The sequence below is a fragment of the Boleophthalmus pectinirostris genome, unplaced genomic scaffold (genome assembly GCF_026225935.1).
Source record: "Boleophthalmus pectinirostris isolate CB_2022bp ecotype Guang Dong unplaced genomic scaffold, ASM2622593v1 HiC_scaffold_6, whole genome shotgun sequence".
NCBI lineage: Eukaryota > Metazoa > Chordata > Actinopteri > Gobiiformes > Gobiidae > Boleophthalmus > Boleophthalmus pectinirostris.
Window position 1 is genome coordinate 321733 of NW_026571447.1, and position 72089 is coordinate 393821.

Here is a 72089-nt window from a genome sequence, read left to right on the forward strand (position 1 = left end):
CTTCAAGGGTGGTTTTCCACAACCGCATCGAGTTCGCAATGAACGCCCTTAGAGTCCTGTTGATATTGTACAGCTTCAAGCACTCAGTGATCCATGTGTGTGGCATTGAGTCATAGGCTTTCTTGTAATCAATCCAGGCAGTGCACAGGTTGGTCTTACGGGTTCTGCAGTCGCGGGCGACTGTTCGGTCAACCAGGAGTTGGTGTTTGGCTCCCCTGGTGTTTTTGCCGATACCCTTCTGTGCTGCACTCATGTATTGATTCATGTGCCCACTTATCTTAGCCGCAATGATGCCTGACATGAGCTTCCATGTTGTGGAGAGACAGGTTATTGGCCGATAGTTGGATGGGACTGCACCCTTTGAGGGATCCTTTAGGATCAGGATCGTACACCCTTGGGTTAACCATTCAGGGTGAGTCCCATCCCTTAGCAGCTGGTTCATTTGTGCTGCCAGGCGCTCGTGGAGGGCAGTGAGCTTCTTTAGCCAGTACGCATGGATCATGTCAGGGCCCGGTGCGGTCCAGTTTTTCATACCTGAGACTCTTCCCTGGATGTCTGCCACTGTGATGGTGACTGGATTCTGTTCAGGGAGGTTGCTGTGGTCTTCTCTCAGATCCACCAGCCACTGTGCATCGGTGTTATGTGATGCCTCCCTTTCCCATATGCCTTTCCAGTACCTCTCAGTCTCCAGCCTTGGTGGGTATGCTCTGCTGTTATTACCCTGCCACTGAGCGTACACTTTCGCCGGTTGTGTTGCGAACAGCCGGTTTATTCGTCTGGCCTCGTTATCTCGTGTGTACCTCTTTAGGCGGCTGGCCAAGGCTTGGAGCCTTTGTTTGGCAGTTTCGAGTGCTTCAGGTATGGGCAACTGGTTGTACCTCTTGGGCACTTGCTTTTTCATTGCACCTTTCTGGGCCTCTGACAGTTGGCTTACTTCTCTCCGCACCTCCTTGATTTTAGCCTCTAACCGTCTTTGCCATGGTGGGTATTGTATCGCATGGCTCCCATGGTTGCTCTTATAGCCCAACACATCTAGGATCACTGCTGCTGAAGTGTATATCAGCTCATTGGTTTCAGTGATTGTTGTGGTAGGGATCACTGTCAGTGCTGCATTCACATCTTCTAGGAGACTTTCAGATGGTACTTCACATAGCCTCTGTAACCGGCATCGGGGTTGCCTTGTGTTCATTCGGGCCATGATCTTATCTTTCAGGTCAGTCGCTGCCTCGCTCAGCGTGATACTTATTGGGGTTTCGTACCCAATCTCTGGTTGGGGAGTTGGTGTCAACTCCCCTCTGACCTGGCACACTGGTTCCCCCTTGCCGTGGCATTTGTGTTGTACCTCATCAATCTCTAGTTGTGATAGCAGTTGCCGTTTGTGGATGTTGGAACACTGAGCTACTAGTTGTTTGGCCGTTAGCTTGGACTGTGGGTATCGTAATAACCATTTCTCCCACATCCTGTTCATGTAACCCCTCTGCCTAGGGTTACTGTAGTAGTAGCATTCCAACAGAGCCTTGTATATATATATATATATATATATATATATATATATATATATATATATATATATATATATACATATATATATATATATATATATATATATATATATATATATATATATATATATATATATATATATATATATATATATGTATATATTTTAACACACACCTGCCTTCTGTAGCCTGAGCTGTAGCGCCTCCCTGTGGCATACAACTGAGGGCATGATTAACGTACTTTAACACTGTATATCAAGGATAGTTTCAAATGTGATCAAATGGAACTTCCAAGTGATCTTCAACTTGAATGTATAAACAATTTCTCTCTTATCTGAAAAGTCATTTACATTAATTTTTATTTATCACAAGCCATCAGCAACTACAGACTTTTATGATCAAATAAAACGTCTTCTGGGATACTGTCATTTAAACAAAGAATTAATTATCGAGGGTGATTTTAATATGAATTGGGATGAGAAAAAAGGGAGAAAAAACTTAAAACAAATTATGGATCATCTTAATCTTAAACAAATCATAGACAGGCCTACCAGAGTTACTGCAAATTCTTCAACAAGAATAGACCTATTGTTTACAAATTACCCTGACAGGATTATTAAGACCTATAATTTAATCACAGGAATGTCTGATCATAATATAATTTAGTTCTCATGAAAATGATTTAAAGTGAGATTTCAATATCCATATACAGCGAAAAGTAACCATGATTTCATACCAACAACTCAAATACAAAGTCTTGAGGTAGCTCTTAAAGATACTGACTGGAGTGAAATTCTAAATAACCAAAATGTAGAAAATGGGTACAATAACAAAAAAACCCAAAAAAGCTCTACCATAGAAACTGAATGTATAAAAATAATGAAAGAAAAAGACATATTGCTCAAAAAAGCATTGAAAACTGGTCTGGCAACGGACAGACAGATATTCACTGTAACTAGAAATAAAGTAATAGGCAAAATACGCAAAGCCAAAGCAAACTTTTTCATAAAAGTTATCAATGAAGCAAAAGGAAATAATAAAGTTATTTGGAAAAAATATTAATAAACTAACTGGTAAACAACATAAAAATGAGAATCACAATATCGAAATAAAAATAAACAATATCCTTGTACAAAATCCTCTTGCTATTGCTACCGAAATGAATAATTATTTTATTAAATCTGTACATAAATTAACTCAGCAGTTTGCACCAACAGAAACAAAGTATTCGTCCATGAGCTCTAGTGACTCCATTTTCAAAATGATAGATATAGAAATATCTGATGGAGATGTGCTCCGCATTATTAATTCTCTTAATTCCTCCAAGGCAAAAGACACACATGGACTAGACACACACTTCCTAAAACTGTAAAAAATGCGTTAATCACCCCAGTTAAACATCTGTTGAATCTGTCCTTCAGACAAAGTGTTGTGCCATCAGCATGGAAGTTGGCAGTGGTTTCTCCAGTTTTTAAAAATGGTAATAAGTCTGAGATGGCTAATTATTGCCCCAACAATATCCTCCCTGCCATCTCCAAAATTGCTGAGAGATGGGTGGCTGAACAATTATATGAACACCTCACCACAAGCACTACACCTTTACACCCACTGCAGTTTGATTTTCATAGTCACCATTCCACAGAGTCTGCAAATAGTTTTTTTTTTTTTTTTTGAAAATGTCAAAAGTTTTCTTGACAAACACAGGAGCAGTATTTCTAGACCTCAAGAAGGTGTTTGACACTGTAAATCACCAGATTCTTTTTTCTAAATTATCCCATTTTAGTTTGTCTAGAGAGGCGCTAAGGTGGTTTGAATCTTATTTGTCCCACAGACAACAATGTGTTTCCCTCTCTGGTTTTAAATCGCCCTACCTTCACTGTCCAACAGGGATTCCCCACAAGGTAATATTTTAGGACCTATTTTATTCAGTTTATATATCAATGATCTTCCTAAAATGTGTCCAGATGTCAATGTCCAGCTGTACGCTAATGATGCTGTGATCTTTACACATGCCAAAACTGTACAAGAAACTTCAGAAAAGTTAACTTCAGCCATGACTCATGTCCAAAAGTGGGTCAAGAACTCGTGCTTGCAACTCAACATAAAGAAAACTGTCTGCATGATGTTCAGCAAAAAAAAAACAATTGATCTACAGCGGTCTAATGTCTTTCTGAACCGGGTGCAACTCAGCCTGATCAAAGAGTTTAAATACCTGGGACTGACATTGGACCTGACATTGACATTTGACAACACACTAAGCTCCTCACAAAATCTGTTCATTTTAACATATATATATATATATACAGTCCCTGACAAAAGTCTTGTCGCTTATCCATTTTGTAGAAACAAAAGCTTATAACCTGACTTTAAATTAATCGATTGGTTTTAGAACCATTTTTAGAAATGTCTCATGTGAAAGCTAAAACCCTCCCAAATTATGCTCAATATACTAAAATAAATTTGCTTCACTGAAGAAAGATTGATCATTTAATGAACAGAGAAAGGTCAGATTTTGGCAAGACAAAAGTTTTGTTGCCTACAGAAAATTTAACAAATAATTTACTTCAAATACACAAATATGTTGCATAACGTCAGTGAATTAAGTAGTGGTGCTGTGAGATCCATATTTAATATCTTGTATGACTTCCATGAGCTTGCTGCAAAATTTGACCCCTTTTATGGTTGGGAATGTAAGATGTAGCTAATACTTCTTGATATTTTAGGCTATTGATATTTGCCTTCCACCCTGCAAATGTCTCGCACAGCCCCATACTGGATGGAACCCCAGACCATGATTTTTCCGCCACCAAACTTAACTGTTTTCTGGGTGAATCTTGGATCCATGCGGGCTCCAGTAGGTCTCCTGCAATATTTGCAGTGGCTGTGATGTAATTCAACTGAGGATTCATCTGAGAAATCCACCTTCTGCCACTTTTCCAGTGTCCATCCTTTTAGCAGGCTGTGGGCCTTGGCAAATGCCACATGGTTTTTTACAGAACTGAAGTGGTTGATATCAAAAAATCCTACCAATGGCTTGAGGGGGTCTGAAGGACAGCACGGAGGCACTGATCCTGGCTGCTCAGGAGCAGACCCTGGGCACTCAAGCAATAGAGGCCCAGATCTACCACACCAGACAAGACCCAAGGTGTAGACTGTGCAAAGAGGCTCCTGAAGCAGTCCAGCACATAACTGCAGGGTGTAAGATGCTGGCAGGGAAAGCATACATGGAGCGACATAACCAAGTGGCGGGCATAGTGTACAGAAACATCTGTGCAGAGTACGGGCTGGAAACCCCAGGATCAAGGTGGAAAACACCTCCAAAGGTTGTGGAGAATGACCGAGCCAAGATCCTGTGGGACTTCCAGATATAGACTGACAGGATGGTGATGGTGAACCAACCAGACATAGTGGCAGTGGATAAGAAACAGAGCAGAGCTGTGGTGGTGGACATTGCAATAACAAGCGATGGTAATATCAGGAAAAAGGAACATGAGAAACTGGAGAAAGGAGCTGGAGAAAGCCTGGAAGGTGAAGGCATCAGTGGTGCCTATGCCCTTGTGGCCGTACCGGCTTGTAAAAGCCTGATCCCGTCAGATCTCAGAAGCTAAGCAAGGCCGGGCCTGGTTAGTACTTGGAGAGACCGCTGGGAAAATCTGGTGCCACAGTGGGGCGCCAGTGACAATAATTGTAATTGTGTCCTTAGGCAAGACACTTCACCCACATTGCCTAGTATGAAAGTGGTGTGTGTGAGTGATGGTGGTGGTCAGAGGGACTGTTGGCGCCAATTGGCATGGCAGCCACGCTTCTGTCAGTCTGCCCCAGGGCATCTGTGGCTACAACAGTAGCTTACCATCACCAGGTATAGAGTGAATGAATAATGCCGAATGTAATGCTCTGTCAAGCATCTTTGTGACAAAAATATCTCTGAAAAGCGTTATATAAATAAAGACTTACTTACTGTGGTGATTGGAGCACTTGGGGCTGTAACCTCAAACCAAACTGGAAGAGGCTATAGCAGATACCAGGAAAAACAACGGACATCTCGGTCCAGAAAAGTGCAGTATTATTACTATTAGTACTATTACTCATTATTGCTCTGTGCAATAATGAAGCAGACCAAGAAAAGAACACTGTTCCTACTGTGAAACATGGAGGAGGCTTGGTTTTGTTCAGGGGCTGTTTTGCTGCATCTGGCACAGAGTGTCTTAAATCTGTGCAAGGTACAACGAAATCTTTAAACTATCAAGGTATTTTGGACCAAAACGTGTTGCCTAGTGTCAGAAAGCTCGGTCTCAGTCGTAGGTCATGAGTCTTCCAACAGGACAATGACCCAAAACACACAGATAAATACACACAAGAATGACTAAGAACAGAACACTGGACTGTTCTGGAGTGTTCTTCTGTGAGCCCAGATCTCAATTCTACTGAGCAGCTGTGAAATGAGCTGAAACATGCGTCTGGAGAAGGAACCTTCAAACCTGAGACAATTAGACCAGTTTGCTCATGAGAAATGGGTCAAAATACCTGTTGACCAGAGCAGAAGTCTCACTGACAGTTACAAATCATTTGTTTGCAGAGTTTGCCTCAAAACTTTGTGCAACAAAATATTACATTAAGGGTAACATAATTTTTGTCCAGGCCAGTATCATTATTTTGTTTTTTCTAATAATTCTGTTGAACTACAGGTGACAGTACTTTTGCATTTATTATTGCTTTTCTCAGTTTTCAAGTTATTTCAGTGATTATTGTTGATTTTCTTTCATTACCAGAGGGGTACCAACAGACACATCTCCAGCCCTTTTAACCACAACACAGCTCATCTTCAAAATGTTCTTCAACAGAGTAAATGCTAGTTTTCATAGGATTTCAGAAAGCACAAAAACAAGTTAATTTCCAGTTTTATTTTCCACAGATAAAGCACTATGGTACAACAGTATAAGGGTCAGATTAAAAATAAATACAGTATTATGCAGGCAGTTAAAGTGGAAACATTTCCACATAAAATTTGTAATTTTACAAGAATAAAGTTGTAGTCAAAGTAAAGATGTTACCCGTTGTTCTAGCGCCTAATTGTGACGCACATAATTAAATAGTGTGTAAACTTAATTAGCACATTAATTAACAAACAAGTAAAAATATGTACAGTGTTTTTCGGTTTTTATTTTTTTACATTTTATTAAATAATCAGAATTTATTCATGGCAGCACAAAATCTAAATCACACTAAAATACAGAGGTCTGATCATTTGTATTTAATTTTAAAAGTACGAACTAGAATAATCTAACCACAAGACAATAAGAACAATCAGAATCAAATGGTTGAAAACATAACACAAAATAACAAAATAAAACTAAAATCGGACTGATATATCAAAAAAAAAAAGTTCTTGTATTGTATGTAATTCTGTTGATATGGATTATCGTGCTTTCCAGTATTGTTGTGTTAGTAGTTTTGTGTTGTAGTGTGCAGCTGAACACAGATGAAGTTTGTGTTCTTTTGAGTGAGCAGAGGTCTTCATGAGCTACAGGAACCTCACAGAGCTCTTTCTCTTTCTCTGACTCCACTGTTTCAAGTGTACAGAGTGTACTGCAGGTGAATAGGCAAAAAAATCTTACATTTAGAGATATCAGTTTGAAACTTGTTTTGTAATTGACTCACATAAATGTAATAAATATATATATATATGAGAAGTGTTTCATCATGTAATGTTTTCATATAAACAAATGTATGTGTATCAACTATTTTTGGACATATGAATCTCAAAAATAGATGGTGCCAGGTTAAAATATTTCGCTTCATTTTCTCCTTTTAGATACAAGAAACAGACAGGGGAAATTTTGGATATCTTATTTAGTGTTTGAGTAAACTACATCTTACAAAAAATGGTCAAAAAACATTATTTCACCAAATTCTTTAAGTAAAAATTAAATCAGACTTGGAATTAAGTATTAAAAAATCCTTCTGTATGTTTCATCAAAATCAAGTTCACAAATGAGTACTTTGGTGCATGCCTGTGTTACTTTAAAGGGTGAAATATCAATTATTATATTTCTCTGCAGATCTGGACATCTTATTTTATTTATTTAACTGCCAAAAAAATGGGGAGAAGTTTTTGCCTATAGTGTCTTCCCTAAAAATACCCGTATCAGAGTTTTTGTAAAATGTAAAGCATTACAGATAATTTGAGGACATGCACAGCAAAAACATTTCCATGGAGGCACCTCTGGCAAATTGATCTGGGTGTGGCTGTCTTTTTCTTAAAACCATTTTCAAAATCCTGATTTATTGGTCATTTAATGGCACAGCACTTAAGTCCTGGTGCAGCATTCAGCCCCAGAAGCGCTGGCGTCCTTGAGGCAGGGTCTGCTCTGTCTGAGGTGGGCTCAAAACACCACCACTCATCTCCATGGTAACCAGGAAGTACAGATTGATGCCCATCATGGCGAGGGACGGAAGAAAGGACAACCCGAACCCAAAGGCCCTGATGCTGCTTTGGAATGCTGCAGCTACCCAGTACACCAGCCTGTAGACAAAACAAGTGCATCTTTAAATGTTGCACTAGTCTGTGGACAAAACAAGCGCACCTTTAAATGCTGCATTAGTCTTTGTACTGTACGAAACAATTGGGACATTTACGTTAGAGCAGTTTTAAGCCTCTGCAGAGCCCCCACAGTTCCAAATCTAAATGACATTTAGACACCAAAATACTCAGATTTCGGACAAATTTTGCCGTTTGCATACATACTGTGTACATTTTAGTAATTCTAAGCCACCAGAAATCAGATAATCAGTTTTTCGAATGCATATCACTGCAGTCAGCCGACACTGGTAGGCTCTATAATGACTCTATGGACTTATAGTTCACTATATGAAAGGTGGAACAATATGTATTTTAGGGTCAATTTTTATTGTGTATACTTTGCACTGTTGGAAATGTTTGGTTATTTTTTAGCTATTTCGTAAGATTTAAGCCATTGAAGGTTGAATTAATAACTTCTATGAGTCATAATATTTGAACTTTTAGTCATACAAACCTGTTGAGTATTTATTTGAAGGAGAAATAGCATTACATATCTTATAAGATCCAAGTGTGTTTTAAGAAAATAAGTGCCCTTTTCTATCCCTGCACCGGTATCAGTTAATATCATGTATTGGCAGATACTTAATGTCAAAGTATCATTATCGATACTGGAACTGAAAAACTGAGCAGAAGAAGAACTGGTTAGATTAGCCATGATCTTTAACTGAGGCGAAAGTTAATGATTAAAAAGATGTTTTTAGGACAACAGCTGAAGGATTTTGAGGTGAGAAAAATGCGGAAAATCCAACCTTTTTGAAAGCTCTAGGTGCCTTGTCACTCGAACACGAACAGTTTGTGATTACACTGTACTCTTGGGAAAAATCCTTTCTGGGAAAGAGGTATTTTATTGCTGTACTACCAGTGAAGGTCCACTAAATCAACTTGAGACAGCTCTAAGATACCAGCACCCTATCCAGTTATTTGAACAGATCCATGCCATACACCTTCACTAGAATCACTTGGATAATTTCAGCCCATGGAATTGCCATTATCTACTGAACAAAAGATAAAATGGGGCTTGAAACTTAAAATCTACCACTTCATGACATCACAAGGTGGAATAGGGCATTTTGAGATTTGGAGGGTCTGTTTTTGAGGAGGTACAGTCGTGTTGTTGGTGCCCCCTCTGGTAATGAAAGAAAAATCAACAATGGTCACTGAAATAACATGATAACATGAAACTAAGAAAAGCAATAATAAATAAATAAAAAAAATACTGAAAAATAACAAATGAAAATCAGACACTGTTTTTGAATTTTTTTTCAACAGAATAAAAAATTAAAAAAAAAAACTAATGAAACTGGCCTGGACAAAAATGATGGTACTTCTAGAAAAGATAGTAAGGAAGTGGACAACAGGGACATGTTAAACTTCGGTGAGTCTTTAATCTGCATCACAGGTGTCTTCAAACTTGTCCTCAGTCAGTGTGTCTGTTTAAAGGAGGACATGTGTCATTGTGCTGTTTGGAGACATGATGGACACAACACTGAACATGGACCAGAGAAAGAGAAGAAGAGAACTGTGTCAGGAGACTAGAAAGAAAATGAGAGACAAGCAGGTTAAAGATAAAGACAATAAGACCATCTCCAAGCAGCTTGATGTTCCTGTGATTACACATGTTCTTCAGAATTTTAAGGTCCACAGGACTGAAGCCAACCTCCTGATTTTCATTGGTTATTTTTCAGTAATTTTTTATTTATTATTGCTTTTCTTTTCTTTCAAATTATTTCAGTGATTATTGTAGATTTTTCTTTCATTACCAGATTGGTACCAACAATTTTGAACACATCTGTAACAACATTCTAACATGGTTTAAAGCTCACAGGAATCAATACAGGACCTTTTAAAACACTATTAATTATAATATTTTAATATAATATTTATAATCAAAAGCTATAATTAAAACAGACTGGCGTTCTGGGCACATACTGGGCGAACTACCTGCGGTGGCTTTACAGTTGAGATTGTGCACAGTTGCCTCAGAAGCCAGAGAGATGAGCAGTTCACAGGTTTTTTTGTATCAGAGAAACGTACCGCCCGAGGCAGAAGAGCACCGTGAGCAGGGGCACCACTTTGAGCTGGTCCTGGCTCAGGTAGGTCGCCATAACAACCAGCTGCATAAAGTAGAGCAGGAACAGGTGGGCGGAGTCAGACACAAAGCCCCGGTGTACGCTGACATCATTAGACGCCACTCCTTTCAGCCCTCTGGAGACACAACCCTCAGTGTGACAAAGAGACTGTACTTCACCAGAGCGGAGACGTGACACGCCCAGGACCAGGTACCCTGAAACATGAGACAGCAGGGGGCGCTATGTCAGAAGTAGGCCTGCTACGATGATCACAATATCTGCTTATTGTTCCATATATGAGAGATTCAACAATATTTTTGGGTGGTCAGTATTTATCATGTATACATTTTTGTTGCACTACTGGATAATTTTTGTTTATTTTTTTGGCAAAATGATTTGAGGTGTAGAAGGCTGAATTAAATGTTCTGTATTACACAAAATGGATTCTTGTGACTTTTAGCCATGTTGTAATGTTATGTCATCAAAAATATGCCAGGAGCTGTGTTTTGTTTCATTCACACATATTTGAGTAATCTTTATTATACATCTGTCTACATCTACAATATTATCTGTTCAACCTTGTGATGTCATGTCATGTTTTAATGCTTTTTACCTCAGCTATTCCAGGACTAAAATTATCCAAATGATTCTAGTGAAAGTATATGGAGTTTACAATCACAGTGGAGTCCTTCCTGTATTACCACAACATCCCACAGTGGAACAGTGTTTTCTGTTTGAAAGAAGTACTCAGCCTGAAAATGCAGGATTTGTGGATGTGTGAATGAAACAAAACACAACTTTGGGTATTTTTGATGAGGTCCATACCTTAATAATATAATATGACTCATTAGAGATGCAAACTAAGTACTAAAATGTTTCATTCTGCTGTTTATTTATTGCAGGTCATGATTTTTTTTTTTACAATATTGTAGAGTTTTTGTGGTTTAAATCTGTTCAAATCTGTTCTTGGGTTACTGTGTCAGTGGTAAGGTTGTCCCGATCCAATCACGTGACTGCGGACTCGATCCGGACTCAGATGTTATGTTCTGATCAGGTATCGGATAAATTATATAGGTTTAAACACACACACAGGACACACAGGACACAACAGTTTTTAACTGAGATTTGGGATTTGCTCAGGGATGTCCAGTTAGCGTGACTTGTCTGTCCCAGTGTCTACTGTACTCACGCTGGGACTTTTGGGCAGTGCCGTGCCCTGGTGTTGTTGCCTGGGATTCTGTGGCCCATGTTCACACCTGCGCAGCCGATGGCATCATCACACGGTGCAGTTTTTTTTTTTTGCATGTTCTGTGATGGAGGTGGTGCTTTTGGCGGAGAGGGTGGGAAGAGCAGCATATTGAGCAGTGTAACAGATGTTGCGGTGAGCGCTCTGCGGCGGGTTTGTGGATGTGGTGGCGGTGCGAGGTGCGAATACTACACATTGAAATCAATAAATCTGATCCCCCCACACATCCTCGAACTTATTCTTTGCTCTGTTTTATAAAAGTATCGGATCGGGACTCGGTATCAGCAGATACTCAAAATCAAATGACTCGGACTTGGGGGCAAAAAAAACATTTGGCTTTGGAACAAGTGCTGCTGCATCTCTCCAGCTCTCACTGTGGCAGCTCGGGTCAGATTCCTGCACCAGCTCGGGTCAGATTCCTGCACCAGCTTGGGTCAGATTCCTGCACCAGCTCGGGTCAGAGTCCTGCACCAGCTCGGGTCAGATTCCTGCACCAGCTCGGGTCAGAGTCCTGCACCAGCTCAGGTCAGATTCCTGCACCAGGTTGGGTACCCACGGACTTAAGAGAGGGAGAACCCGAGCACGAGCACGTGGAGCAGGTGTCCGCAAAACGTGATCGTTGCGGTCACCCGACCGTCTTCGCGGGCGCACCTTAGTTCTGGGTTAGTCCTGGGTTATCACGGGCACGGGCGGTAACGGGTGGAATGTTAATGGGTCTGGGCGGGTGCGGATCTTTTAAAAAGGACCCGTGCAGGACTCGGGTCACGTTGGTCACGTGCAGTGATCGTGGTGGCCCAACATCCACCGCGGTGAACCTCTTAGTACCTCCTTGATTCATTTTTGCGGTTATTGCGACAGTCCTAGTTGAGCTCTAGGCCCAAATACTTATAACCCTCCACAACCTCCACAGTGTCTCCCCCATCTCTTTGGTCTTTGCAGTGTTCTTGATTCACCCCACAACAGCTGTGTCATCAGAGTTCTTCTGCAAGTGACATAGCTCTGAGTTGTATCTGAGGGCCGACATGTACAGGGTAAACATAATGAGGTCTCCCAGTGAGGTAACCTGTAATCCCACTAAGAAGAATCCAAAAGAAAACTGCAGAGGGTCGAGGGTGTGGCTGATCTGGGGTTTTGAGCCAGTGGTGGAGCATCAGTAGCTCTATTGTCTTGACTGGCCTGTTGTTATTCAGCTCCTTGGGATGAGGCTTTTTGGGGACAGGGATAATACAGGATGTCTTCCATTGAATAGGGGCCCTCCCCAGACACAGACTCATATTAAATACATACTGCAGAAGCTCCCCCAGCTCAGCAGCACAAGCCTTCAAGAGTCTTGGACAGATTTCATCTGGTCCTGCTGCTTTACTGGCACAGATTCCTCTAAGCTGACCAGTCGCTGTGATGCTCTCTGTGGGGCAGTGGTGTGAGGAAACAAGATCGAAAGACTCAGCTGTGTCACTGTTGTTGTGGAATGACACTGAAGTGGAAGTGTATATCATACTTCAAAATGTTTTATTGTGACAAGTTTAGTAGGACTCACCCAGCGCTATAGGTAGTGTGGCAAAGACTGAGCAGCGCAGAGTGTAGACCAGCCTGAGGGGGGCGCCGTCCATCACCGGAGCATCAAAGGGCAGAAAGACATATCCACCCCACAGCAGGAAGGGGAAGAGCAGAGCTGCTGTCCCCAGGGACACCGCCATCTTGAGGACCATGCGCTCACTGCAGCAGTGGCCTGTACCGGGAAACTCGTCATTCAGTAAGTCATCTTTTTTATTGGCACATAGAAGCGTTAAAGAAGACATACTGTGACTGTGTGTGCAATGTTTCAATGGCAATACTGTGGCAATCAATCAATGCCACAATACTGATCGAAAACTATTTAAAGGGTAACATTCTGCAAAAGTGTTTTTTCAGCTTTCTACCATATTATAAAGTTGATCCCTCATCAAAAATTTGCCTGAAGAGGTTTTAGATATATCTTGAGTATTTTAGCCATCTCTCTTGGGCCCTTTTCGAATCCTCCTTGTGATTAGCTGTAAGATTCTGTGTAAGACTCTGCCCACAAGCCTACATCACTCATGTACTCTATAAATATATGAAAAACAAAATACAATACTGTACACAACTTGACCTGATTGAGCAATAATTTCATTAGCTGGATGCACACTGATTGTGTTCTTAAGGGGGAGTCTTATCATGGAGGCCAAAAGGAGGAACACTACACTACGTCAAACACACAAGTGAAACTTACAAAACATGTCAATATGTTGCATTATAATATAGTATAATATAATATAATATGTAGCATTTTCAAGAGGAACATGATGATCTAAACAAGTCAAATATGATATCTCCTTTATAGCACATTGCCATCATGACAACAAGGTGCCTCATCCTGTCAGCCCCTCCTATGGATAGCCACAGATCATGCTAGCTGGCAGAGGATTTAGTTTAGTTCATCCTTATTTAAAGGGACAATGTACAGAGACATTTAGCTAATAAAAAACAGGGATGTGCCATATCCTGTGTGTATATCACACAGTAATAAAAAAAAAATAAAACAGGAGAACAAACTAAGTACAGAGTAGTTGGCTCTGGTACTGTAGTACTGGTACAGTAGTACTGGTACTGGGGCATTGTTGAAAACAGGCTCTTCAATGCAGGAGATTAGTCAGACATGCATGAATCACTCTAAACACAACTTCAGAGGTGAAATGAGAAGGGGAACAATATAACATGGCTCAGCTCTGATGTCTCCAAGCAGCTTTTAATCATGATAAAGACATAAAAGCAAAAACTGTAGTCTATGCACGACAGTCAGGATAAGCCATCAAAACAAATGTATGCAGACAACAGAAAAAATTGATGTTGATGTTTATGTTTAATAACCTTTAAGTAACGCATCATAAACCACATGCTCCTCATGAGACACAGGATTTTTTTAAATGACTGTAGCCTAAGTCATTAAGCCAAATATGCATTCATAGTGGCCAACTGCAATGGGTTTATTTTTCAATTATAAAGAACTGGCACCTTTTTTTTTTTTTTTTTTTTTTTCTTAATTTAAGTTATTTATTTCAAATATCTACTGTAGGAACACCAAATGTTATAACTTATTGTTCATGCTAACTAAAGTTTTGAGTATTAATAAAAATTACTTTATTTTTTAAATTCAATGTTAATGGAAGATCTTGTGTTTTAAGATAAGAAATGTTAATTGAATTGAAGAGAATCAAAAAGCAGGAGTTCAAAATCAAAAGTCATTTTGAAATGTGACTTAAGTGAATCATCCCCCCCCCTAATTTAGAGTGATTTGTGCATGTTTGAGCAGTCTTTAATCGCTTATTTTCAAGACGCCATATTTTCACTACCACATCCACTGTTTTACTTTGTTCTCCCATAGTATTTTTTAATCATGATACACGTAGGGTTTGGAAGCATCATTTTGGTCGAAATGTAAAAAAAAAAAAAAGCTCTGCTTGTGATGAAGTTTACAGTGACAGTTTTTTAACGCAGAAGTCAGTGGACTTATTTCAACTAAATGAAAACATAATGATCCACAGATGTCTTGTTTATAACAGTAGATCAGACACAAGCACAATACGTGTGCTTAAAATCCATGTTATGATCCTGTTCAGAAGTGTACCTCTATGTGGCGTCTCCTCTGGCCACTCCTCTTGGACAAAGTGCTGCTGGAGGAAGGGCCTCTTCTCACCCTCCATTTCCCATGATGCCGTGATGCTGGTGGGGGCGGGGCTGAACACCTGAGCTGCACTGACAGGCAGCGTGTTCTCCTGCCACGCCCTGTCCTCCGGTGCTGACATCATCACCTGGCTCTCTGTCCAGCTGCCGGCTTCTGGAGGCTTCATCTGCGACATCTGCAACACACATGCGTCATACACGTGTGAGAGGGCCTACAAGTCAAATACAAGCATTAGAAGACAGTGTAAGGTTAGGGTGCACTTTATTGTGTCCTGTATGTGTCCTGCGCATTTGACCAATCCTTTAATGCCACTGGGATAATCTGTCTGGAGCGGCAGGGCGGCAAGGGAGCCACCTCTGGGTTGTGGTGGAAATTTTAGTATGTTGTGTGTTTTTCTGTTGTTCAAAATACACACATAGTAAGAGGTGTTAAAAGCCACATTACTGCTTGTCTAATCCTTGTGTTTTCCACTTTACATGTCTGCCGTTTTATTTCACATTTATTTCTTTTGTCTGATGATCCTGAACTGTGCTCACATGCTAATGTAAAGGTCTTACCTCTCTGAGCTCAGAAAGCCAAATGGCCAGACTGACCTAAATGCAAAATGCAGTTGCTGAAATGTGACAGGTGTAGTCTACGGAGCTGCTCCTGTCGCCCAGCAACCAAGACACGCTGTTAGAGCTAATGCTATCCAGACGCACCAGACAGATTACGCACATGGCTCAATAACAAAGATTATGTAAGGGTCATTAAACTGTTGGATTTTGAGACCAAGTTATTCTAATAATTCTAATCCAAAGTTTATGGCTAAAAAAAAAAAACTGTGATGAGATTTGCATGATTAAATATTATTATAATTGTTACAGCACCACATACAGGTGTGGCATATGTATTACCTCATTTTCACTCAATGCTCCGTTGTTGTCTGAACGTGAATATTTATTGATCCGGCACATTTATTGATCTGTGTGGATGCAAATTTTTTTCAAACAACAAACAAACAAACTGTGTCTGTCAGTAGTGGTATAACTTAATGGTACAAAGGTAATAAACCAGCATACATTCTTGTATGTTTTGGTATTATTTTACAGATAATTTCCACAAGAGGGTCTTGAGCTATTTTTGGTCAGTACCTTAGCTGGAGGATTTGACTGATGCTGCATGTTTATATGCGTGGTATGTGGTGGTGGAAAAAGATTAGAAAATCTGTACTTGTTGGCAAACCATCACTGGCATGAAAAATGAATAAAAAATTAATTTAGTTTATTTTGGATGTCTGTTTTGTAAAAAGATTTAACAAGACCTTTTCATTTTAGACCAGTATTAGTAACACCTGATTAATTGTAGGCAGCAGTTAAAAGTAAAATTTAGTGGTATTAAACCACAATCTGCATATTCTTTGAGTTCTAACCAATCAGGGCGGGCAATGTGTGTGCCGTTTATGTGTCTTATTGCTGTGGATGCTGCCATGGTCACTGGGATCGTATTAGTTTACATGGAGCTGCCCATCTTGACAGTAAATGTGTTCTATCCACACTCAAAAGCCTTTTAAAGCCTCCAGAGAATCAGTGCAGTGACTTATTGGTCACAAAAACATTGAATGTTTTACACAAATCAACCTGCTATATATTATGTCTTAGCTCTAAAACCTTTCTCAAATTCTCCATTTAACTGAATGGGATTCCCACTTAACCAGAAGTACCAACACAAAGAAACTGCGGTTTAGAGGCATTTAGAGCCAATATTGGCAGAGCTGAGTAAGACCGATAGAAAGAAGCAGCAATGAGATAACTGCAGTGGAATGACTGGGACTTGTACTGGCCTCATTAACTGCTGTGATTTTAAATATAATTAAAAATCCAAAGAAAACTACAACTGCAATCTACTCAGTTATGATAACGTAAGTATATACAGTTACTTTCCACCCCTTAAATATTATAATTAACAATATGTACTAGAGCCCGACCAATATATCGGCCAACCGTGGGCATGTTATACCTCGTTATAAAGCTTAGACTCTCTACATTCTGTTCATTTAATCCAATTTACAGACAGATAAATGTCCTAATATGTGGCTCCGCATCAGTATTTATCTGTGGAGTCATTTGTCTCTGTGTGTGTCCGTACTGTCCCTGAACACAGCCCCAGTCACTTCAGTCACGTGTTCTTGTTTACACCCGCAGCCGTGCTCAACACTGAGATTATATTCTTTTTAAGGACAATTGGTTTGAGTCAGGATTAAAAGGACATTTATTAGTGCAGACTTGTGATGTGAGGAGGAGCCTGTGTGAGCGTTGAGTGTTGGAAATATGTCGATTTTGAAGTTGGTTTTGGTTAGCAATTAGCTGCTGTAGCTCCCTCACATAAACAGGCTGTTTTCTATTGGCCTGTTGTAAAGTGACTTTATTGACCGTATATTTGTTACTGGACCTGCATTGATATGTAAATGAGCTGAGAATAGACGTGTTAATTATGACATTTGTGCATATAATTAATTACCGCGGCATTTATAGCTAAAGGCTAATAGCGGTAGTTTTTTTTAATAGCTAGTAGTGATGGGTCAGTCGCGAACGAAACGGCTCTTAGAAGCGAACGACGGGAGCATGCTCCTTATAGGGAGCTGTGTTTTCTCTTTCTCTCGCTTTTTTTTTTCTCTTCACACCGCATGTAGATCCGTAATTTGACAGGGGCAGCGGCTGAAAATGAAACTTTCAGAAATCTGCATGTGCATAGGAGAGAAAAAACATGCATATTTGGCTGTAGTTCAGCATAAAATGAATAAACGAGGACTACCATAGAGACCGAGTCCCGACACTCAGACCTGGTTCAGTTCTGCTTTAGTCCTGTTTTACACATGGTTTAGATACGTTTTAGTCCTGGTTCAGTTCTGGTTTAGTCCTGCTTGCAACAAAACAATCTGAGGAGTCGCTTGGGAGCTGAAAGAGCTAGATGCTTTTAGTGAACCAAGCCAAAAGAGCCGGTTCTCTAAAAAGAACTGGAATATCCATCACTAGTAACTAGAATGTGATGCAAAAATGCCATTAAGCCAACCTACTGTCTGTATATATGATGTAAAGAGGCAGAATAACAATAAATGTTGCCTAAATAAACTTAATTTAAAATCCACCAGAGCCAAACCTAAGTTTTTTAAACAATTCAAGATTTACAGTGACTTTTTACATCACTAAATATATCGGCAGCTCCAACTCCCATTATATCGGTATCATATCGGCCACAACAAAATCCATATCGGTCGGGCCCTTATATGTACGCCTATAATACACCAGAGATTTGTTTGTTTGTTTTGGCCGATGCCAACACTGATAGTTTAGAACCCAGAATATCTGATCACCAATCAGCTCTGCCCATATTTTTGGGCTGATATGTAGGGCTGATTTTGATTATTGTCCCCCAAACATATGATTTTTTTTTTTTTCAAACATATGAAATTACTTTCAACATAAACAACAATTTCTAGTGCTCTGCGTGATTAAGATGTACAAATCTCATTAGATTTTTGTAGACATCTGCTAACCCATAATGGTAATGGAGTGTAATCTCATTTTGGGCAATGGCATTGTCATATCGACTGTTACAACAAAGTGTTATGTAGCAATTGGTGAGTCCAAACCAAATATCAGCAAGAGATTTAAGGCCAATAGCAAATATGCAAAAAAGTGCAAATATCGGCCGGTCTATGTCTGCAATACACACAAACACACACAGCTTATAGTAAATGTGGGTCTCACAAAATACGTATGAGAAAACCGTTTGATTCCATTGTCACGTTCTGCCAAAACATAGCCCAAGTAGCATACAGATAGGAACACGTTACTGATTTGGGAAAGCTCATATTCTGTTCTACAGGATATAGCTGGAAGTCTCACCTTAAAGACTGACAGCACAGGCTTATAAAGTCGGCGAGATCCAAGTAAAGTGATAAAGGACGTATGTGCACTACCTTTAACTAAACATTATAAACCTGAACAAAGCAGTAACATGTCCATTATCACAGGAGGGATTTGATAGTACAAGAATAAATCTCTGTGGGAAAATCGGCATCTGCATTTCACCGTACTTCGGTGTAGCTGGGGCTGTCAGGACTGCAATCAGGACATTTTGCTCGTTACATTGGTCAGAAGAAGGCTGTCTAACTGGACTGTTCTCTTGACCATGACGTCATGTTCAGAATACAGAGCAGAAGACTGATAAAGGCCATTTGTACCCATTTAAAAACCCAGAGGACACGGCAGCAGCCTGCCAGAGAGGGCACAGAGGGCACACACTGCACACACTGCACACACTGCACACACATGCACACACTGGAGCACAAAGAAGTACAGGTGAAGCTGTTGGTCTAATCTGTGCCAGTGTTGTGCGTCAGTCAATAAGGCTCAATCGACACACGGCGCATTTCCTCTTCAGAGTATTGGGCTATATAAAAACAATATACTAATGCAGGGACTTCTCAAGCAGTAACAGAGACAGAGATGTCGTTTGAGCCTCGGCCTACAACACAAAAAAGCGTGTTGCGCGTTTGTTTGTGCTCCGTGAGTAAAAGCAGGGCCGCAGAGGCGGTCAGTTTCGGCGCTCGGGTCAGTTTCGGCGCTCGGACCTGCTGGATCCAGAATACACACCGTTCCTTTCCAAACAGCACTAAACACTACAAACACACACGCGCGCTAACAAAGCAGTGATCGTCAGGGATTAAACTGACATCCAGAATTCAACAGAAGAACACGCACCTGTCTCTGTTTCGGGCGCACCTGCCTTTACCTGCCCGGATTCACTGTAAACCGGAAACCTGACGCGACACGCCCCCTGCTCCGTCAGGGAGCGTTCAAGGCCTGCGCACAAAATGCCTCTCCACAGCAATCATCATCATTTCGGTAGGAAAGTTTGTCACAAGTTTTAGAATTCACGTCTCAACCCGCATGCATGTTTGATCACAAATGTTTGATCTTAATAATATGATTTGATAACGTCACCTTCATTAAAAGTACTGACTCAATACACATGTTCGTTACAAATATTCAGATAAATAATGAACTGCGTAACACAAAACTCCTCGTATCATCGGAAACTAAAATGTAAATACTTTCTTAGATGTGACACGATATCTGTCTGGTCCCAGGTTCCTGAAGAGCGCAGATCCGCAGCGTGAGTGACGTGGCGCACGGGCGTGGAGGAGCAGCGTGGGGAAAGTGGCTGAGCAGCGGGGCGTCCCTGGATAAAACGCTTTGTTTGGTCAAAATTACAATCAATGGTTTAGTCATTTAGCGTTGGTTCCAAGTGAAAGCTGAACTGTGGCACAGACAGAAGATAAGTGTATTGTTTACGCTAATTTTGGTTAAAAGGCTCCTTATTTTATTTTTTATTATTATTTTATTTATGTATTTATTTATTTATTTATTTTGCTCAAAAACGTTACTGATGCAGTTTTAATCTTATCTAAGTCATTGTGCTTGAGCCAAGGGAACAACTCAACCAAAATTGCACTTTCTTGTATTCATTCAAGTTTCTCCTGTTTCTTTTTTAAAAGTTAAACAGGTTCTAGACCATAGTTTGTTCCTTTATGATTACACATATTTTTTTTACATTTTCTAGTGTTTGTGTCTATTTTTTAAAATAATTAATTTAATTAATTAATCATTGCATTTACGTATATAGCACCTTTCATGATACCCAAAGCGCTTTACAGATCATTATTCATTTACTCAAGTGGTAAACCACTACTGTAACCACAGCTGCCCTGGGGCAGACTGACAGAAGTGAGGCTGCCAATCTGCGCCATCGGTCCCTCCGACCACCACCATCACTCACACACACACCTCTTTCATACTAGGCAATGTGGGTGAAGTGTCAAGACCCGGCCTTACTTTTTTCAAATTCAATTTTAATGCTTTTAAAGGTTTCGCTTAATAAAACATGTGAAACTTTTTGCTTTGGGGTCCATCACTTGCTTATTTCTGTGGAGATGTCATTGCTCTGACTGGAATGTTCCACAGTGTGACATTAAACAGCTCTACCTTACATTTATTAAATTACAGGTGGTTTTACAGCTCAAAAATACTTAGAAAAACAGACATTCTGACTGTGAGCGGGTTCGCCTCTCCACAGATCTGACCTGTAACTTCTGAATTTGACAATAATAATGGTAATAAAGGCTTTCTATTCTAACTTGGTCTGGTGTGGTCTCCATGATAGATAGATAGGTTTAATGCCACACTGTGAAACATTCCAGACGAAGCAATAACATCTCTATAGAGAAAAGCATTTGACCCTCCACCAGAAAAGTTTCACAATGCATCTTTAAATGTTACTAAATCTCACTTTATTATGTCATTTGAAGTAGATGGTATACAGTAGCTAAAGGTTCACTTTATTGCCATGCAGGGAAATGTGTGCTCAGCATTTGACCCATCCTTTGACCCATCCACACCACAGTACAGCACCCAGGGACATATCTCTAGATCTGGAGCTAGTCTTGGTCAGGACCACCTTTGACCTATGGTGCATGTTTTTGGTTGACGGGGGAAACTGGGACACAAACCCACAACCTTCTGGCTGTGAGTGCTAGCCCCTCATGATCATCATGACTACCAGACTAACTTTTTGGCTTATATGTAGTTCTACTGTCCTATGTTTTCACTGTGATTAAACTTGACTAAACTTAGGGTATTTTTTTTTTATATTTTCTGGTAGTTTGTGGCTAGCTTTTGGTACTAAATCATGATAATTGTCACGTTTTGTCATTTGAATTAGGTTTCAGTGGTAGATTATTATACACTTGTCCCCATACTTACACACAGTAGCTAAAACAGGGCAAAAATATAACCAAATGTGTGAAGGGAATTCTGACTCATAAAGTGTATAGAACTTAAATGTCTTTTTATGTGAAGAGTGCTGAGGTTCCTGGAGCTTGTGATTGGGTCCGTGTTTGTAGCTTGATTGGTCACCGTGAGGAGTGTCGTTCCTGGAGTTCTTTCCTGATTGGCTGCTGTGACGAGCATTGGTCATTCCTGGAACCCCGGTACATGTGTGCTGATTGAGGCTGAGTCAGTGTGGTGTGTGTAGCTGCACCAGTGGGACTCTGCGCTCCACAGCCATGTTCTTATTATTCCTAAATACTTTGACTTTGGTTTTAGGTTTGCTCCAGTTTCAAGGTGAGTAACAGCATTTTTGTTGTTGTTGTTGTTGTTAAATAAAAATGTAAGACTAGAGGTGAATATTGCATTTGTGGTTAAGAAGATCTTCAAAATAAGTATATGGAGTATATGGTCTAGTGTAATCTTTGACTCCTTTTAAGCAGAGGTGGGTAAAGTAGTCAAAAATTGTACTCACATAAGAGTAACATACTTCAAAATAATATTACTCTAGTAGAAGTACAAAGTAGTGGTTCAAGAAATTACTAAAGTATTGAGGAAAACGACTACTTAAGTAAGAGTAACTTAAAGAGGACTTATATACAACCTGACCTGACTATATAGTTATATAGTCAGGACATAATATTTGAGTTATAATTTGAAGTGAATGTAATTGGAAAACGCACAATATCTGGTATTTTCAAAGGACAAACAAAGAAATGAGATAAACTAAGAGTACTGTTACTTCAATAAAAATACTACTGAAATAGGAGTAAAAAAAAGTATGCTGCTAGAAAAGTAGTTTGAAAAGTATATTTCTTTAAAAGGTTACTCAAGTAAAATAACTTAACTAAACATATGTGTAATGTGAGTACTACCCACTTCTGCTTACATGGTCCATTCATGTTTTGTGCAAGACTTGAACCTCAACCAAGACATTTGCCCGCACATTTTGAATCATACTTGATCATCAGAATACTGTATACCAAGATACTGCAGTTACATATGGAGATATTATTGTACAAGTTTTGATATGAATGGCATGACTTCTGAACTCGTCTGTGCAGTTGGAGATTCTCGTGAAGCTGAGACAAGACTCTGTGATTCCAGTTGTTCTGGTGAGAATGTAAAATCTAATAATTAATGTCATCATGATACAAAAATTTCAAACTTGATTTCGATACTAAGGAACAGACTCAATACTCAATACCGATTCTGATATCACAATGATGATGAGGTCTTTATTTAGATAGCAAAATGTGATTTTCAGCATCTGTCTTACATGTAAATCAGATTATTGTACAATTAAACAATTGGCATTCTTAAAAAAAAAAAAAAAAAAACATTATTATAATATTAATAATAATAATCTCATTCTAATTTAAACTATTAAAATCAAGTTACATACTGTATACAAATGTAACTGAAGGAAGTTTATAACTTCTTAAAAAAAAATAGGATATGGAGCTTTCCCTTTGCAGTCATCCAGAATGTGCAAAAAAAATTCAAGATTTTAATTTTGGCCACATGACCCAGCCCTAGAATGTACTTAATTACAAGTACAGTTTAAAAATATACAAGTACAGTTTAAAAATATACTCAGTTACATTAACAGGAGTATTTCTATTGAGTTTACTTTCCAGCCCTGATTAAACAGGTAGTACATATTGTAATCCCTGTGTGCTTTGTCCTCAGATGTTGTTCCTGGGTCAGACTGGTCCTCTCACACGGGCCTCACGTACACGTACAGATACAGCTCCACAGTCTCCAGTAGCATGCACGGCTCCAGTACTGGTAGGAAAGCACTTGCCCTGGACTGCCTGATAGACTTTCACGTGGTTTCCAAGTGTCATCTAACCATGCAGGTTTGAAGAAAACTAGTCAAAAGACAATTCTGACCAACACACGAGCAGAAGAGGATTGTACTAGTTACATTTACTCAGTTACTCTTACGGTACAAGTTACAAGTTACTTCAAGTTTTGGTTCCTTTTCTTACTATGAGTGAGTGTAAGTGACAAAAGTTTGATTTTGACAATATGAAATGATGATGATGATAAAATGATGAACTTATGAATCAGATGTTGCATCTCGACGATTGCTCTTCAAATTTCTCTACTTGATTAGTCGTTTCTCAAATACTTTTTTTTACTTTTATTTGGGTAATTTCTTGGACCACTACTTTGTACCTCTGCTTGAGTAATATTATTTTGAAGATGAACATTACTCTTGCTTGAGTGGAGTTCTTGGCTACTCTATCCTGCTCATGTGTGAGCAGATGAACATGTACAGTATGTCATTTTTAAAAGTACTTTGAAAAGTACAATTTCTTTTCAAAAGTTACTCAAGTAAATGTAATTGAGTAAATGTAACTGAGTACTACCCACATTTGCCTTTATATAACACTTTTGTTGATCTTGGAGAGACTTTGTTGAATCTTTTTGGATATAATTATCTGTACAGTTTGTTTGACTTGATTTTACAGATAAGAAATCCCCAGATTAAACGTGTTTCATCTCAGAAGGAGCACTCAGTCCAAAGTCTGAAGACTCTCAGGTACTGAATGTGTTCCTGATGATTAGACCTATAGTTTTTAGGCCTATAGTGATTATTGATTAGACCTATAGTGATTAGACCTATAGTTTTTAGGCCTATAGTGATTAGACCTATAGTTTTTAGGCTTATAGTGATTATTGATTAGACCTATAGTGATTAGACCTATAGTTTTTAGGCCTATAGTGATTAGACCTATAGTTTTTAGGCCTATAGTGATTATTGATTAGACCTATAGTGATTAGACCTATAGTTTTTAGGCCTATAGTGATTAGACCTATAGTTTTTAGGCCTATAGTGATTAGACCTATAGTTTTTAGGCCTATAGTGATTATTGATTAGACCTATAGTGATTAGACCTATAGTTTTTAGGCCTATAGTGATTAGACCTATAGTTTTTAGGCCTATAGTGATTATTGATTAGACCTATAGTGATTAGACCTATAGTGCTTTGCCTTGAGCATATGTGTTTATTCTGGCTCATCTTGTGTTTGTGTTTCCAGGGAGTCGCTGGAGAGAGCGCGCCTCCAGTTCTCTCTGCGGGGGGGCAGGGTCATGACCCTGTGTCTGCAGGAGGGCCAGCAGCTGTGGGTCCGAAACATTCAGAGAGCCGTGCTGAGCATGCTCCAGACCTCCGCTACAGCAGCCAGATACACTGTACAAAACGAGGTGAGGGAGAGCACTGTTTTTTTTGTAGAGTCACTGGAGGACTATTACATTCTGTTACACACATATAACCTGCACTTCAAATTACATCAATATTTTAGAGATAAGGTCATATTAAACATTTAGATGATTTATAAATATACATCCAAATATACTAATTCATAAAATGTCCAAAGGAGACACACATACTGACTTTTGTTTACAGAACATTATAGTATGGTGTTGTATAAGGGTGGTGTTGTACATTGTGGTGTGATATGGTGTTATATAGTGTTGTATAGCGTTGTATGGTGTTGTATGGTGTTGTATAGTGTTGTATAGTGTTGTATAGTGTTGTATGGTGTTGTATGGTGTTGTATAGTGTTGTATAGTGTTGTATGGTGTTGTATGGTGTTGTATAGTGTGGTATTGTATGGTTTTGTGTTGTGTGGTATGGTGTTGTGTTGTGTTGTGTGGTATGGTATGGTGTTGTATAGTGTGCTGTTGTATGGTGTTGTGTTGTATGGTGTGGTATGGTGTGATGCTGTATGGTTGAAGTCCCTGAGCTGGTGGAAATATTGAAAATATTTTTATGTTCTATTAAAAAAAGTTCATGTTGCAAAGTCATGGTGTCACGCATGCTGCTAACATGTTCATAGAAACTTGAGTGGAAGAAAAAAGAGTGGTAGGAAAAATCGCACCAGCCAAAGGGACGACCACAGCCTTGAGAGGATTCTCAAGCAAAATCCACTCAAGAATTTGGGAGAGCTTCTTAAAGAGTGGACTGAGGCTAGAGTCAGAGCATCAAGAGCCACTACGCACAGACGAAGCCCATTGGACATGAGACGATGTCAGAGGAGTCTGGACTGGTGCTCAGTGGTCCAAAGTCTCTTTTAAGATGAAAGTACATTTTGCATATCTTTTGGAAATCAAGGTCCCAGAGTTTGGAGGAAGAATGGAGAGGCACAGAATCCATGTTGTTTGCTGCCATGGCTGCCATGTCATCTGCTGGTGTTGCTCCACTGGGTTTTCTGAAGTCCACAGTCAACACATCTACCAGGACATTTTAGAGGCATTACTCTGCCTGACTGGCCTGCAAACTCACCTGACGTGACTCCCACAGAGAATCTCAAGGATATTGTCAAGAGGAAGATGAGAGCCACCAGAGCCACCATGCAGATGACCTGAAGGCTGCTATCGAAGCGACCTGGGCTTCACCCTGTGTGTGGCACAGGGTGATCTTCTCCATCCCACAGTGCACTGATGCAGTAATTCATGACAAAGGCCCAACCAAGTATTGAGTGCATAGAAACAAATAATATACTTGTTTTTTATTGATCTTATGTAATATTCAAATTTTCAGAGACAGGTATGTTAAATTGGAAGCCATAACAAGATATTTCTGTACATAGTGTCACATCATTCAAATACTATTAAATACTAAAAACAACATACTGCATACACGTAGCACATACATGCACAGCAAACACACATTCTACCTCCTCCTGATCTTCCAGAATCATACTCATCCCAGTGTGTACAAGCAAGTTGAGATATCAGCCACGTCTTTGTCAGATGTGGAAACATTTGAAAAGCTGCAGGTTAGAAATTTAGTTTTTAAGCGCTGAGCATTTCGACTTAGCATCTCGTTTTAGTGGGAAACACAGGTAACAGTGTATAAAGCTGTTAGTATATAAGTAAATGTAATACAGACGTGTTCAGAATTGTTGCTACTCCTCTGGTAATGAAAGAAAAATCTATAATGGTCACTGAAATAACTTGAAACTAAGAAAAGCAATAATAAATACAAATTTCCTGAAAAATAACCAATGAAAATCAGACACTGCTCTTGAATTGTTATTCAGTAGAATTATTTTTTTTTAAAACTAATGAAACTGGCCTGGACAAAAATGATGGTTCCTCTAGAAAAAAATTAAGTAACTGAACAATAGGGACATGTTAAACTTAGATGTGTCCTCTAATCTGCATCACAGGTGTCTTCAAACTTGTCCTCAGTCAGTCATGTGTCATTGTGCTGCTTGGAGACATGATGGACACAACACTGAACATGGAGCAGAGAAAGAGAAGAAGAGAACTGTGTCAGAAGATTAGAAAGAAAATGAGAGACAAGCAGGTTAAAGATAAAGACAATAAGAAAATAAAATACAGTTACACATGTTCTTCAGATGTTTAAGGTCCACAGGACTGAAGCCAATGTCCCTGGACACGGCTGCAAGAGGAAAATTGATGACAAAGACATGGATCATATGAATAACTAAAGAGCCCAGAACAACCTCCAAAGAAATTAAATGTGAACTCGAAGGGGAAAGTACATCAGTGTCAGATCACACCATCCATCAGTGTTTGAGCCAAAGTGGACTTCATGTGAGGACACCACTGCTGAGAGAAAATCACAAAAAAGTGAGACTGGAATTTGCCACAGTGTATATGGACAAGCCACAAAGCTTCTGGGTGAATGTCTTTAGTTCAAATGAGACAAAACCTGAGCTCTTTGGCAAGACACATCAGCTCTATGTTCACAGACGCAATAATGAAGCAGACCAAGAAAAGAACACTGTTCCTACTGTGAAACACGGAGGAGGCTTGGTTTTGTTCTGGGGCTGATTCGCTGCATCTGGCACAGGGTGTCTTGAATCTGTGCAAGGTACAATGAAATCTCAAAACTATCAAGGTATTTTGGAATGAAATGTGTTGCCTAGTGTTAGAAAGCTCGGTCTCAGTTGTAGGTCATGGGTCTTCCAACAGGATAATGACCCAAAACACACAGATAAAAAGAGTTTGCCTCAAAAGGTTGTGTAACAAAATATGTTGAACCACAGGTGAAAAAGAATGTTTGATTTTCGATTTACAATTTTCAGTATTTTTTTATTTATTATTGCTTTTATCAATTTCAAGTTATTTCAGTGATGATTGTTGATTTTTCTTTCACTGCCAGAGGGTTAGCAACAATTTTGTCCACGTTTGTATGTCTGAATGTCTGTTTGGTCTTTCTGTCAGTAGTTAAATATTTCTCAGGTTTGACTCCCTACTCTCTTGGTGCATTCATACTTGCCTTGGTTTTGTTTTGCTTTGAGCCCACTTTGGGTATGTCCTATTCCTGGTGTAGTCCAAATTAAGGTTTAAATGGCCACATGACTACATAACCAACTGAGGATTTTTTCAGGGCTCTGGTCCAGGTTTAGCTCTGGGTTTTGTCCTAGTTTAGTGTCAGTTTTGCAGTGTAGTGTGTACATATCTTTCATATCGTATAAAGGTGTCTCTTACCAGACAAAATGTATTAAAAGAGGATGACTTTGCTTGTACTTTTAAAATGGCTTGCTTGTAACTACAAAATAAACAGTCCAAATATCTAAACAGATATATCTAAATATCAAACTTTAATATCTTAAATTAAACCATATACACACAACTATACTCCCTTATGAATTCAGCTGACTGCTTTTATACACCACATATCTGTGAGTTAGGACCGCACACCAGCTGAGTTAGGACCGCACACCAGCTGAGTTAGGACCGCCTACCAGGTGAGTCCATTGTCTGTAGAGATAACATTAGCAGGTAAGTACTGATAGTTTTACAGGTTTCAGGTTTTACAGTATTTTTTTAGAAACCTAGAAAAACACAAATAACTCCAGTTTAGTCCTTCACATGGTCTGGCCCATGACCTCAAGTGAAGTATATAAAAATGGCTGACAGTGGGCAGGGCCCTCCATGTCTGGAGCATGTGGTGAACCAGGTTCAAGTGTAATGAATGTATTTAACAAAACCATTTTAGCAAATACAGTATATTTAATGTAAATGTGGGTGTGTGGTAATTTAACTGAAATGTAACTAAAATTAATATAACCAAGGACTGTATGTCATGCTGTTCAGTTGGATATGGTAAATGAAGTCTGTATTTCCTCGATCACTTCTCTGTAGTTTGATGATTGCTGCTTTTGTGTTTCAGACTGACATACATGGCACATGCAGCAGCACGTACGAGAGGCGAGGAGCTGTGGTGCTTAAGACCCGGGCTTTAAACCAGTGCCACCAGTCCAGACTGACTGCTCTGTGGCCACATTCTGTCACAGTGTCTGACCAGACAGTGAGATTAACCAAGTCTCTTTTTGTGAACAAAGCTCCAGCTGTTGCATGTGCTTTAAAGGAACTGTAGGTAGGCTGTACTGTTACAGTTTTAAAAAGATATTATAATTACAAATGAGCTTGTTCTGCCAGTGCAGACCGATTTTGCAAAATCAATGAAGATTTCAAAGCTTTTAACAATGTTATAGTCATTTCCCCTTCTCATTGACCGTCTGAAGTTATATTTGGAGTGATTCTTTTATGTTTGAGTCATCTTCAATCACTTATTTTCAAGATGCCATATTGGAGACCTTTCCCTGAAGCACATAGAATGCACCAGCATCAGACAAATGCAAATGAAGCAGAATCCACTGCTCGTCAGTGTGATGTGCAGCTATTCACAGGAGTTGCTGGATCTTTGTTGTGTTGTTTACTGTGACCTCAACTACAATTAGACTCTGCATTTTTCTAATTGCAATTTAAAATATGCAAAATAGTAATACAATGATCCACAGGTGGATTATAACTATAAAGCTTACACAACCACAACATGTCTTCTTTAAGATCTAAATCTTACATACAGTTCCTTTAAAAAAATGTAAAAGTTAAATGATGACATAGTGGGAGGATATATGATTTTTTTTTTTTTTTTTTATTTTGTCAAGGCTCTACAGGCAGAGCTTCAGTGTGTTCAGCGCCATGGGCCCACGATGATGGAGGAGGTGAACTGTACTGAGAGTGTTACCATGACAGTGCTCTCTCAAAACCCAGGACAGGTCAAAACCTGGACAGTGTCCACTCTGGTCCTGCTCAGAGCCCAGCCTGTGGTCACAGTGCCACCTTCAGGTCGGTCTCACACATACACAGTAATATACATTGTAGGAGCCATTCGTTCTGTTGGTTTCCTCACGTGACTGGTGTGCTTTGGCTCTGTGCACTACACTGTGGTGTAGCACGGTGGGTGTGGTGTGGCCTATATATGAGCGCGCTCACCTGTTGAGTGTAAGGCCTTGGATCATGGCACGGGGAGCAACTTTCTGTAGACTGTATTTTAGCAGGAAAGATTTGCATATAGAAGGAATCGGTGCATGGCTACGGACGGCAGCAGCTTTAAAGTAAGTGCTCTATCGTGTATGCCTACCATTACAAACAAGTACCGTGTATATGTGCATTTGTTCCGAGTTACGCGTCCACAGTGTTTAACCCCGTGTCTTAGCCCGCCGCGGCGTGTGGGATAAACTTTGGGCTACATACGCCGCAATATAGATATATGCAATCAAAATGTGTGGAAAATCTGCAATCCTGGTAAGATGAAGCTGTCCACTCCACAAGCACGGACTGATTTTCTGGTAAAGGGGCCATATTACACTGTTTACTGATCTATGTTATAATGTTTCTTCATCAAAAATATATTTAGGCTGAGTTCTCCGCTCAAAAAGAAAACACTCCCCTTGTGTTATCATGTGGTACTACAGGAAGTGCTCCACTGTGTTTTTAAAATTCACCAACACTAAAATCAGTTGGATTCTTTCAATCCTGAAATAACCATTCTTAACTGAACTAAAGGTAAAATGTAGCTGTTAACTTAAACTACTGCTTTATGATATCACAAGGAGGAACAGAGCATTTTGAGCATTGGAGACAGATAAATGAACTAGGATTACTCAAATTTGTGTGAACAAAACATGACTCCAGGTGTTTTTTAGGTACCAACATTATAACATGGCTTAAAGCTCACAAGCGTAAATTTTGTGTTATATAGGACCTTTAAGCTTTGGCAATGTGTTTAATATTTATGGCATCCTTCAGTGCCACCGGGTTCTGCAGGGGCAAATACATAGGATATGACCTACGCTTCCTCATGACAATTTTCCATAAATATACAAATAATCTTGAATGATTTATTACATCGAAAGCTTTTTTTAGATCAATGAATATATTTAATAATTCCCATTATCAGTTTCAGTCTTTTTTGTTTAGTTCCATATATATATATATATATATATACATATATATATATATATATATATATATATATATATATATTATATATATATATATCCATCCATCCATTTTCGTCCGCTTATCCGGGGCCGGGTCGCGGGGGCAGCAGCCTAAGCAGGGACTCCCAGACTTCCTTCACCCCAGACACGTCGAGACACCCCGAGGCGTTCCCAGGCCAGCCGAGAGACATAGTCCCTCCAGCGTGTCCTGGGTCTTCCCCGGGGCCTCCTCACGGTGGGACATGCCCGGAACACCTCCCGAGGGAGGCGCCCAGGAGGCATCCGGAACAGATGCCCGAGCCACCTAAACTGGCTCCTCTCGACATGGAGGAGCAGCGGCTCTACTCCGAGCTCCTCCCGTGTGACTGAGCTCCTCACCCTATCTCTAAGGGAGCGCCCAGCCACCCTGCGGAGGAAACTCATTTCGAGCGCTTGTATCCACGATCTCGTCCTTTCGGTCATTACCCAGAGCTCATGACCATAGGTGAGAGTATGAACGAAGACTGACCGGTAAATCGAGAGCTTCGCCTTTCGAGTCAGCTCCCTCTTCACCACAACGGCCCGATACAGCGACCGCATCACTGCCGAAGCTGCACCGATCCGCCATCTCACGTTCCGTCCTTCCCTCACTCGTGAACAAGACCCCGAGATACTTGAACTCCTCCACTTGAGGCAAAGACTCCCCACCCACTTGGAGAGGGCAAGCCACCTTTTTCCGGTCGAGAACCATGGCCTCGGACTTAGAAGAGCTGATCTTCATCCCAGCCGCTTCACACTCGCCTGCAAACCGCCCCAGTGCACACTGCAGGTCCTGGCTCGATGAAGCCAACAGAACAACATCGTCCGCAAACAGCAGAGATGAAATCCTGTGGTCCCCAAACCGGACCCCCTCCGGCCCCCTGACTGCGCCTAGAAATTCTGTCCATAAATACAATGAACAGAACTGGTGACAAAGGGCAGCCCTGGCGGAGTCCAACATGCACCGGGAACAGGTCTGACTTACTGCCGGCAATGCGAACACAGCTCCTGCTCCGGTCATACAGGGACCGGACAGCCCTTAGCAAAGGGCCCCGGACCCCATACTCCCAGAGCACCCCCCACAGGACACCACGAGGGACACGGTCGAATGCCTTCTCCAGATCCACAAAACACATGTGGACTGGTTGGGCAAACTCCCATGAATCCTCAAGCACCCGATGGAGAGTGTAGAGCTGGTCCAGTGTTCCACGGCCAGGACGAAAACCTCACTGCTCCTCCTGAATCCGAGGTTCGACTATCGGCCGAATTCTCCTCTCCAGTACCCTGGCATAGACCTTACCGGGAAGGCTGAGAAGTGTGATCCCCCTATAGTTGGAACACACCCTCCGGTCCCCCTTCTTATACAGAGGGACCACCACCCCGGTTTGCCAGTCCAGAGGTACTGTCCCCGACCGCCACGCGATGTTGAAGAGGCGTGTCAGCCAAGACAGCCCCACAACATCCAGAGACTTCAGGTACTCAGGGCGGATCTCATCCACCCCCGGAGCCTTGCCTCCAAGGAGCTTGCCAACCACCTCAGTGACTTCGGCCAGGGTGATGGATGAGTCCGCCTCCGAGTCCCCAGCCTCGGCTTCCTCGGAGGAGGACGTGACGGTGGGATTGAGGAGATCCTCAAAGTATTCCTTCCACCGCCGGACAACGTCCCCAGTCGAGGTCAGCAGCTCCCCCCCCCCGCACTGTAAACAGTGTTGGTGAAGAACTGCTTTCCCCTCCTGAGGCGCCGGACGGTTTGCCAGAATCTCTTTGAGGCCGTCCGATAGTCCTTCTCCATGGCCTCCCCGAACTCCTCCCAGCTCCGAGTTTTTGCCTCCGCGACCACACGGGCTGCAGCACGCTTGGCCCGCCGGTACCCCTCAGCTGCCTCAGGAGTCCCCTGAGCCAGCAAGGCCCGATAGGACTCCTTCTTCAGCTTGACAGCATCCCTTACTTCCAGTGTCCACCACCGGGTTCGGGGATTGCCGCCGCGACAGGCACCACAGACCTTACGCCCACAGCTCCGAGCAGCCGCATTGACAATAGAGGCCGAGAATGAAGCCCACTCGGACTCCATATCTCCGGCCTCCCCCGGAATCCGGGAGAAGTCCTCCCGGAGGTGCGAGTTGAAGGTCCCTCTGACAGAGGGCTCCGCCAGACATTCCCAACAGACCCTCACTACACGCTTGGGCCTGCCAGGTCTTTCTGGCTTCTTCCTCCGCCAGCGAACCCAACTCACAACCAGGTGGTGATCAGTTGACAGCTCAGCCCCTCTCTTCACCCGAGTGTCCAAGACACGCGGCCGGAGATCAGATGACACAACTACAAAGTCGATCATCGACCTCCGGCCTAGGGTGTCCTGGTGCCACGTGCACTTATGGACACCCTTGTGCTCGAACATGGTGTTCGTTATGGACAAACTGTGACTAGCACAAAAGTCCAATAACAAAACACCGCTCGGGTTCAGATCGGGGAGGCCGTTCCTCCCAATCACCCCTCTCCAAGTGTCACTGTCGTTGCCCACGTGGGCGTTGAAGTCCCCCAGGAGAACAACGGAGTCCCCGGTCGGTGCACTGTCTAGTACCCCTCCCAAGGACTCCAAGAAGGCCGGGTACTCAGCACTGCTGTTTGGCCCGTAGGCCGACACCACAGTGAGAGACCTGTCCCCGACCCGAAGGCGCAGGGACGCGACCCTCTCGTTCACCGGGGTGAACTCCAACACACAGCGACTGAGCTGTGGGGCAATGAGCCCACACCAGCCCACCACCGCTCCCCGCGGCCAACGCCAGAGAAATGGAGAGTCCAGCCCCTCTCAAGGAGTTGGGTTCCAGAGCCCAAACTGTGCGTGGAGGTGAGGCCGACTATATCTAGTCGGTAACGCTCAACCTCCCGCACAAGCTCAGGCTCCTTCCCCCCCAGCGAGGTGACATTCCATGTCCCCAGAGCTAGTCTCCATGTCCGGAGATCTGGTCACCGAGGCCCCCGCCGTCGACTGCCGCCCAGATCTCTCTGCACCAGCCCCATATGGCTCCTCCCGCAGGTGGTGGGCCCACGTGAGGACGGCCCCACGTCGCTCCTTCGGGCTGAGCCCGGCCGAGCCCCGTGGGGGGAGGCTCGGCCACCAGGCGCTCGCTGGCGAGCACCCACCCCAGGCCTGGCTCCAGGGTGAGGCCCTGGTGACGCCAATCCGGGCGACGTAACTGGCCTTGCTGGTACACTCATCATAGGGGCTTCTGAACCGTTCTTCGTCTGACCCGTCCCCCCGGACCTGTTTGCCTTGGGTGACCCATGAAGCTCCCGGGATCATTCGGGCACTCAAACCCCTCCACCACGATAAGGTGACGGTTCAAGGAGGGGGATATATATATATATATACATATATATATATATATATATATATATATATATATATATATATATATATATATATATATATATATATACACATACCGATATAGATAATATCAGTTGGCCGATATTATTGGCCGATATGAGCACCTGGAAGCGGCTGATATGCTTGCTGATAGGGGCTGATATGTCACGTGGGCATGTTATACCTCGTTATAAAGCTTACACTCTCTACATTTTGTTCATTTAAGCCAATTTACAGACAGATAAATGTCCTAATATGTGGCTCCACATCAGTATTTATCTGTGGAGTCATTTGTCTGTGTGTGTCCATACTGTCCCTGAACACACCCCCAGAGTCACATGTCTGTGTTTACAGCCACAGACATAGATCCATGTGCTCAACACTGAGATTATATTCTTTTTACGGACAATCGGTTTGAGTCTGGATTAAAAGGACATTTATTAGTGCAGACTTGTGATGTGAGGAGGAGCCTGTATGAGCGGTGAGTGTTGGAAATATGTTGATTTTGAAGTTAGTTTTTGTTCGTTGTGATAGGTTAGTGATTAGCTGCTGTAGCTCTCACACATAAACAGGCTGTTTTCTATAGGTATATTGTAAAAAAAATATTGTCCGTATATTTGTTACTGGACCTGCACTGATATGTAAATGAGCTGTGAATAGACGTGAGAATTATGACATTTGCGCATATAATTAATTACCCCAGTGCAGCATTTACAGCTAAAGGCTAATAGCGGTAGTTTATTTACTCGCTAGGCTAGTAGTGATGGGTCGGTCGCGAACGAAACGGCTCTTAGAGCGAACTGCCGATAGTTTGAAGCGAACGATGGGAGCCTGATCCTTATTGAGATTGGGAGTCCTGCTTTCTGTTTCTCTCACTTTTTTTCTCTTCACGCCGCGTGCAGACTCGTGGGAGTTTGAGCGGCTAAAAACGAAACTTTCAAAAATATGCCTGTGCATAGGAAAGAAAAAACGTGCATAAATATATTCAGCATAAAATAAATAAACCAGGACTAATCTTCGGGTTGAGAAAGGGAGAGAGATAGAGACCGAGTCCCGGCACTCAGTCCTGGTTCAGTTCTGGTTTAGTCTTGGTTTAGTCCTGTTTTACACATGGTTTAGGTCTGTTATATATATATATATAACGTGCGTGTGTGTGTTTAACACCATTTTTTATTAATACTGGAGATGATTGTAAGGTAGAACATCAGCAGGAGCTTCTGACAGATGTTAAAGGACTACAGTCTTCTGAGAAAGTACAGTCTGCTCTGTCCCTTTCTGCAGAGCAGACCTGTGTTCTCAGACTAGTCCAGTATATGGTTGAGACGTAGACCCAAATATCTTAAAATGCTCTACTACCTCCATAGTGGTCTCCTCAATGGTCACAGGTTACAGCTATAGCCTGCTCCTCATAAAGTCCACCACCATCTGTTTCATTTTTCAGTTGAAGGTGGTGAGCCCAAGCCAGGCTGGCGCCACTTAGTGCCTTCACTCAATTTAACTTCTCTCCAACAACTAGGTCAGGAATCAAACTACACTAGACGGTTCACAAAAACCCCGGAAGTGCAAGTTCGGTCACCAGCCAATCAGCAAAGAGCCATATATTCAGTGTTGTCAACGATTCCCGAGATCGAGGATTTAAAGCCGGAACAAAGAGAATGTTTGGTGAATTTCATCAAGGGGAAAGATGTTCTTGCCCTTCTTCCTACGGGATTTGGGAAAAGCTTAATAAACTAGTTAGCCCCGTTAGTGGCGCATTACATATGTGACTACCAAATAGCAGCGATTGGTTAAAAAAAAAGTACTCACCTACCATCAAGCGAACAAATTCCAATGCTGCTTGGTCAGACAGTTTGTATGAAGTGAAACGAAGTAAAACCAGCTGATGAATCAGGCTAGGTGAGCCCTGCACCAAACCATAAAAGTCCTCCATGAGCTGCCTGTACTGCCCTTCATCACCGTTCCAGATACACCCCACAATAGCTGTGTCATCAGAGTACTTCTGCAGGTGACACAGCTCTGAGCTGTATCTAAAGTCTGATGTGTACAAGGTAAACAGAACTGGTGACAGTACAGTCCCCTCTAGAGCTCGAGTGTTGCAGACAACAGTGTCTAAGGTGTCTGACTGGGAAGTTAGACATTCTAACGTCTCTCACTGAGGTCATCTGTAATCCCACTAAGAAGAATCCACTACATATGGATAAGGTTGAATGGTGTTAAATGTGCTGGAGAGGTTTAAAAAAAAAGACCATCCTCACAGCACAACTGCCTTGGTCAAGATGAGAGCAGGACCTATGGGGCAGGTAGAGCACAGTGTTGTCTATTCCCACTTTCTCCCGATAGGATGCAGATAGAGGAGGCTGTGGCTGATCTGGGGTTTGAGCTGGCACCAATCGCACCATGATTTTCATCACATGTGATGTCAGGGCGACTGGCCTGTTGTCATTCAGCTCCTTGGGATGAGTTTTTTTGGGGAACGGGACAATATAGGATGTCTTCCATTAAGTAGGGGACCTTCTACTCATATTAAATACAGACTGCAGAGGCTCCCCAAGTGTGGGGCGTGGAGTTCTAAGCAGGAGGAGTGCAGTGCTTGGATATCAGGTGGAGTGGAGCAGACTGAGGGAGTGGTGTGGCGCATTTAGCAGAGGTGGACACTCGTACCTCAGGTGAGTCTGCGGGAGCAGAGGTGGACACTCGTACCTCAGGTGAGTTTGCGGGAGCAGAGGTGGACACTCGTACCTCAGGTGAGTCTGCGGGAGCAGAGGTGGACACTCGTACCTCAGGTGAGTCTGCGGGAGCAGAGGTGGACACTCGTACCTCAGGTGAGTCTGCGGGAGCAGAGGTGGACACTCGTACCTCAGGTGAGTCTGCGGGAGCAGAGGTGGACACTCGTACCTCAGGTGAGTCTGCGGGAGCAGAGGTGGACACTTGTACCTCAGGTGAGTCTGTGGGAGCAGAGGTGGACACTCGTACCTCAGGTGAGACTGTGGGAGTGGACTGTGGGACAGACGGGAGCGGGAGTGAGAAAGCAGTGGGTCTGCTGTGGGATGGGAGCATGAGGCAGACACTGGCCTTAAACTAACACAGAGGAAACTATAAAAAGGTTAATGGGCGCGCGTGCACGGGCTTACAGTGGTGCACGTGCATGAGAGGAGCGCACATGCTCGTGGAGTATTTGGAACACAAACCCAGTCAGTTCTGTCATGGCCCACACAAAATTCTCTATTCCCTGCACCTCTGCTGGTGTTTTCTTGCATCGTGAGGGTCCGGAGCTGGTTTATTGTCACATATAACTTTTCCTCAATCCCCTCTGTGCTGCCTGATAATGAGGCAAAGATTACAGACTTTACCCACATGGGCAATGCTTTTAAATGCCACAGTGATCACAGATTGGTTCAGATGCCGTCACCATATATGTACTTGTACTGTCCCACCCCAACCTCCAGCAGAGAAGTACAGCCCAACCTGGACATGCCCACTTGTGCTTAGTGCTAAAACTGGGGGCAAGATACGGCCCTATGTGTTGAGTCTAAAATGATCAATTAAGCCATTCTGTGATATGCACTCATACGACCAGGAGAGTGGAGTCACAATCCAGAGGTCTAATGGTCTGGATGTCTGAGGCCCTCAGGGCGTCAGGTCTGAAGAATCAAACGAGCTGAAATGGACAGAGGCCACCAAACAATAACTCCAGGCTCAGGCAGCGTCAGGTTGAAGGAACGTGTATCCTCTGTTTAAAGAGGAGCAGAGGACACCTTCCAAGTGCCCATGAGATGTGAGAGCACTGGTGACAAATTAAGGCCAATTAAATTAAAAGGCTATTAACTACAAAAATGCAAATATTAAAATTTTGAAAAATATGAAAGCCTTGCTTTCAGTCAAATTAACTACAGTAATTTGGAGAAAAACATGTCAAAAGACGAGCACAAATTTGGAGGAGAGAACTGGAAGTTTTAACTTGTCAGGCATGAGTCTCTCTGGAATGTTCTTTGTATAGCAGAGAAGATAAGGAGCTGCTCTGTGTCTCCCTGTGTCTCTGTCTTCTCTGGTGAAAGTTTCGAGATGAACTCAGGCATTCTGGACGCCTCCCTGAGAAGGTGTTCTGGGAATGTCCCACTCAGAGGAGACCCCGGGGAAGACCCAGGACACGATGGAGGGACTGTGTCTCTTTGTGGAGTGAGAGCCCCTCGGGGATCCCCCAGGAAGAGCTCGAGGAAGTGTGTGTGGAGAGGGAAGTCTGGGCCTCCCTGCTCAGAGTGCTACCTCTGTGATCTGGCCCCAGATAAAGCAGAAGAAAATGGATGGATTAGTTCATATAAATTCTGTATGTATTTCCGTGCATTGAATGAAACTTAAATGCAGTGGCTGTGTTGCATGCTTCAGGTTTGGAGCTGTCAGATCTGCAGTTTGAAGATGAAGGCTCTAGAGGAAACACGGTATTGATTTCTGATGTGGGACGTACAGCGCAGAAGCTATGTGGCCTCAGTGATCCACAGCAGGTACACCTCTTCTATACTAGTACATCAAAAATTTTTTGAATATCATGAAAAAGTTCAATATGTGTTGTCACTCATGACACAGAGTGAAGCTTCAAAGCATTATTCTGTGTCATAATAGTATATAATATATGGGTTTGACTCTGAAATGAGTCTATGTGGTTTTATATTTGTGATACAGCTCAAGATCGTTCTAAAGCTATTCAGGAGAGGTTCATTTCTGTCCTTTGAATGTGACTTTTTAGTACTGATACCAGCTCAAATGAGTATCACGTTTCAATACTAGTTTTAGTATTGACTATTATCTGATTTTCATACCTTCACACAAAACTAATTCTCATTTTCTTATGATCTGGTTACCGGGGAAACAAACACACAAACAGTATGCCATCAGCCATAGAGCAGGATTACTCTGATGTACTATGTGATAATAGTGTTTTTGGGTGACACATACAGACTATGTGTTTGCAGATATCACGCACACTCCTTAGGCTCGTCTTCCTGCTCAGAGACCTGCCTCTGTCTCAGCTCAAACTGCTCTGGCAACAAGCATCCTTCAAATGTCCAAATGATTGGTCAGTATTTATTTACGACTCTTAAGAAAAGTTTAAAGTAGTTTTTGTACCCATATGATCTGAATGAATGTTAAAGGACTCTTTTTAGGCTATTTTCTTATGGTGCCCTTTAACATTCATTCAGATGAATGAGGTAGATATGTTTATGATGAGGAAATAGTATTATAACATAGATTAGAACATGGTAAGATATAACACACAACCTTTAACACGCAAACCCTGCATATTTATCCTGAGTTCTTCTCTCAAACAGAAGACGCCCTGTTCCGCCTTGTGCTGTCATGTGGTAGTACAGGAAGTGCTCTATTTTGTTTTTAAACTCCATAAACCTTCACTAGAATCATCTGGATAATGTCAGCCCTGCAACTGCCAATCTCTACTGAACTAAAGGCAAAGGGTAGCTGTTAACTTGAAAAGTACCCCTTCATGATATCACAAGGTGGAAAAGTGCATTCTGAGCTTTGGAGATGTAGACAGAATAATAATAATAATAAGTTAATTACTGTAAATTACTGTAAAATTACCAAATAATAGTCAGGTTTCAATAAACCGCTGCCCTTGTGCATTAAATAAATAACCTTGTGCCTGCAACAGGACGCAGGACTGATGTTTGTGTTGTCTCTAACGTTTTCACTCTGCCTGCTCCCCACTTGCTGCATTTGTTTTAAAGACATTTCTGCATCTTATAGGAGGGTTTTAATTACTTTCTGTAATTCAGGAGTGGCTTGCAAATGTATGAAAACTCCCTGCTCCGTAGATATTTTGTTGTAACATTTCATATTAAGTAGTCTACATCTGTATAGAAAGTAGCCTATGCCGTCACCTCCCGCAGTGGTTGTGGTGCTGCTAAGGAGCTGCTCAAACTTCTATTTCCTGTTTTTGTGCTTTATTTAACCAAGATATGATGATTAGTGCAGCGACACCACAGAGAGCCTGATGTTTACAGGCGATACAGGAGCAGTTTGACTTCAGGTCAGTCCTGCCCACACCAGACTGGTTGTGTGACTGAATGGATAGGCTGTATTCTCTGTGCTGTGTCTGATCACTCTCACCTACACTGAAAAGTTAAAGAACAGATGATGTTGCTGTGAAATCCCTATTTCGAAGTGATATAAAAAAGAAAGATGGCGCAACATAGCGGGCAGGAAATGGAAGCAGTTTTTAGGAGTTTTGGTAATATTACTTCTGTTTGGCGATTGGGAGGAAGCAATAATGTCATCGTAGCTGCTGTGGCATAAGAGGAAAATTGTGGCAAAGGGGCGAGAAAAGGCAGAGGACGATGCAGCAGGAATCGTGCCAACAAGGTCAGTTGTATATCGGCGATGCCTCTTCTGAGGTGTGCTGTAAAAACTGTTAAATATAGTCATACCGGTTAAAAGAATCTGACTATTATATTTTCCCACTTTTGCTGAGCATGATTTTTGTGAGGAAGGAATTAATCGCCTGCCCCAAATTGCAGCCTGGTCTCAAATAAATGCCTGGTCTGTAAAGTGATTGAAACAAATAAACTCCCTGGCTATTATTTGGTATTTTATGGTACTCAAACATATGTGATCATGTGTTTGGCAGGCAGCCCTTGTTAGAGGCTTTATCAGCATGTGCGTCTGAAGACTGCGTGGTGCTTCTGAGTGAGCTGATGAGGAGCCCAGAGCTGAGGGAGGACCAGGCTCTGTCAATACTGTACATGTTAGCTCCCCTGCCTCGACCCACGCCTCAGATCATTGCTTCAGTCAATGTAGGAAACCACTGTGTCCATGTTCTCCACAGTGATCTCTGTGATGTACTAACTGAACTGAAGGTACTGGTGCTAGGCTTTACTGGAAGTCCCAGAGTTACGTCTTTCTGCGATGTTGGTGGGTTCGTCTTTGGTCCATCAGCTTTGCCGCACGTGGTCCTCTCCCTGCACTGAGCTGGCTGCTGTGAAGACCTTCCTACAAGCCCTTACGGAGGTCCTGAAAAGAGGCTGTGAAAAAGCACAAAATAATCAAGTCAAAGAGGTAAAGCTTGTGATTTCACTAATAAACCAATCAGACACCCTTAAAGAAGACATATTGTGTTTGTATCTGCTTCATAGTTCTAACCTATGACACCCATGGATCATAGTTATAATTTGCACATTTTAAATCACAATATTCATCTAAAATTAATCTAGACTTCCACGTTAGAGAATGGCGATACCCAAAGGGAGCTGATATTATCATAACAAAGAGTCGGCCCCTACAGATAGCTGCACATTACACTAGCGAGATTATTTTTCATTTGTACCAAAAGGACTACATGACACTGACGACACTGACGTCAACACTCAATACTAACATTTAAATAATAAACAATTTCGATACTAAGAATACTGAGATACTATATTCAGTACTTAATACTGATTCTTATACAGTGATGATAAAAGTACAAAGCACTGTTTATTTAAATAATAAATTACTCAAATGAGTATCTAGTTTCGATACTAGTTTTAATATTGATTTGTGATACTTTTGACATCTACTACTTCTACATGCCACAGTATCCTGATACTATCAGAATATCCCAGTCAGAGGATCCTGGTTTCTTATACTCTCGATTATTCAGGAGATTGAATCAGGATATGATGTGTACATAATAATTATTCAGGAGACAGAATCAACCGGGATACTGTAGACCTGATCATAACTGGTTACTCGAGCGAATGTCCACGTGAAATCTGTCAGTTTCTCATAGTACATAAAAGTGTTAAAAAGTAGTTAGCTGTTGACTACTTTGTTGCATTTTCATACACTGACTCCTGTGTTGTGTTTGTCAGCTGCTCTACACTCTGAAGTCAGTGGGGAACACGGGGATTCCTTCTCCGTTCATCCCTGTGCTCTCCCTCTGTGCTCTCAGTGAGGCTGCACCAGTGGAGCTGAGACTCGCTGCTGTCCAGGCCTTCAGACGCATGCCCTGCTCCCATAATGTGAGTGCACCGTCACGAGGGGGTAAGAAGGGCTCAAACTGCACAGAATTCAAAATTATATGACAAGTAATTTCTGATATTGATACTTGGCAGCTAATGTTATCAACATTTACTGGCTGTGTGTGATGCTAACTGTAGGCACTATTCTGTCTGAGGCTTGTTAGACTTTAATCTGAGCATTATTTTAAAACAAGACCAGAAAGAGTATGTTCAATAAATTATCATTATAGTGTTTGCTAATGTGTTCATCGTGTTTCCACGGTAACTGCTGAACATTCCAATATAAAGATACATGTAGAACACCTCCAGTGTGATGTTGCTACGAAGTATCAACAGTGGTTAAACTTAAAGTATGTTGTCTGCATTCTTACAGTTTTAAAAGCTACTACAATCACAGATGACCTCTGTCTCCTTCACCTACAGTTAGAGACACATCCAAGTTTGTTTCATTCTCAGTTTATGGAAAGAACATGTCTCATGTGAAACTCAGAACCTCCAGAATTCCCTCCCTGAGCTGCAGAGGCTGCACTAGCACTGACTCATGACTGGTGCAGGTGCTGGAGTTTAGGGAGTGACCGTTCAGATAAGAACTGACAGAACTGGAACTGAAACTGAAACTGAATTTCAGGAGTGAACCTGACAGCCCAAATGAGAGATTCACGTGAGGCTAATTCTGCTTTTGGATAATCATTTTGGGAAACAAAACACCAAATAAACGGGATATTATGTTCAGTGATTTTGTAGTTAAGAACAAATGAGCATTAGAATTGTTACCTGTAACAGCTAAACTGAATAAAATTTACTTGTAAGATTTACTAGGAAAAATCCCCATAACAGTTTGCACTAGCACTTTTTAAGTAAATTTTATTTATTTGTCAGTATTAATTAAAATGCACTGACCGCACTTACAGCATTCATCTGTGGGAGCTGGAATTGCTTCACCAAGCTGTGGGTCAGTTGATCTTACCGCTCTCCCAATAGCTGGGTTTCACGTGACGTCACAGGGCTACGTTTGTCTGTGTGCGAAATCAGATGGAGGGCAGGAAGTGAACTGACTGGAGGAAGCTAATGAATCACTGTTGCCTCTATGTCTGGAAAATGCCTATGTGTTGTGTAGTTTACGGCTGTGCCAATCTTTCTAACCGAGAGAAGGAAAAGCGATTTTTTAGAGTACTGAAGGTAGTCGTCCACAAAGGTCAGAAATGGAAAAAGCTGACAGAACAACGCCGTAAAAAGTGGATTACAAACCTATGTTTACGATCGGGAGGAGCAGAATCCGCAAATCATTAACGGCTAATGGCTAACAACATTGTTGTTCCATAACGGTCTACACATAAAATAAGACAAACACACCCTGGCGAAGACCAAACGATAATCATCACGTAGGCGTTTTGCACCAAGTTTGTGGACCCATCCACTGACAAAAAAGTTATATCCCTCCAAACTTTTGTACATCTTCATCTGTTGTCTAGTGCAGAACGATGTCTGGAGAACTAGGTAGTTTCTGTTATCCACTGCCTCAATTGTCGGCAAATCTTTAATTCAGTCGAAAATTCACTCATTTTTATTAGGGTGGTCACGTCCAATATATTTGTCAACTAACTGCTCGTACCTTTGCCTTGCTACTGGCTCTAAATCCTTACAATAAGAACTCTTCTCCATATCTGTGTTCTCCATAGCCTTGTTTGTCATATTTGTGTTCACTTCCTGCCCTCCACCTGTAATTCGTACGTCATCATGATCACGTGACTGAAACCCTCCTATTATATATTTTAAAAAATGTGTTTCTCATCTTCCACAGTGGTAGGTCTCTCTCACCCTTATCCAGCTCGGCTCCTCTACCAGAGGCCTGGGAGCTTGAGAGTTCTGCGCAGTATCTTTGCTCTTCCTGTTCTGCACTTTTCTGGACTGAGATGTCCATTGTTTTTCCTTGTATCTGCTGTAGCCACACTTCCAGTTTGGGGGTTACGGCCTCAAGTGCTCTGATCACCACGGGTACCACTGATGTCTTCACTTTCCAGGCTCTCTCCAGCTCTTCCTCGAGCCCCTGGTATTTCTCTAGTTTCTCGTGTTCCTTTTTCCTGATATTACCATTGCTTGGTATTGCGATGTCCACCACCACGGCTCTGCTCTGTTTCTTATCCACTGCCACTATGTCTGGTTGGTCCATCACCATCCTGTCAGTCTGTATCTGGAAGTCCCACAGGATCTTGGCTCGGTCGTTCTCCACAACCTTTGGAGATGTTTCCCACCTTGATCCTGGGGTCTCCAGCCCGTACTCTGCACAGATGTTTCTGTACACTATGCCCGCCACTTGGTTAGGTCGCTCCATGTATGCTTTCCCTGCCAGCATCTTACACCCTGCAGGAGCCTCTTTGCACAGTCTACACCGTGGCTCTTGTCTGGTGTGGTAGATCTGGGTCTCTATTGCTCGAGTGCCCAATGCCTGCACCTGAGCAGCCAGGATGACCCTCTGTGTGTCCTTCAGACCAGCCCTCTCAAGCCATTGGTAGGATTTCTTGATATCAGCCACTTCAGTCACAGGTGACTGTTCGGTCAACCAGTTTTTGTTGATGCCCTTCTGTAGTGTACAGTGTACAGAAACATCTGTGCAGAGTACGGGCTGGAGACCCCAGGATCAAGGTGGGAAACACCTCCAAAGGTTGTGGAGAACAACTTGGAGGATAAGAAACAGAGAAGAGCCATGGTGGTGGACCACTCGTAACAGCAAAGATACTGCACTACTTATTGAGCTACTGTTGCCCCAGCCCACATAGCTGGAGAGTGCAGGGACTTCTCTAGAAAGACTTTGGTATTACTTAGTATTTGTGGGTTTGTGAGAAGCAACTGTAAAACCTTTCAAGCATTTTGGTGATTCTATAGTAGAACTTACTCATTAAACAAAATACTTCCTCTACATAAGTAAAATAAGTACATTTTGTCCATTGCTTTTAAATAAATTGTAGTTGTCACAGAATTATGTTATTTCAGTGTAAAAAATTACCCCAGTTGACTGAATATATTTTACTACCCCAAGTCATTCTGTTCAGTGTTTACCTGATGAACATGGTCACCTCTGGGGACACAGAGAGGTCATCTTATGAAATTTTAGAATTTTCTTTTCTATTCCCATGTGTCTTATATGTGTGTAGTCCCTCTGGGCAGGTTCCATAGTGGTCCATGGGCATATACTGGTCTATGTGCTCTTATACTTTTTCTGATACAACAAAAGACATTCAGGAAAGGTTTTGCTCTGTACTGTTTTGTTGATGTGACATTTTTAGTATCAATATCTGTGAAAAAGAGGCAGGATTTTTGATCCCTGTATACCTGTCCTACCTGTAATAGAATAATGCAGACAGATAAATGCTATAGACACTATATAGGTCCATTTGAAACAGCAGCCCTCCTCATGATGTGATTTGAGCCCAGCCTCTTGTTCACTCTTTTGGCTGTATTGATGTTGAAAGGTTTCCTTGTTCTATTGGTGCTAATGAATGCCTGATGTCTAATGTGCTCACATGTGCCTGATGGGCTTCTCTCCCCAGAGGGCTGTGCTGTTGCAGCTGTACAGCTCACCCCAGGAGGATCCAGAGGTCAGGATCTGTGCATACCACCAGCTCCTGCTCTGCCCCGACCAGGACGTGTATGCCATGGTCAGGGACACACTCAAGCAGGAGAGCTCCAGCCAAGGTCTGACTACAGTCACTTTATTCAAGCAGGAGTATTCTGCTAATTAAACTTTCTTCCCCTTCTCATTTACCCTCTCAAAGTTGTATTTGGAGTGATTCATGCATGTTTGAGTAATCTGTATTCTAGTGTATTCAAGACATAATTTTTCTAGTTTACCCCCATTTTCACCATCACTGTTACACATCCAATGTGATGTACACACTTCCTTCTCCAGTTTTATTTTCTTAATCAGTGATACACATAGGATACCGCACCATCCTGTAGTCATGTTGGTACAAATGGAAAAATAGAACTTTTTTGCTAATGTGATGCCTGATGGATCTGGCAGGTCGCTCAGACTGACCACGCCTCCTGTTGCCCAGTGGTCTCTGGAGGAGGGGGTCCCAGGTGTGTGCAAGGAGGAATGCTTCACTCCACTCAGTGATTCCACTTTTTTATGGTTATGTGGCTGTGTTTGTAATCCTGCTGCCCTCTATTGGTCTCTGTTTTTTTCCTGGGTTTTTGTTGTTTTGCCCACCTGTTGCCTGCCTTTGTGTATGGCCCAGTTGGGATATTGACATGTGGTGATGTGTTTCTCCTACTCTTACCTGTCTATGTCATCTGTAATGAGAGTTGAGGGGGCAGGGAGGCCATTGAAATCAGAAAACAGTTTACGAATCCGCTGTGATGACAGAGCCTTCCTCCTTTCACACACCCTTCTCCAGGAAGCAGAGACCAGTTATACAGATGTGGACAAAATTGTTGGTACAATGGTCACTGAAATAACTTGAAACTGCAAAAAGCAATAATAAATAATAAAAAAAATCCTGAAAAATTACCAATACACTGCTTTTGAATTGTTGTTCAACAAAATAATGAAAAAAAAAAAAATAACAGGGACATGTTAAACTTAGGTGTGTCCTTTAATTAACAGGTGTCTTCAAACTTGTCCTCAGTCAGTGTGTCTGTTTAAAGGAGGACATGTGTCACTGTGCTGTTTGGAGACATGATGGACACAACACTGAACATGGACCAGAGAAAGAGAAGAAGAGAACTGTGTCAGGAGACTAGAAAGAAAATTATAGACAAGCAGGTTAAAGATAAAGACAATAAGACCATCTCCAAGCAGCTGTTGATGTTCCTGTGATTACAGTTACACATGTTCTTCACAAGTTTAAGGTCCACAGGACTGAACCTCCCTGGATGTGGCTGCAAGAGGAAAATTTATGACAAATTCAAGAGATGGATCATACGAATGGTAACCAAAGAGCCCAGAACAACCTCCAAACAAAGTCAAAGGGCAAGGTACATCAGTGTCAGATCACACCATCCGTTAGTGTTTATGCCAAAGTGGACTTCATGTGAGGACACCACTGTTGAAACCATCCATCCATTTTCTTCAGCTTATCAAGGGTCGGGTCACGGGGGCAGCAGTCTAAGTAGGGACTCCCAGACTTCCTTCACCTCCAGCTCCTCTGGGGGGACCCCAAGGCGTTCCCAGGCCAGCCAAGAGCGTGTCCTGGGTCTTCCCCGGTGCCTCCTTCCGATGGGATGTGACGGGAGCAGCTCCTGAGGAAGACACCCAGGAGACATCCAGAAGAGATGCCCGAGCCACCTCAACTTACTCCTCTCGATGTGGAGGAGGAGGGGTGACAACATCATCTGCGAACAGCCTAGATGAGATCCTGTGGTCCCCAAACCGGACCCCTTCCGGCTCCTGGCTGCGCCTAGAAATTCTGTCCATAAATACAATGAACAGAACCGGTGACAAAGGGCAGTCCTGGTGAAGTCTAACCTGCACCGAGAACGGGTCTGACTTACTGCTGGCAATGTGAACACAGCTCCTGTTCTGGTAATTCAGAGACCAGACAGCCCTTAGCAAAGGGCCCCAAACCCCATTCTTCCACAGAACCCCCCACGGGACACCACGAGAGACACGGTCGAATGCCTTCTCCAGATCCACAAAGCACATGTGGACTGGTTGGGCAAATTTACATGAACCCTCGAGCACCCGATGGAGAGTGTAGAGCTGGTCCAGTGTTCCACGGCCAGGACGAAAACCACACTGCTCCTCCTGGATTTGAGGTTCGACTATTGGATGGATTCTCCTCTCCAGTACCCTGGCATAGACCTTACCAGGAAGGCTGAGGAGTGTGATTCCCCTGTAACTGGAACACAGCCTCTGGTCCTCCTTCTTATAAAGAGTTACCACCACCCCTGTCTGCTAGTCCAGAGGTACTGTCCATGACTGCCGTGTGATGTTGCAGAGGTGTGTCAGCCAAGACAGCCCCACAACATCCAGAGACTTAAGATACTCAGGACGGATCTCATCCACCCCTGGAGCCTTGCCACCAAGGATCTTGCCAACCACCTCAGTGACTTCAGCCAGGGTGATGGATGAGTCCTCCTCTAAGTCCCCAGCCTCGGCTTCCTCCTTGGAAGACATGACAGTGAGACTTAGGAGATTCCTTTCCACTCCCTGATAACATCCCAGTTGAGGTCAACAGCTCTCCCCCTGCACTGTGTTGGTGAAGAACAGCTTCCCTCTCCTGAGGCACCGGACAGTTTGCCAGAAGCTCCTTGAGGCCATCCGATAGTCCTCCTCCATGGCCTCCCTGAACTCCTCCCAGCTCTGAGTTTTTGCCACGGTGACTGCACGGGCAGCAGCACGCTTGACCCGTCGGTACCTGTCAGCTGCCCTAGGAGTCCCATGAGCCAACAAGGCCCGATAGGACTCCTTCTTCAGCCTGATGGCATCCATTATTTTTGGTGTCCACCACCAGGTTCGGGGATTGCCGCCATGACAAAACTGGAGATCTTTAGCAAGACACATCAGCTCTCTACCAGTGCAGAAGTCTCATTGACAGTTACAGAAATTGTTTGTTTGCACAGTTTGCCACAAAATTCTGTTTAACCACAGGTGAAAAGCAATGTTTGATTTTCATTGGACAATTTTCAGTAATTTCTTATTTATTATTGCTTTTATCAGTTTCAGGTTATTTAAGTGATGATTGTTGATTTTTCTTTTATTGCCAGAGGGGTACCAACAATTTTGTCCACATCTGTATATAATACATCACCACCAACACGGGTGAAAAATCCAAGAAGCTAATGTACAAAAGAAGAAGAAATCTCCTCTCCAAAACTCATATATCATTCAAAACAAAACATGTTACTTATTTTACCTGAGATAAATAAGAGTTTTGTACTTTGATTGTTCTGTTTGTGCTGTTTTTAGTCCTCTGTGGGGTTATTTGGCCTTTTTACTCATAATCCACCATGTTTGTTTGGACCTGCACAGACCATGTGTTTCTCTGATTGGTTAGTCTGTCTGAAATAAAGAGACAGGACACAGTTCCAGACCCACTCATCATTGTAAAGTTTTGTGAAAGCGTGGGTCTGGTTGGTAAGGTAAGGTTCGAACAATGCCTGCATGATTAATCAAACATGCATGAATGATTCAGAAAACCTCCTCAGGCATGTTTTTGCTTGAGAGAGGAATGTTATAACATGGTAGAAAGCTCCAAAATGTGGATTTAGCATAATAAATTCTCTTTAACTTATGACCATGTTTCGAGAAATAGTTTCAGAAGGGGCTTTAAGATCCTAAATTGTTTTGTTGTCTGCAGTGGGCTCTTATGTGTGGAGCCACTTGACCAGTGTACTGAGGAGTGAGGACCCCTTCAAACAGAGCCTGCTCCAGTCACTTCCTGATGACATCATCAGCCGAGAGTTTGAGGGAGAGTTTTTAAAACTCTCATCATACTCTGATCACACTCTTGTCTCAGGTAAACAAATGATTCACACGATTCCACTCCAGTTTGTTCTTGGTGTAAGGCTATGTTCACACTGCAGCTCCAAACCCCCTTTCCCCAAATCTGTAATGTGGCTTTGTTCGTATTCACACCAAAATCTAATTATGATCTGATTTCTGGAATTTTAACATTATTTAAAGGTGTACCGTGTAACTTTTTGGTTGGGAGCCTGTCACCGGCTTGTTTCTATGGATCACTACTCTGCCTGGAATGTTCTACAGTGTGACAAACAGCTCTACCTTACATTTATTCAAATCCAGGTGGTGTTATAGCTCAAAAATACCTAGAAAAACAGAAATTCTGACTGTGAGTGTGATTGCCTGAAAAATTCCAGACAAAGCAATAACATCTCCTTGGAGAAAAGTATCTGACAGACCCTCCAGCAGAAATGTTACACAATGCACCTTTAAATAACCTGTAAACAACACAATCTGAGTCATCAGAAACAGCATGGATACGTTCAGACTGCAGCCCGAAGTGACCCAAATCAGATGTTTTTGCCCTTATGCGCCTTGTATCTGATCTTTTAATGACAGTCTGAACGACATAGATACATTTTTTCAAATGCGACCCAGGCCACTTGGATATGTGCTCCTAAAACTGATACATTTCAGATGGCCAGGTCACATTCATCCCATCTACATGTCAGGCTCAGAGTCTAGTCAGTGGAAGGAAAGTGTGGTTAGCAACTTAATCAAGATTTTGGGGGATCGCTATATTCAGGGCAATTTGGAGGGGTCTTATCGGTCTAACCGGGTGGTTTTTGAAATGATTGGCAAAATGTCTGAGCACGGCAACAGGCAGTCCTGGCTCCAATGTCAACAAAAAATAAAGACCTGGAGCCAAATACAAGGAGCCTAAAGACTCCAAGCTAAGCTAAGCAGCCATGGTCGTGTATCCTGTCCATGTGAAATGTGAACGACCTGAAATGACCTGCAAAAATTAGGATTTCACAAAAACAAGCCAAATTGAGCATTAGGCACTGCAGTCTGAACAAAGCCCATGATTGAAAAGTGATTTGATGAATTTGCTGTTTATTAATCAAACTCAGAGTCTCATAATGTGGAAATAAACTGGATTCAAATCTGAATCAGGGGCTGTGGTTACATGCACACTGATTTGGCAAAGTCTGATTGTTAACAGATTTTTGGAGCTAAATGATTATTACACCTTGTGTTGTCATGTAGTACTACAGGAAGTGTCACTGTGTTTTTAAACTCCATACACCTTTACTAAAATCATTTGGATGATTATATCCCTGGAATTGCTCTACTGAACTAAAGGTAAAAGGACCTGTTAACTTAGACTAATAATAAAGGGTTACTCAAACATGTGTGAATGAAAAAACAACAACTTCAGTATGTTTTTGAGGCGCTAACAACATTATAAAATTGCTTAAGCTCACAAGAGTCAGTTTAGCATGATATAAGATCTCTAAGGGCTGGTACATTCACGCACAAAAACCAGTTTGGGTCACATGTTATTTGCAATTTGCCTCTCAAAAAATAATTTGAGAAAAATTTTGAATTGAACCTCCTGACCTGCAGTATGAATGTAGCCTCAGTGAAGTTTACATTTGTTCCAGATCTGGGAATAACAAATGTGGAAACATCTCTGGTTTTCTCGCCCAAATCCTTTCTGCCAAGATCCACCTCAGCCAACCTGACGGTGTATATGAACGGAAGAGCCTGCAACCTTCTTCAAGTGAGTTTAAAGGCTCATATTACACTTGCCACCAGGGGGTGGTAAGGCTGTGTTTAAGGGATTCTACACATGTATATTTGTGTCTTTCTTTTCAGATAAACACACACATATGCAAACCCACAAAGGCACACACACCCAACTACGTACAGCTGTAATAAACATCCCAAACTGTACAAGTGGAGTTTGCTTTTTTCCTTCTGACTGTGGAAAACTTAGTTGTAGATGAATCAGTGATCAGTGCATGCCAGATGCACACAGTACTTACATAATATACTTACATCTTATACTTACATACTAGACTTACATATTATACTTACATATTATACTCACATACTAGACTTACATACTACTTACATACCTCACATAATATTTTTCAGTTGCTTCAATCAAAATATTATAAATATTATAGTACAGGTATACCACTAGAAAGGTACCCTGAAAAGTACAATTAAGTGTAAAACTGATGCATTATTATAATAATGATGATGATGATGATGATGGTGATTAGTAGTAGTAGTATTAATTAGAGCCCGACCGATATATCGGTTGGCCGATATTACCGGCTGATATGGGCAACTTTAGGCATATCGGCTATCGGCTGATATGCTTGCTGATAGGGGCCGATATTTCAGGTGGGCATGTTATACCTCGTTATAAAGCTTAGACTCTCTACATTCTGTTCATTTAATCCAATTTACAGACAGATAAATGTCCTAATATGTGGCTCCACATCAGTATTTATCTACGGAGTCATTTGTCTGTGTGTGTCCGTACTGTCCCTGAACACACCACAGAGTCGCGTCACTCACGTCTGTTTGTTTACACCTGCAGACACAGATCCAAACACTGAGATTATATTCTTTTTACGGACAATCGGTTTGAGTCTGGATTAAAAGGACATTTATTAGTGCAGATTTGTGATGTGAGGAGGAGCCTGTATGAGCGGTGAGTGTTGGAAATATGTCGACTCTGAAGCTAGTTTTTGTCATTTGTTATGGGTTAGCTGCTGTAGCTCCCGCACATAAACAGACTGTTTTCTATTGGTCTGTTCTAAAGTGACTATATTGGCCGTATATTTGCTACTGGACCTGCACTGATATGTAAATGAGCTGTGAATTATGACATTTGCGCATATAATTAATTACCGCGGCGCGCACGTATTTACGGCTAAAGGCTAATAGCGCTACTTTCTTTACTAGTTATGGGTCCGTCGCGAACGAAATGACTCTTAGAGCCGGCTCTTTGAAGGGAACGACGGGAGCCTGATCCTTATTGGGAGCCGTGTTTTCTCTTTCTCTCACTTTTTTTCTCTTTCTCTCACTTTTTTTCTCTTCACGCCGCGTACAGATTCGTGGTTTGACAGCGGCAGCGGCTAAAAACGAAACTTTGAGAAATTTGCGTGTACGTAGGATTAAAAAACAAAAAAACAAAAAAAAAACTAGCATATTTGACTGTAGTTTAGCATAAAATAAATAAGTCCCAGTTTAGTCCTTTTTCAGTCCTGGTTTAGACCTGGTTCAGTCCTGATTCAGTCCTGGTTTAGTCCTGCTTTAGTCCTGCTTGCAACAAAACAATCTGAAGAGCCACTTGGGAGCCAAAAGAACCAGCAGCTTTTAGTGAGCCGAGCCAAAAGAGCCGGTTCTCTAAAAAGAACTGGAATACCCATCACTAGTGTCTAGAATGTGATGCAAAAATGCCATTAAGTCAACCTACTGTCTGTAAATATGATGTAAAGAGGCAGAATAACAATAAATGTTGCCTAAATAAACCCAATTTAAAATCCACCAGAGCCAAACCTAAGTTTTTTAAACAATTCAACATTTACAGTGAATTTTTACATCACTAAACATATCGGTGATTATATCGGCTATCGGCAGCTCCAACTTCCATTATATTGGTTTCATATCGGCCACAGCAAAATCCATATCGGTCGGGCTCTAGTATTAATGATGTTGTTGTTGTTGTTGTAAATATCAAAGTTGATGAGTGACTTTGATTGTCAGGAGAAAACTATGACTCTTGTTTGATGTGTATTAGGTGGACCTTCGGATAAAAAATGTGGAGGCTTTCTTCAAACACCTTTTTGGTCCTGAAAATGCAGAGGCAGAGTTTAGTCAAAAACCACAGGAACCCAAAAAGACAAAAAGGAAACAAACAGAAGACAGAAAAAGAGATGAAGACACGTGTTCATCTGGAGCAGAGCGTTATCTGAGCAAAGCTAGCTCTCTGGTGAGTGTCTCGCATTATACACTCAGGTGTTAAATCAGTGCTATTCTGCAAAATTGACTTTTCTGAATTTTTAACCATGTCATAGTTGTTTCTCACCACTTACTAACCTAAAGTTGTATTTGGACTGATTCATGTATGTTTGAGTCATCTTTAGTTGATTATTTTCAACTCCTGTCTTTCACCCCCATCGGTACACACCCACTGTGATGTACTCCAGTTGTATTTTCTTAGTTGGTGATACACGTACGATTCAGCAGACTTGCATAGTCATTTTAGAATAGAATAGAATAGAAAGCCTTTATTGTCATTATACATTATAATGAAATTCAGAGCTGCTCTGTGCAAGAATTAATAATAAATAAAACAAATTAACAGTTCTCATTAAGTATGGTGACAGCTTTGGGGAAGAAGCTGTCCCTGAGTCTGTTGGTCCTAGCTGGAATTGACCTGAAGCTCCTGTCACAAGGCAACAGGTTGAACAGGTTGAATCCAGGGCGTGTATTGTCTTTAATTATTTTTCTTACTCTGCTGAGACAGCGGGAGATGTTCTTAAGGAAGGCAGAGGGCAGCCAATCATGTCCTGTGCAGTGTTGGTCACCCTGTGCAGACAGTTTATGTCAGCCTCTCTGCAGCTAGAGTGCCACACTGTCACAGCAGAGGTCAGCAGGCTCTCAATGGTGGAACGATAGAAGGTCATCAGCAGCTCGTGTTTAGTTGTTCCTTCCTGAGCACCTCAGGAAGTGTAGCCGCTGCTGGGCTTTTTTGACCAGTGCTGAGGTGTTGACTGACCAGGAGAGATCCGCAGAGATGTGAACCCCAAGGAATTTGAAGGTCTCCACTCGCTCCAGACTTTGACCGTTGATGTACAGGGAGTCAGGGGTGGCTCAGTTTCGCCAAAAGTCCAGGATGAGTTCCTTAGTCTTGGTGATGTTCGGTGCCAAGTTATTATTTGAACACCACTCGCTGACTTTCAGGACCTCATCTCTGTAGGGCGCTTCATTCCCCTTTGTTATCAGCCCCACCACCGTCATGTCATCAGTGAATTTGACAATGATGTTCTGTGGGTGGGTGGGACTGCAGTCGTGAGTGTAGAGCGAGTAGAGGAGTGGGCTCAGCACACAGCCCAGGGGGGAGCCGGTGCTGAGAGTGCAGATGGACGATAGGTGGGGACCCACTTTCAACTGCTGGCTTCGATTGACCAGAAAGTCCTTAATCCAGGAGCAGGTGGATGGTGGAAGCCCCAGATTGGCCAACTTGGGGATCAGGATGTCTGGTATTATGTGTTAAAAGTGAAGAGCATCCTGACATAGCTCTCCCTTTTCTCCAGGTGGTTCAAATTTAGTTTCAAATGAAATAAATTTGCAGCTCACTAGTGTGATGTGCATCTGTCTATTGGAGGGGCTGAAAACTTCACGTCAATGTCATGTCAAAACACCACAGTTTTCAAATGCAGAAGATGGACTTGTTTCTTTTATTAAGTGGTTTTAGATGAATATTGTGATTTAAAAAAACGTGGTGAAGTTGTTTGGATATTGGACTGACTCCACTGCAGAATAATTCTACACAATATGGAGGATCGGGTACAGCAATTGATTATTGCCTTATGCATTGTTGTTTTTTTTTTATTACATTTTCTACAAAAATTTAGCTTTTTTTTCTGACTCCAAATGAATGCAGAATAATTGTACACCATTATTCCCTCGAGGGGATGCTCCCACACCAAGCCCTTGCCCACCGACTTGACAGTATCACTCTGATAAAATGGCACAAAAGCACACTAGCTCCACTGTTCCTCGCAGTGATTCAATACGCTTTAGCTCCACTATTTTTATAGAAACATGACATAATTCGGGGATGTAGTATGGCATGTCTGCCTTCTAGTGTTTGACAAAATTGGCCGTTCTTTCAGTGCGGCATCTTGTCAGTGTAAGTCGACTGTGGCTAGGTTTCATAAAAAATTTTAAATACGGATTTTCAAAAAAGTATTCGCTGTACCCATTGCCCCTTATTGTGCAGAATTGTTCTGCAATAGTTTGAAGTCAATGATTCACAAATCCTAAAAGCTATTGAATAAAAAAGTAATTTTGTGTAGTAAATTATTAATAAAAAATAATAATAAAAAAAAAAGATGATTTTCCAAAAAAATAATTTGTCATTCTCAATTCTCCTCATTGTGTAGATTTATTCTACACCCGTTTGGAATCAGTGGTTCATGAAACCTAAAAGCTATTGAAGAAAAACAATTTACCTATGTATTTATTATTTATGTTAATTATTGTTCATGTCTCAAAGTGACTAAACACCTTCACAACCCTAAATGGATTGTGAGCTTTAAACCATGTTATAATGTCAATTCCTCCTCAAAAACAGACCTGGAGTTTTGTTTTGTTTTATTCACACATGTCTGAGTAACACTTTATTAGTTAGTCTGTATGTGTAGTATTATTAGTCTGTCTTGTAATGTAGCCAGTCCATTACTTGGGCCTAGGGCTAGTTAAAAGGTAAAATGAGGAACTGAAACTAAATTTTAGAAATGTTTATTGAAAATTTACGTGCAGATTGAAGTTACCTGTAAAAGAAAAGGAAATAGTAAAAGTGCATTTAAATTGAAGTAATTGTACTTACCCCCTGGTGTGGTCTGCCTCAGGTGCTCCGGCCAAAAGAGTCCCCGGGGAGCCAGAGCACAAATTTTTAACTGGTTCTATTTAGTATTTTAAAACATTGAACACTGCTAATTTAAATAAAGATATATATATTTTTGTAATTAATGTAATTGGATGATGTTTGGGCACTGTTTTGATAGTTAGTTTTTAGATATTAAATGTACAAATTATTGGTGCTTACCTGATCGTTAAAGTGGGCTCACCCAATTAGGACAGGGCCTTTAAAAGAAGCCAGCCTCACCTTGTTCAGGGAGAGGTGCTGTGTGAGCGCAGGTAACTGCTATGCCTGTTTTTAACCTTTTTGGAACTTTTGTAAATAGTTTTTTGTTTTGTCTTTAATAAATGCACAGGGATCTGCACTGTAAACTGGCTCAACTTGACTCTGTTCCTCCTAAAACCGCTAAGGTTGCCACCAGGCGATTACATGTCTACATCTCCAAAGTTCAAAATGCTCTGTTCCACCTTGTGATGTCATCTAGTGGTACTGCTTTTACCTTTAGTATAGTAGATTTCCAATTTTAGGACTGAAACCATCCAAATGATCCTGGTGAATGTGAATGTGAATGTGAGTTTAAAAACACGATGAAGCAGTGTAATGTTTTTGATTTGAGAGAAGAACTTATCTTAAATGTGCAGGTTTCTGTGTTAAACATATGAAAGAAACAAAACACAACTGCAGATATGTTTTTGATGAGAAAACATTATAACGTAGATCAGAAAATAGTGTCATGGCAATGGGCCCTTTAAAGTGAATATGATGAATGCAACATTGTAAATAACACTCAGGTGTACATGTAATTCACTCTGACACTTGTTTTCAGTTTTTCACCAGGTCGAAAGAGGGGACACCCCGCCCACAGTGCTGGCTCAGTGTTAAGGTGTTTGGGAATGAAGTCACTGTGCTTTCATGTGAAGACGTTCACAGTGAAGTGAACCAGGTGTCTCTGAGCCTGGCACAACTCGCCATCAAACTCCTCAAGGTACACATACTCTAACTTCTGTTCCCCGAGGGCCACATACTGAGACTCCCGAGGGCCACATACTGAGCGCATTGGTAGTGGAGACTGGTGGTCAGTACAGTGAGTCAGATGTTTGGTGAGATGGATGTTTTTTACATATCTGACAGAACTACTGTACCTTACATAAGACTGGGTAAATTCATTAAGGTCTGAATCACAATACAATGTAATGTTACTGTGGGTAAAGTAATAGAATCACTTGAATTTGTAATACAAAAGTACGGCCTGTGATCATGTGGGCCAGTTTGGCAGGAGGTCTGAGGGCCAAGAAAAATTGGCCTGATGACTGCACAGCACATTTTCAGAAGAGTCTGTGTCCTGTTTAGGTGTTTGATTTTCAACAAAGCTCAGTTAAACTGCAATATAATGTGAGAGGAACTTGTTTAAAGGTACAGTATAAACCTTTCTGGAGGAGGTGTGTCACCTGCATGATGAAATGGAAGTAGAAAGGACATGGAAACAAGCAGGTTCTCCCCCATGCCAAATAAGTCATCCAAATTTGAAAATGCTTTTACTTAAGTCTGTGTTTTGACATTTTGGAGTTACTTTCTGGCTTTAAGGTCTGTGTATCATTTGTTCTTTTGAATTTCAATTAAGAATGAAAAACAATAAAAAGGAACACAGTTTGTTATTTCATTGTTCCATTTTAGTGTCAAAAAAAACAACAAAAAAACATGCTCCAGTTATGGCTCCAGTTGAAGTTATAAATATAATATTTACATGTTTGTTCATGAAACTGCAACAATTTTTCAGGTACGTTCTTCTAGCAGCAGGGGTAAATAAACCAGAGAGAATAAAATATTAAATTGAAATAGGCACTGAGACTGTTTTTTGATTGGTGTTATTTGAAATAAACTTTAAATCAAATATTGGTGCAGCAGATTAATTGCATATTTCAAGAGAATTGTTCATTGGTATAAAAGCATGAAATTTGGCACAGATACTCTGTAAGGGTCACTTTTTGGGAAAAAGGTGTCGGCCACCCAAATTTTTTTTTAAATGGTGGCCATTTTTTCACGATGGTCACTTTGTCTGTCAAATGCTCATTATGTTGGGCATTTAAACTGTGATGTAGGCAAAATATTTTGTGAAAATACTCTGTCATGAATGTTTTTAGGAGAATGGTGCTTGTCCCTCAAAAAATCGAGCCAAGGGTAACAATACATGACTTGTTCATGTGTGCTTACCCGGAAGGTGTGCAGATCACATGGGACTTAAATGGCACTGGATGAATGATCGGGCAGGTGTACGTGACCTGAACCTAGGTGTATCCTAGGTTCAGGTTGTAAATAAATGTTTACTATGTCTATGATTGAGGCGGTAAAATACAACATACAACAAAGGTGCTAATCATACCACAAACCTCCAAAATGTTAAATGAAAGTCCTATGTCAGTCAAGAGGCCAACTGATTGGATGAAATGTTGTGTTTGTCAGAAAAACACAAAGGAACCCCTCCAATCACCATCTACCCATCATGTGTCTCAACATGATGGCTATAAAACATTCCACTCTTTCACAAGTTCAACAAAATGCCAATGACTCTGGACCTGGAACGACTTGACGAGTGTGGTGGTATACACTGTTGGGCAAGTTACTTTGAAACTGTAATGCGCTATTTATTACCTATTACTGTCATTTCAAAGTAATTCGTCACATTACAATATTACTGCATTTAAAATGTAAGGCATTACATTACTATTGTATTACTTTAAGTTACTCTCACCAAAATAACTTTTGCGCTGTATATGGACTGAACCAGGACTAAACCAGGTCTAAACCAGGACTAAACCAGAGCTGAACCAGGACTAAAACAGAACTCACTGTCGGGACGGGTTCGAAGGTGACCGCAGGAGAAAGAAGCGGCTCTGCTCCGCACCTCACGGAGGTAAGAGCGGCTGTCACCGATGGCTCTTTATGGACACCCTGCTGCTTGGGCTCGCGGCCCTGATTTCAGCAACTATTTGCAGGTACCCAAGCCGGTGCAAGACTCTGTTACAGCGCGTAACTTCTACCTCTTTCAGCGTGTCCAGAAGTCCAACTTTTTGTGTGATGGTTTGCATCTTCCTCTGCCTTTTGGGTGCGAGTGCAGGAGCCTTTGTCGGTGCAGAACGTTTCGTCCACGTTGTGGGTTTCGTCGGGGAGAAAACTTGCAACCGTACAGCACTTCAGAATCACACTGCTAGAGATTGAACATGTATTTAAATTTGGCAGCTGAACATATTCTGTACTGTACAGGAGACAGGAGTCCCTTGGCCAGTCAGGACGCAGCGGGAGGAACGCAATACGCATTCATACAATGTAAAAAAAAAAAGGCATGCAAAATTGCACACAAAAAAAAAATCTGCGAAAGAGCGAGACCGCGAAAAGTGAACTGCGATAGAGGGAGGGACGAGTGTAAACCAGGTCTAAACCAGAACTGACCCAGGTCTAAACCAGGTCTAAACAGCGTGGAGTTCTTTGTCAGTCCTTTCGCCCGCGGTTACCTGAAGGTCTACGAGGGCGCATCTCCGGCGTTTCACCGCTGCTGATATCGAGGTGATTTTAGCGAATTTGTATGAAGAAAAACCTACCACTTCAATCCAGGTAAAAAAAAAACATTGTAACGCACGTTACTCACATTTGTACCGAGTAAAATTATTAGTATTACTATTTTTTTTCCCTGTAATGCCTTACATTACTGCGTTACAGCAAAAAGCAATGCATTACTGTAATTTGTTACTTTTATAACGCGTTACTCCCAACACTGGTGGTATAGAAGCTACTTTGACATGGAATCAACCAAAGAATCACTATAATTGGAAACAGTGACAATGAACATAGGACCGGAATGGCAGGCATCTTGAAAAATGATTTCCATCCTTACGGGCTTTTTCTAACAGTGGCCCCCTCCTCTCCTCACCTTACCGTGGTGGAGAGGCTTGTGTACTCTAATGAACCTGAGAGCTTTGCCAGCAAGGATTTATATCCCTGGCAAGTTTAATTAAGCTGGACAATTCAGAGGAGAGGAGGCAGACAAAACAGACATTATGACTATTTGACAGATATGGTGGCCATCTTGAAAATGGTCACCATCCTGAAGTTTTGAGTGGCACATACCTTTTTTCAAAAGAGTGTTCCTTGAAGTAAGTATTTCTGCCTGATTTTATGTTTGCACCACCACTTGAACAACTGAAATAATTAATATTCTACAGGAGCAGTGGCCATCTCGAATTTGTGAGAAGTATCTTTTTCCATTATCATGTCCTTTAGAGTGTTTCTATCAAATGCTGATATATTGAATTGAATATACTGAATATATTGTGAATGAGTTATATAATAACCATTTAATAGCAATGGCCATCTTGAAAAATGAATATTGAATTTTTGAATGGATTGGAAATAGAGATTCGAATCTGTATTTTGTTTGACACTAAACCAAAACAATGAAATAACAGTTTTTCCATTTAATTGTTTTTTGTTCTTAATTGAAATTCAAAAGAATGAAGGGTACACGGACCCTTTAACAGTTGTTGATTCCTTCTGGTCAGATTGTGTTAAAACAAAGCTCAAATTAAAGTCTAGCTTGAGTAAGCTTCAGACAGAGCAGTGCTTCACACCATCAGCGGAAAGTGGGAATTCTGAAAGTGTTGCATTGGCAGGGGAACGAGGTGCAGCTGGTGCACAGGTCAGTGGTGCTGAGCGAGCGGCTGGTGCTGCCGTCGGTATCTGGGCTGCCCCTCACACTGGCCCTCAACATGAGCACCCTGCTGTCAGTGCGACTTAGAGGCTCCGTCCACTACAGAGACTCCTCTCACTGGGCCCTCAGCGGATATGTCAAACCCAAGTACGTCTACATTCAGTCTTGTAGTAACCAATGCAGCACTTTGCAACCATGTTGTTAAGTGTTAAGGATTCAACAATTCCAGAGTATTCTGAAATATCTACAACTTTTTTCACATAAATGATGTTAAGATTAAAATAACATCACTCCTTGAATCAGCAAATGATTATTTCTAATGGTATTGTCCCTTATGCAATTGGTTATTATAGAATTCCCTTTCAAACGTTCTTTTGGTCACCTTGGGATCAAAATTTCTACAAAGTTGCTACAACCATATAACATGGTTAAAAAAATTAGCATATTTTGTCTTTCAATTCACATTCAATTCAGGTTTTGCACTTAATTTGAAAAAATCATTCAGCCCATAAAAGTCCCAAAGCATTCATTATGTTTGATTCTAAAGTGTAATGTTGTGCTCCATCAGTGCGTTTGTGGGTGTGGAAGCGAGGATGGGGGTGGACAGTGCCCTGGGGTTGGCTGCAGTGCAGTGGGACAGTGTCCTGAGGAGCGCCCTGAGTGTGGACGGGAGTGTCCAGTTACAGGAGGGACAGGACTTCAGACTCATGCTTAACACACCAGTGGACATGCTGGACATCCTCTCCTTCAGGTCAGACAGACATCTCAATGGCAACTCTCTGAGCCATTAAAGGTACAATGTTGAACCATGGAGATGTTATTATTTTCAACAATATAGTTTTAAAGTATATATATCCATGGGGACAAGCAGGTGACCCCATCAGGCTAAATTAAATGAGAAACCCCATCTCACTGTAAGAATGCAGCTTTCTCAAACTATTGAGGCAATATATATCGATATTCAGTGTTGGGGAGTAACGGATTACATGTACCGCCGTTACGTAATCAGAGTACAAATTATGAGTAACTGTATTCCGTTACAGTTACTGCTTCAATGAGTGGTAATTGGATTACAGTTACTTTGCTGAAATAAGTGGATTACAAGGCGGTATTTTCCTGTTTTCACATTTTGTGCTACATCCCATTTATTTATTTTTTTATTTCGGTAATTTCACTCATTGCCTGAAGCCCAAACAGAACGCGCGCAATAAAAGCGATAGAAACGTCATGTTAAAGTTGGCGGTGTCAGTCACACAGTGGAAGCAACAGTGCATTGGTAAAAACGCATTTGTGTCTTGGAAATTCTTCTCCCGATGTGAGATATATATATAAAAAAAACAAAAAACAAATATAAAATCGCCTACAACTTAAATGTGAAACAGGAGCTATTGGCGCTGGTGAAAACAACCTGCATAGACTCAATACCTGCACTACTGTCATATACACAAACACACACACAAACACACACAAAGACACACCTTCATCATCGTCATCAACCTGAGAACCCGCGGACCACGTCTCCTTCCGTAGTTACAGCGCGGACACCGCCGTCTCGTGCGCCGCGTGTGGACCGTGTTTTCTCGCGTAAATCGCGCTTCCCCCTGTGCGCCTCTAAACCAGAACTAACACCAAGACTAAACCAGAACTAATCCAGGACTAAACCAGGACTAATCCAGGACTGAACCAGGTTTAAACTAGGACTAAACCACGACTAAACCAGAACTAAAGACCTGATCTAGACCAGGTCTAAACCAGGTCTAAAATCAGGAGTAAACCAGGTCTAAAAATCAGGACTAAACCAGGACTAAACCAGGTCTAAACAACATGACACCTAACAGTAGGTTGACATAATTTAAGGTGATCTCATATAAAAAATAATTTCTCTATCAATAATATTTTTTAATATGGTTAAGGAAAGACTGATCTTGTTACTGTCTTTTAACAGACAAAACCTCTTATATTAAGATATCATGGTCTTTGTTTCTCTACAGCAAACAGTTGCTTATTCATGGAGACTTGGGCTCAGACAATTTGAAGACAACAAACAAGAATTTTCAGGATGTTGTCGCTACATTCATGTCGTTTAAAAAAACATGACAATATCAAGTAATCCAAAGTAATCAGATTACGTTACTCACTTTAAGTAATTTAATTTACGTTACAAACTACATTTTGGGATGTGTATTCTGTAATCTGTAGGGGATTACATTTTAAAAGTAACCTTCCCAACACTGTCGATATTAGAAATATATCGATCTAATTTTTCTTTCAAACTTTTTTTTCCCCTGTGTCCACTGCAGACAACTTCTTGTTACTCAGCATTTATTATAAAATTCACTCAGGAACTGTCCCAGACTAACCCCATGCTGTGTCTCCACAAAGGAAAGGGGTGTGTGGACTGTAGTGTCTCTCAAAAAAATGTATAAAGAAGCTAAATTATTAGCATCAGGAGTTGCCAACATAGCTATGCAGTACACTGCATTGTTTTTTTTAGTGACCTTTGTCCATGTTTTACCTCTAAAATAACCCTGTTTCAGAAATGCTCAAGTACTGCATGTATAAAACTGAGGAAACTGTTTGCCACACTTACACTGTAACTTGCTGTAGTAGGTCATTTAAAATAATTAAGCTATAACTGAGAGCAACTAACTTGTTGTGTATGATATTAGTTTGTGTTGGATCAGAAACAGCAAAACAAGTCTGATATTAACATTATTTATTTATTTATTTATTTTATCATCAGGCTATAGGGAAAAGATATTGACATATATAGCACATCTATTATTTCATGATATACATTTTTGTCTCTATTGCCCAGTCCTACCTTCAGTTAAGGAGAAAATGAGAAAAGTCAGTGTAAGCCTTAATAACTTTTGTTTGACCCCACCAGCTCCCATGTGTTTCAGCTGAGTGGGGACAACAGAGAGGAAATAAGAGGCTCTAAGAATCGTATCCAGAAGACCACATGTACACCCAAGACTTGTGAGTTTTAAATATGACTGACAAAAATCACTATGAAGGTAAGAAATACTGCACAAAGTAAATGTTGTCCCCTCACAGTGTCTAAGATGTTGGGCTGGCAGTTGTGCTCCAATACCTCGTACCCTGTCTCCGGCCTGTCCCTGCCCCCCTCTGGACCCTCCCACTTCTCTGTGCGCCTACTCAAACTGGACCAGGGGCTGCAATACTACCTGCTGGAGGCAGCGTACTCGCTGCTTACACAGGTCTGTTTACTCTGTTTACAGTCTGTTTACTCTGTTTACAGTCTGTTTACTCTGTTTACAGTCGGTTTACTCTGTTTACAGTCGGTTTACTCTGTTTACAGTCGGTTTACTCCGTTTACAGTCGGTTTACTCCGTTTACAGTCGGTTTACTCCGTTTACAGTCGGTTTTACTGTCTGTTGTCAGTCTGTTTACAGTCTCTTTAGTCTGTTTACTCTGTTTCTATCTGTTTACTGTCTGTTGTCAGTCTGTTTACTGTCTGTTGTCAGTCTGTTTGCTGTCTGTTGTCAGTCTGTTTGCTGTCTGTTGTCAGTCTGTTTACTGTCTTGTCAGTCTGTTTGCTGTCTGTTGTCAGTCTGTTTGCTGTCTTTTGTCAGTCTGTTTGCTGTCTGTTGTCAGTCTGTTTGCTGTCTGTTGTCAGTCTGTTTGCTGTCTGTTGTCAGTCTGTTTACTGTCTTGTTAGTCTGTTTACTGTCTGTTGTCAGTCTGTTTACTGTCTTTTGTCAGTCTGTTTGCTGTCTTTTGTCAGTCTGTTTGCTGTCTGTTGTCAGTCTGTTTGCTGTCTGTTGTCAGTCTGTTTACTGTCTGTTGCAGTCTGTGTATATGTTTGTGTGTAGTCTGCATATGTGGGTGACTGTGCATGTGTGTGTGTGTGTATTTGTGAGTGTGTGTATGTGTTTGTGTGTAGTCTGCATATGTGGGCGACTGTGTGCGTGTGTGTGTGTTTGTGTGTAGTCTATATGTGGGCGACTGTGTGCGTGTATGCGTGTGTGTTTGTGTGTAGTCTATATGTGGGCGACTGTGTGCGTGTGTGCGTGTGTGTTTGTGTGTAGTCTATATGTGGGCGACTGTGTGCGTGTGTGCGTGTGTGTTTGTGTGTAGTCTATATGTGGGCGACTGTGTGCGTGTGTGTGTGTGTGTGTGTGTGTGTGTGTGCGTGTGTGTCTGTGTTTGTGTGTGTGTGTGTGTGTGTGTAATTGAGCTTTGTGTTTCAGAGGGGCAGCTGGACTCCCACAGAGGCTTCCCTGCACCTCCTGTTGGCCACGCCCCAGTCCTCCGTCCCCAGGGACATGTCTCTGGACCTGGCCTTCAGTCCCCACAGAATCCTGCTCCGACTTAAGCACCCACTGAAAAGCATCATAATACAGGGTGAGCAGCAGGGTTAGGGGAACACCCAAACACACTGGAGAAATAGTCAAAGAAATATCAGTGCAATTCCATGCTAATTTACTTCTGCTTATTCTTTTTGAGAATTGTACTGTACTTTTTGAGAAAAGTACTGATGAAAGTGTACTTAGCTGTTGTTATACAGTTAAAGTGGTCTGGGTTTCTGTCAGGCCAAATCTGGCACACGATCACACAGCAGTAACGTAGATCATTTCTGTGTTATGGGAGAATACAACAGGGGTGGGTAATTACATGTTGGGAGCTTTAACTACTGACATAAGAGTGTGTACTATGTAAATACACTGCTCAAAAAATTAAAGGAACATTTTGAAAACACATCAGATTTCAATGTGAAAATATATGCTGGATAGCTATACAAATATGGACAGGACAATGTCTGAGGAACAAAAGGATGCCTCCTCTTTTAATGGAAATAAGAATTTCAGCCACAGAGGGCTTTAGTTTATAGACACTCTGAAAATCAAAGTGAAATAATGATGTGACAGGCTAGTCCATTTGGCCAAAATTTTTATTTTGGCAAATGCCAATGGTGCTGAGCGGTGAGGAGAGGTGAACACAACTCTGCCTCATTCTTACTCCGTTCTGGTGTTTCGGTTGGTGATGGAATGATCCATTCTCTCCAAGTGTTTTCTTTGGAAGATCACATTTGCTGCCATGTATGGTTTAAAAAGCTTGTAGCAACTCAAATGTCCATTGCTAGGTCCTTTGATAACCTCTTGCACAATCTCCATAGATAATTTCACAAAATCCAACAGTCTTTTACTTGTGTCCTTTGAACTGCACATGCAGTAGTTCAGGGATCATCAAACTAACCAGCCCCCAACCCCTCTGTCCCCACCACATGAACTGGCCCTATGAGGCAGTCCTCAAAAGTTGTCATGACCTATTTTTTTTTAAATAATTTTAGGCAAATAATAACACATCTGCATCTTGTATTCTGTTGATAACTTTAATTTAGAAAATGATATTTGAAGTATTTATATTTACAGTATATTTAAATAATTATATGGTGTATCTGTTGCCAAATTTTTGTCACCTGACAAACTCTAGATTAAACAGTGACAGTCACGTGCAGAGAGTGCTGAGTTTTCAAAGAGCAGTAGATAACCGATTATTTTTTTGTTCAGTGTAAGGACCGTGCTGTTTGTCTGATATGTAAAGGAAGTGTGGTGATTTTCAAAGAATATAATCTGCATTGTCAGGGTCATTCACAATTCTGTTATACGACCAACCCGACCCCGGCCTCCATCACAGTCAGGAGCCATAATGTGGCCCCCAGAGAAAAAAGGTGATCTCTGTCTTAGTTTGTTAAAATCCCATGATATGATGTGAAAAACTGACCTCAAAAAGTACAAAGTTTAAAAAACTCCTCAGTGTGTGAGCCACAAAAGCAGCCAACCTAGTGATAATCACTAAACAAAACAGTAGTGATAATAACTTTAGCCAAAACCAGCACTGGAAAACCAGCCAAAAAAGACAAAGATGGAGAAACTTGAAATGACCTCCACATGCAAAACCAGCCATGTTTTAGGGACTGACTCATTCTTGCTACTCATTTGTTCATTTCCATTAAAAGAGGAGGCATTCTTCTGTTCCTAAGACAGTGACCTGTCCATAGTTGTATAGATATCCAGCATATATTTTCACAATGACATGTGATGTGTTTACAAAGTTCATGTAAATTTTTTGACCATTGTACAAATAGGACACTGGAGGACTCAATGATTTAGGAAAAAAAATCATATTTTCTGACAAGTATCACTATTGTACTTGGATTTTCAATTTATTGATTCATTCGCATTTCTGTAAATATGCCAGAATTAAGAGTTAACCATAAGACCTAATACAAACCTGTGCACTATTTGCAGGACAACTCGAACAGAACAGGAACATGAAGTCAGCCAAAGTGGAGATCATGGTCGATGGTGCTCATTTTTATATCATAGTAAGTGCTTTAAAAAGTTTGAATAATTGAAGTATTCCCACACATTAACACTAAATCCCCTTTTTACTACTAAACTTTATACCTGGTGTTTGAATAGTATTGTCTAGTGTTCCTAGTTTTTTTCAGTTTGAGTGTTGTAAATGTACCTAGTTTGCACTAAAAAACTGACTGTGCTGCCTCCAGTGGATAGTGCAATTTCAAGTACTCCATGACATCGCACAGCATGGACCTTATTGCAGCCAGGTTTTTCTGTTCCAAACTCTGGGCTGCAGGGCTGGTTTGAAGTATGGGATACGTGTTAGACCAATCAGTCCAGTCCATCAGCTCTATCTGAAATGTGGTTAAGTCCTACTTTAAAATAAACCCTTTCTGTCCTCTTTAGGGTTTCACTGATAAACAAACCATCGCAGCAGAGCAAAGGATCAGCTACCACTTGGAGGCCAGATTATCTGCCACTGGAGCTCCCTTGATTCTTTCTGCTAATGTCACTCGTGGTCTGGGCAGGAGGACCAGCTTTTCTGCATCATTGAAAAATATGTTCAGAGAGACAGCCTCAGTGTCAGGTATCAGTCCAGTACATTATATCACAGTAAAGTTTTTAACTCCATTTCAATACTTAGAAATTCACTCAGTACTTGATATTGAATGTGATAACACAATGAATATATATATGTGTATATATATATATATATATATATATATATATATATATATATATATATATATATATATATATATATATATATATATATATATATATATATATATGTATGTGTATGTATATATATATATATGTATATATATATATATATATATATATATATATATATATATATATATATAAAATATGCTCCTTTTTTAGCAATAAATAGAATGTAACTTTCTACACAAAATAATTATACTTTCTTTTTCTTAGCACAAGATATGTGCTAAGAATCTTATATTTGTTCTGAAAAAGCTCAAAAGGAGACTAAAACTGTTCAGGCAAGCTCAAAATTTGTCCTGTGTCACTTTTTTAGTTTCCATACCTGCTCAAATGCTTAGGCTCAAATTAGGTTTGGTATCAAGTAGGCCTGTCACAATCACTTCCATATCGATTTACAGATACAAATGAAGTACTAAGGGTTTCATTCAGCTTTTTATTTATTGCAGCTCATGTTTGTTTTGTACAATATTTTACATTTAGAGTAATTGTGTGGTTTCGATATTAGCGTTCATCATCTATCATTTCTTCAGCGATATATTGTGCTGCAAAATATCAATAAGTATGTGATTTTCAAGATACTTTTCACAGCCCTAATGTACATACAGTGCACTGAGGCCTTTTCTAGTATAGGGCCCATCCTAAAGCTGTGTTGTGCTGTGTGCAGTGGCTGTGGAGCGCAGGCGGGGCCCCAGCAGTCAGCAGTATTCTGTGGAGGGGGAGCTGCTGCTGCCGGGGCTGCTCGGGGGCAGGGTGTTGGGCCTCCTGGAGCAGAGAGCCTCACTGTGGAGCTCCGCACTCAGACTCAAGTACGGCCTGGGAGGTAAGAGACATGTGTACACTATATACTGCCTAGCAAGCAAGTGATGGACACCCAGCCAAAAAGTTGCATAGTGCACCTTTAAGTCTGAAAACTAAAAAAAAAAAAGGTTTTAAAGAGCAAATTTTCTGGCGCCTGTCACCAGTCCAAGAGCACATGGTTTGATTTTCAACAAATTTATTTCAGAGGGATTGGTTTAACAATCAAAATCAGTTCTGCTGTTGTAGTTTCAACCCAATCTGCTCTTTCTCATCAGAATGTGTTAAAATAAGGCTTAATTCATTTTAAATGATAAGCCTCAGGGAGAGCAGTGCCTATATTTAGCATCACACCATCAGCGAATGTTGATGAGATCAGCTGCAAAGTATCTAGTTGCAATTATTATTTCATGTTTCAACAATAATAAATACCACAGCATACACTTAGATCCATAAGTACATATGTGCATTAGAAGTAAAATAATGTTACATACACCAGCTGCCCTTTTGCCCAAACCCTCACCACATATTTCATATGGTTTAGGGAACTTCATTTTTTCTATAATTTTTTTCTACATATTGAATTAGAGAAATACACAATGATCTGCAAATTCCAATGATTTTAAAATCAGAAAAACTTGCTCAAAAATACTACCACTACTATTATTTGCTCCTCACTACATGTGCAGCCAGTCTTGGATGCTACAACAGAACTCTGATCACTCTAGGTAGTGCGGACTGGTTTTGACCTTTGACCTTTGCCCCTGCTGCAGAGGAAGCACGGGTCCTGCATCAGGAGTGCTTCACCTCTCAGAGATTGAAGAGTGAGAGAGACTCCAACCACAGCTACATCATGAGAGCCGAGCATCAGTTTTACTGCTCCAACACAGCAGCCGTCAACCACAAGGCAAGTGCACCTCAGCTGACAGTTAAAGCACACAGAGACATGTGGCCCTCTCCACTCACTTCTACACATTAGTCTGATTGGTCAAAGCAGAACTAGGCAAAAAAATCAAATTTTTGCTACAGTCAGCAGAGGGAAAAGCACACAGATCTTCTCTGTCCACAAATGCACACATTTTTGAGACTTTTGACAACCCGAATGTGGACAGGCTGTGCTCAGTGGATTAACTTTGTCTGCAGGTTCAGGTCACACATGAGGAGAGTTCAAGTCTCCTCAAATCACATCTGGATCTGAGCTACGGAAAACACTGGGATGAGCTCACCAACAAACACAGACTGATTCTGAGCCAGATGTTTGTGAACCAATCCAAACCAAACCACACCAGCTACACTCTGGAGGTAACCCTGCACTTTAAGAAATTATACTTTTAACAATACTCTTACTTTAGCACAATATTTGATTACTTTATCCACCTGTGACAGATAGATGTTATATTGTACTAAATAATCCTCCCGTCTCTCTTTTGTGGTCTGATGATCTGATAGTTCAGTGTGCAGATGACAGAGAAGAGCATCCACCACAGGACACAGTTGCTGCACTCTCACCTGAAGCTTCAGGGGGCAGCAGAGAGCAGCACTCACCTCAAAGTCCAGTACAACCAGCGCACTCCTCTGGTGATGGGTCTGCACTGGAGAGGCCCTCCCCACAGCGCCCCGCTAAGGAAGTGGGAAGGTGACAGTCCATGATGTTTACGATGTTCTTATATCATCTTTCTTCATATGGATTATAGTTAGGCTCACTTAAAGCTCCTATGTTACACAAGATTGACTCATGAGCTTTTAGCTAAGTTATAAAGCAGCTGCTTCTTCAAAAACATATCTGTTTTGTTTCATTTCTTGTATTATTACATGACATCACAAAGTGGGACAGAGCATTTTCTATTTGAGAGAAGAACTTAAATGTGCAGTTTTTGTGTGTTAAACATGTCTCACTGAAACAAAAGACAACTCCAGGTGTGTTTATGATGAGGAACCTACTTTAGGACATAGATCAGAATATATAATACATAGGGTGACCAAACACCCCAGACATGTCCGTTTTCCACGTCCTGTCCTCGCCATCCGGGTTTTTTGTTTCTTTATAAAGTGATGGAAATGTCCGTGTTTTCATTACCTTTCACTGGGCCATTAACTTGAGCATCTCTTGTAGCTTTGTGACTCAGAAGGAGCGAGCAGACACAGTCGGTCAGTCTGCAACATGCCGAAGGGCAAATGCGCATTTAACAATGACTTGAAATTCCCGGTCGGGACAAGTGGGAGGCCATGTGCACAGTGTACAAAGCAGACACATATGTTTTGGTGTCCAGTGGGGGTGGCAGGGACCTCAAAGCACCAGGACACTGAAAAACATTAAAAAGCTTTGCCAGGTGAGAGTAGTTCAATGTCGATGAAGAGGCCCCACCTCCCACCCCCCATACGGTGTCCTGGTTTTGACAAAATGAAATATGGTCACTCTATAATACAGGACCTATTCAAAGCGTCCTTACAGTTAGCTGGATGAACCTGTACAAGGCTCCGCCCATGAGCCTATTTCACCCATGTGCCCTCACGGCATTTTTCCATAAAAAAACATGATACAAAATAATGCACTACAACTTGACAAATCTGATGTGATGTGCAGTAGTCTCTTTAGTGGGATGGATGCTGATTGTGTTGTGATGTCACCCGTCCTCCTGCCTTTACCCCCTTCAGTCGCTCCGGATGGGGCAAAGGGAGGAGAAAAAAATGACACATCACGCACACATCATGTTTGTGAAGAATATAACTTGTAACAACATATGGTAACTGGTGACCTAAATAGTAAGAAAGTAACTAAGTAAAGTTTACTTATATAGCGCTTTG

General features: G+C 41.5%; 1 protein-coding gene and 1 pseudogene across 1 annotated transcript; one reads left to right on the plus strand and one right to left on the minus strand.

Moving 5' to 3' along the window:
• Positions 1-5055: 5055 nt before the first annotated feature.
• LOC129411939 (5S ribosomal RNA) lies at positions 5056-5170 on the plus strand (annotated as a pseudogene).
• A 1230-nt stretch (positions 5171-6400) lies between these two features.
• On the minus strand, positions 6401-19868 carry LOC110169974 (transmembrane protein 79). The gene is made up of 5 exons (XM_020935582.2): positions 19843-19868; positions 15041-15308; positions 12935-13126; positions 10117-10366; positions 6401-8025 (listed from the first exon to the last, which is right to left on the minus strand). Exons 2-5 carry the CDS (start codon positions 15270-15272, stop codon positions 7830-7832), a joined length of 870 nt encoding a protein of 289 aa, XP_020791241.1. The 5' UTR covers positions 15273-15308; positions 19843-19868; the 3' UTR covers positions 6401-7829.
• Positions 19869-72089: the final 52221 nt, after the last annotated feature.

What these genes read in the sequence shown, in the direction of transcription:
- LOC110169974 (XM_020935582.2), bottom strand. Translation starts at nt 15,272, where the DNA reads ATGTCGCAGATGAAGCCTCCAGAAGCCGGCAGCTGGACAGAGAGCCAG. An exon ending in CACACTACCTATAGCGCTGG is followed by an intron (nt 10,367 to 12,934) that starts GTGAGTCCTACT and finishes CTCATGTTTCAG; the next exon opens with GGTACCTGGTCCTGGGCGTG. An exon ending in GTGCTCTTCTGCCTCGGGCG is followed by an intron (nt 8,026 to 10,116) that starts GTACGTTTCTCT and finishes TTTTGTCTACAG; the next exon opens with GCTGGTGTACTGGGTAGCTG.